Source organism: Lygodium microphyllum, chromosome 1 (assembly GCF_053477565.2).
Source record: "Lygodium microphyllum isolate KBCC chromosome 1, Lygodium_microphyllum_v1.1.10, whole genome shotgun sequence".
NCBI lineage: Eukaryota > Viridiplantae > Streptophyta > Polypodiopsida > Schizaeales > Lygodiaceae > Lygodium > Lygodium microphyllum.
The window spans coordinates 43672849-43744937 of record NC_141135.1 but is presented as its reverse complement, the minus strand read 5'-3'; the positions used below and the strand labels follow the sequence as shown (position 1 = coordinate 43744937).

The 72089-nt window shown below is 43.9% G+C and overlaps 1 protein-coding gene across 4 annotated transcripts; it reads right to left on the bottom strand.

The window, feature by feature from the left end:
• Positions 1-41195: 41195 nt before the first annotated feature.
• On the bottom strand, positions 41196-43837 carry LOC148041049 (uncharacterized). 4 transcript variants are annotated; one of them, XM_087687399.1, is made up of 5 exons: positions 43283-43837; positions 43138-43193; positions 42893-43022; positions 42321-42768; positions 41196-42225 (listed from the first exon to the last, which is right to left on the bottom strand). In XM_087687399.1, the coding sequence occupies exons 1-4, from the start codon at positions 43524-43526 to the stop codon at positions 42533-42535; spliced, it is 666 nt and encodes a 221-aa protein (XP_087543525.1). In that variant the 5' UTR covers positions 43527-43837; the 3' UTR covers positions 41196-42225; positions 42321-42532. The 4 variants fall into 4 exon arrangements, 3 of the variants coding, with proteins under 3 accessions (XP_087543525.1, XP_087543529.1, XP_087543527.1); XM_087687403.1 differs by having other exon boundaries at positions 42321-42764; XR_015692288.1 differs by lacking the exon at positions 43138-43193 and having other exon boundaries at positions 42321-43022.
• Between the last annotated feature and the right edge of the window lie 28252 nt (positions 43838-72089).

The window sequence follows — 72089 nt, the reverse complement described above, 5'->3', positions numbered from 1 at the left end:
AGGAATGATCATATTCCTTTTCCATTTTCACATTATAGTGGGTATAATCAAAATCTTATCAATCTAAAGATAAAGTTAAAACTACTTTTATGGTAGAATAGGGGGATTTGGCCTTATAAGGTGATGCCATTGGGTTGTGAAGTACAAATTATTATCAATCATAGAGATCAAGCCAACAAACTATCTTTAAAAAAAATAGGGGACTTTTGCTTATAAGGTTATGCCATTGGGTTGTACAATACACAAGCTACTTTTCAAAGGGCAATGATGGCCATGTTTCAAGATTTCTCGATTAAGTGCATAGAAGCCTTATTTGATGAGTTTTGTGTACATGATGATGATGTTAATATGGCTATCAATTTGAATGAGGTGTTCCAACATTGTTAGAGCATAGGAGTACCTCTAAACCAACATAAATGTGTTTTTGGAGCGACCAGTTGCATTAGGACATGCTATTTCTTGTGAAGAAGTTACAAAGATTCAAAAAATTTTTACTTTGTACTTCATCCCAAAATTTTAAGAAACTCTAAGGGTCTCTTAGATATCTAATTTTTTATCAATGATTTGTTGAAGCTGTTGCAGTAGTGTCTTTGCAATTGATGGCATTTGTTAAGAAGAATGAAGATTATGATTGGAATATAGAATGCCAATACACTTTTGAGAAGTTGAAAACTAAATTTGTTGAGGGTCCAATTTTGCTATCTCTTGATTGGACTAAGGAATTTCATATAGATGTTGATGCTTCTAAGGATGTTGAGTGTTGTTCTATGTCAAGTGTAGATTATAAGAATATTGACAATCCAATTTATTATGCTATCTAAATTTGAGTAATGCAAATGATAATTAAACTAAAATAAAGGAGTGTTTGTCAATGATAGTTAAATTACTAAGTTTCATAATTATCTATTGGAAAATAAGTCTATTTTTTATGTTGTTCATGAAGAATTAAAGTACATTTTGAAGAAGCTTGAAATTAGTAGTTGAGTTGCAAGATGGACATTACTCTTTCAATAGTTTGATTTTTAGGTGGTAACTCTCATGGGATGGTCAAAATGTCCTTGGAAATTAGATGTTAAGAATAATCATTAACAATAAAGAAAAAGGGATGGTTGATGTTTTGGTGATGTTACTCTTTCAATACTTTGATTATTGAGGTGGTAACTCTTGTAGGATGGTCAAAATGTCCTTGAAAATTGGATGTTAATGTTAATCACTAGCAATGAAGACAAAGGGGTAGTTGATGATCTACCAAACGTGCAATTATTTTAAATTATGAAAGTAGTACTATAGCATATTGATATTGCTAATTCTCTAAGCATGACTCAATATCCAATAGGAGAAGGGCAAGAACTTCAACCTCTACAACCACCACCACTGCTAGCTCCACCATCACCACCACCACTACCTTCATCACTACCACCATTTTCACTCTCTCTTTCTAACTCTATATGTCTCTTGTCTCTTTGTCTCCCTCCCTCCCTCCCTCTCTCTCTTTCCCCCCATAAATAGCTCATTCTCTCTTTGTGTCCATTAGGGGAAATTTGGACTCACTTTTGTTCCTTGTAAGAATTGGTCATCATCCTATTTAAAAAATGGGGCCTAGGGATAACTATATCCGTTGTATTTCAAAACTATATCATGTAACATAGCATTGGAAAGGTCTTGATGAGAGGATTCTAACATATCAATCTCTAACAAATTTTGAGTTTATATGCTCAAGTTATGGCCTCCCAACCAAGAAATAACCTCAAAATTTCCATAGTGGTAGCCTCACCCTCATTTGTCCTTATGGAATATTGCCTAGAATCCCAAGGAGCTTAAAAGGCACAAGGGTGAGTCCCAATCTCCCCTAATGTCTCTCTCTTTCTATCTTTGTCTCTATCTCAACCTACCACTCATAGACATCTCTTTTTATTGCACAATATACTCTCTCTCTCTCACTAGGCCAAACAACTGTGTGTGTGTGTGTGTGTAATAACTTCATCTCCTTCTCATCACCACTAGCACCCTTGCCCCCCTCTCTCTATTTGTAAGTAGTTCTCTCTATTGTGCAATAGACACACACACACACACACACACTCTCTCTCTCTCTCTCTCTATATATATATATATATATCTCATTCATGCAAGAGATTTAGATCTAGATTTGTATTACATTGTCTTATGGCAAATGCATTATTATTTTATAAACTAAGAGAGACAAGGATAGTAAAAGATTATCAAAAATTTGGTAAAACCTAACCAAGTGAGCCATCTTTGTATTTTTTCAATAGATAAAATGTAATTTTGCTCAAAACTAGCATAGTTTTTATTTTCTTAATCTTTGCACAATCAAATCCTACTTACCTTTAACATCCACTTGTTAATGCAAGGTTAAGTTTAATGGACAATAGAATGGTCTAGAAGCAGTGGCAAGGGGCTAGTTGGAGCCCTCTAAATCTATGTATACAAACCAAAAAGTCAATGAAAGAGATCACTTGAGTATGTACCGAACTCTAAGTGATTTCTCTTCTACCTACATTCTATTTCTTGAAAATTTTATATGTGTAATTGAGAGAGGGTGTCAAAGAGAGAGAGAGAGAGAGAGAGAGAGAGAGAGAGAGAGAGAGAGAGAGAGAGAGAGAGAGAGAGAGAGAGAGAGAGAGAGAGAGAGAGAGAGAGAGAGAGAGAGAGAGAGAGAGAGAGAGAGAGAGAGAGAGAGAGAGAGAGAGAGAGAGAGAGAGAGAGAGAGAGAGAGAGAGAGAGAGAGAGAGAGAGAGAGAGAGAGAGAGAGAGGGTTGCAACAAGGGGAGTGTGAAGGATAGGTTGTGAAGCACTCGGCTATCCTCCACCTTCTTTTACCTCAGTATGCTTTTCTCAATGGTCACAAGAGGCAAGTGGTGGACTATACATTCAATTTGAGGCCTTGTAGAAGGAGGCGATGCCATTTAGAGGCCCAATATGACGTCATGTCAGCTCTAAATAATTTTTTTTCATTAGATAAGTTGAATAGATGTGCATCTGGTAGTTAATCTACAATGCCTTGTTCAACAGCTTCTCCAGTGGGAATGCGAGACCTCGGGGGGTCACCTTATAGAAGCCCTCTACATAACATGTGTTCAAAGAATACTTTTAAAACCCCTTTTTAAAAATTTTTCACACTTTTATATACCCCTTTTGTGAATTTTGAAGGCAATAGTTATATCCCCTCTGTAAATCTAAAATTCGAATCGAATGTGCATTTTCATGGCCCCTTCTTGTACAATTCAAATTAAAACATGATCCTACCATGATGACTACTTCTCCATCTTAGCTCTTCCAACTAAGACGCTTCTACTACATCAACTCTTCATCTAGTTCTTGGCACCATAGCCAACTTCAGCTCCTCCTCCTCCTTTGACATCAACAACCATGGTTTGAGATGGGGTTGCTCTCCCAACTTGATACATTCAAGTTTTAGCCTATCTTCTTTGTCTTCAACATTAATATCCCTTCTCTATTGTATCTACTCTTGAATTGCGGTACATCAATTTTCCATTGTAAAAGGGTGTTTGGGCAAGTAAACAATTCTCCTATGAGGCATTATCCAAGTGCCACCTTGCTACAAGAGCATGCCTCCATAGGATTGTCAAGAAGTGGACTGGAGAGAGAGAAAGAGGAGAGAGAAGACTATAGAAGAGAGAGAATAAGTGTAGAAGTGAGAGAACGAGAGTGATGAGAAGAGAGAAATACTAGAAATGGAGAGAGAAAGATAGAAAAGAGCAAGAAGCCATTGAAGCTGGAGCAAGGTGAAGAGGAGAAGGACAATAATGTATTAATGTGTCAAAAGATGAGAAAAATTACATATTATCTTCTTTTATACTGATGTTAGTGTGACATGGCATCAATATTATGTACACACTAAATCCCTATTCTTCCCAACTTCTCACAATCCATCTTGTCCCAAAGGTTTTTTCCCTAAAAAACAAACTTACAGAGATTGGAAAAGGATGGATAGAACAGAGTACTACTCTGTTTTTAGCTTTACAAATGGAAAAATGAATGAAAGATGACAAACATATGGATTGCAATAGAAGAATAAAAGTAGATCTCAGCTATATACTTGACAAAGAATGCTTCAGAGGTACTTGGAGCCGTAAAGTTTTCAACTGATGAGCTCAAAATGAAGTAGACAGCTTGCTGTATAAACAGACCCTGCTGAACCAAATCTGCCATAACTTCTGGTAGAAGTGTCCAAATGAAGCGTGCCACATGTTGAAATGTAGCTCGTGAAGAGTACTTTGACCCTATGTAGGTGGCATAATTCTAAAAGTTAGGTAGAATAAAAACTGTTCTAAAATAGCGTGCTATCAGGTCCCTGTCTGCACCATAAGTGGCTTGATAGTCAGTAAGTTATCCAAAAAACACAAAAACAAGACCAACATGGCATACTCTCAAAATAACCAACCAATGCTCCGTAGTAGTAATGTAGGAGTGGTCATTTGTATGCATCCACTCAGGCGGCATGATATCACTCAAACAATTTCTCAATACTCTATCCAAGTAGGTGTGGAGGCTCAACTAAGTCACGCAATTGTGACTCACAGGTGTGGTGACTCGAAAAAATCACTCAAGGGGGAATAGGCTTTGCCAATCAATGGTTCTTCAACACTTGGATGGAGATGATGCATCCACACCCAGACTCAAATGTGCAAAGCTTGCATGTTTTTCTCAAACTCAGACTCTAGGATATGCAAGACTCAGATGTGTAGGGCTCAGATGTTACATACTCACCACATCTCCTTATGCCTCTAATCTAGTCAAGACAATGAATAATCTACTTCTCAAAGGCTTATGTGGCCTGAACCTTATTCAAGTCCGATGTCCCGCACTCGAGTGCTCTTTTCCATTTGTGCTTGGATTGCTTTTATTCACACTCAAATTGCTCTCCCTTGCACATGGATAGCTCACCAATACTTGAATCACTCAAGTGAAATTATTCAACCATACTTAGATCATTCCACTGGACTCTTCTTCAATGCTCTCATTGTTTTCTATTTGTAGGGCAGCCACTTTAGAGTTCAAAGTGATCACAGGGTCCTTAAGTATTTCCTCACTCAATCCAATCTAACTCCTAAGTAGCGTAGGTGGGTAGCTATAGTGCAAAATTATGATTTTGACATTACTCATACGAGGGGCAAAGACAATGTAGTGGCTGATTCTCTTTCTCGTATGTGGGTTTGCAAAGTTTCTGAGCTACATAGTGACTAGATTGAAGAACTACATGAGGCTTATCTTTTGGATTAAGACCTTAGCCATATTTTTCAGAAATTATAGCAAGGTCTCATGGGAGATAACTCACATTATCAGCTTCAAAATGGCCTCATTTGGTTAAATGGCAAGATTGCCAAATGGGGCAAAAGATAGCCAACATCTCTTGGTCATAAAAATTCATGGCCATTTCTTTATATGTAAGCTTACAGCTTTCAAAGGCAATCACTCCATGCTCTTGTAACAAAATAGCCCCAATGCCTCGGCCATTGGCATCACATCGTATGGTAAACTCTAGCAAAAAATTCGAGCGTAGTAAAATAGGAGCAGAAGTAAGGAGTTCCTTTAACTGGTTGAAGCTACTATTTGCAAGAGCATCCCAAAAGAAAGCTTCCTTCTTCAACTTGTCAGTCAAAGGAGTTGCAATAGCCCCATAATGCTTGATGAATCAGTGATAGAATGAATATAGACCAAGAAATCCTCTAAGTGAAGTAGTGGTAGTAGGTGTTGGCCAATCTTTAATACACTGCACCTTCTTCGGGTTAGCATGTATCCCTTTTTCACTGACAATATGTCCCAAGTATTCCACTTCAGTCTGTGTGAAGGAGCATTTCTTCTCATTAGCAAAGAGTCTGTGATGTCTCAATACATCAAAAACCTTCCTCATGTGTGATAGATGGTCTTGAAGGGTCTTACTGTGAATCAAGATATCATCAAAGAAGACCAAGACAAATTGAAAGAGAAAAGGCTACAAAATCTTATTTTCATCAGACTCTAGAAGGTAGCTGGAGCATTTGTAAGACCAAATGGCATCACTAAGAAATGACAGAGCTCTCGATCAATCCTAAAAGTAGTCTTGATTTCATCACCCTCTTGCATGCGGATTTGATAATACCTTGACCTCAAATCAATCTTCGTAAAGAATCTATCCCCCTTAAGCTCATCAAGAAAATCATCAATCCTGATTTGGATACATGTTCTTCACTATGATCTTGTTAAGATCCATGTAGTCAATACACATCCTGAAAGATCCATCTTTCTTTTTGACTAACAAGACCAGAGATGCATAGGGTGAAGAACTAGGTTCAATGAATCCCATCTCAAGAAGCTCCTTGATTTGCTTGGCTACCTCTTCCCGCTCACACTTGGACAATCTATAGGGTGGCTTATTGATTGGCTTTGAGTTGGGCTCCAAATCAATGGGGTGATATACTGCTCTCTTGAAAGGCAATGAAGTAGGCACCTCAAATAAATCCCTATACTCCTCAAGAAGAGCTTTCAAGGCTTGGTGACTTGCTGAATTTATGGACTGATTTTCAATCTATTTATTCAAGTGCAAAACAAATATCTGTGAGCATCTCTTGTACTCCTTTTTGAGTTGTTGAATGGTGATAAGCTAAAAATCTGACCTACTAGGAATTCCCTGTAAATGGATGAGTTGTCCATCACAGATAAACTCCATATACAACTATGATAAATCCATAGTGATTTTGCCTAATGTCATTAACCAATCACAACTGAGTACAATATCTATGGGCCCCATTTCCAAGGTAATCATGTTTACTTTTGCTTCAAAGTTTTCAACCAGTTGTAAAGAAACATGTGGGCATATTTGTGTGCTGATTTCTTCTTCACCATTGGCCACTTGTACTCTTATAGGCTGCTATAAGTCTGTGTGAAGACAATTCAGCTTGTCCATAATGGACTTATTTACAAAATTGTGTGTACTGCCACTATCTATTAAAATGAACATAGCCTTTCCATGAATGTTACCCTTCATACGGAGTGTATTAGGGCTCTTAGAACCTATCCAAGCATCCATGGAAATGGAACAACTAGTGGCAGCAAGTGGCTCATCATAAGTCCCATCTTGATTTCATTGGGGTGACCTCTTGGGCAACTCAAAGAAAATATCCATCACCTTCGTGATCCTCCTAGGTCCTTGAGTAGTCCGGAGTGACACCTTTGGCACAATGCCTTAATCTCGTTGGGGTGGGACTCTTTGGGTCAAGACTAGAGCCTTCCTTTCACTCTCTTCGATCACCCTTTTTGAGAATGAGAGGATCCATTCTCAAAGGATGACACCCTGATAGAGGACACCCTCCAGCACTCTCCTTCAGCTCGCTCCCAAGAGAGAATGGTAGTTCTACCGCCTCCAGTCCTCCTTGAGCTTGCTCAGCTGTATCTCTTTCCTTCATTCATTTATTACAACATTTATTCATTCTTCATTCTCTTCTTCTTCATTTGCATTCTTGTCTAAGTTCACTGTGTGTTAGTCGTGTTCACACAGTCCCTATGTATTCTTTGCAAGCATGTGTTTCCTCACACAAAACCCAACAAAGATTGACTAAAGGCTAAGAAAGATGTTCTTGGGAGCCCTTCATGACTAGGAAGAGAAGGAAAAAAATGCTCAACTGCACTTTGGTGTTGAGCCTTGCATCAAAGGTAGTAACATTTGGGGCACATTTCTTCACCAAAAACTGAGAGTTTGAAGCCATTCCATCCTTCACCATGCAAGCATCCCATAGTATATGCAATAGCATCAAGTTTTTTTCTAGCCTACATGTAGCAGTTTTTGCAATAATTGCTTGTTTATGATCAAAGGTGTTCTGCTTCTCATCGTCCAACATGCTTACCACTAGGTTTGCAATTGAAAATAGCAAGTCCTCCAAAGTGAGAAAATTCTTGCGAACAACAACTACCAACATTGTGTGTCTTAACCATTGGAATTTAAAAAAAGTCTTAATGAGATCATTCCATCTATATACTGTGCAACAGCCTGGACCCCACACCAAACTCTTGATCCTCACATAAAGTCTACATTAAATGGAATTAAAAAACAGGAATATGATCTTTTTAAAGTCAAATTTACAAAGGAGTTAATTTTCAAGGCAAAAAGTTGACAAACTGACCTTTTGCAAATTCCAAAATTTAGTTTTATTGGCTTGCACTAAGTTCCAATAATTCAAAATAATGTGATCTTTAATAAACAGGAACCCCTCTGCTTTTGGATAATGCTCAAAGATCTGAGAAAGTCGTCTGCAAAAGAAAAATTGATGGTTAACAAACAAAACTCCAATGTGCATAAAAAAGTAGAATCATCCATCCATCTAGCTACTTGATATTGGTTTTGTGACAACAACATCTAGAGGGAATGTTTGGGATATATAGATCATGTATTTTGATTGATATTAATCCCTTGGTGACCAAAGATTTGAATGCTAATAATTGGTTCTACAAAATTTGGCAATCACAACAGAGGTAAAAGTTTAAAGAAGGACCTATTCAGTAGTGCTTGAAGTACGTTTGTCTCCAGGTCTCATCGTTTCCACAAGACTTGAAGATGTATTGGCACACTGTAATAATGGCAAGAGTATGGCTAGTGGGTTTTTTTCCTCATCTATAACATCATCCAAGCATGCTTGCATGGCTCATGGGTCAACAACTCTCTGGTAATAAAGTCATTCTCCTCTAATTGTCCTATATTCAACATCATCAAAGCAAGTTTCTATCACTCCACTCTTTTGGCAATTCGTATAATGAAGCTAGTGTAAAAAATCTGGCCCACTTTAGACATCCATTCCTATTTTGAGTTTCAGTTGCTTTCAATTTTTGCTGACACATAGCATGTCTTTGAAGGCATCCTAGTATGTTTCTCAAGAACCCCAAAGAGAAGGCGTCCCCCCTGGGACAATAGCTTCATTTCTCAATAATTATGTCATTCATAAACCTGTGAACTAAAAATCCTCCCAAGACATCAAGGAAAGATTTTTTTAATGGATTAGACCTTCATAAACAAATGATATGAATTGCAAACACAAGCTATTTGAATGTCCTGATAAATTTCAGCATGTATATCAACATTGAGGTAAAATGTATTTCTTTCACTCACTTGTATGCTTTCCATTCTTCAATTGCTTCAACTCCAAAAGCTGGATCACTTTGTTCGAAAATTATAACCACAGTTTTGAAAATTTTTCCATAAAGCATTCTCCATCCAAGTGCTGTTTTATTAACTGGCCAATCACATAACATGATTAAGACAACATCCCCGTAAAAATTTCTCCATCTGAGCAAATTTCCAACTTCAAAGCCTATTGTTGAAGCTTCAACCACACCAAGGTGTGTGGAGGGGAGTGCCAAAGAGGCACGAACTCCCAATGTACTGACTGATTTGTCAGAGCTTTCCCCTTGTCAATTTCAAGAGTGAACATTCTTCGTTGGGTATACCCCACTGAAACAAGATCCTGAAGCAAAGACATACTATAATCCACATCTTGAGCTATCCAAAAACTTGCTTAAGCCATAGAATAGCTTAGATCAACAACTCGTTTAAAGAAGCTTGCCTTTTTTGATCTCCAAGAGACAAAAAAGGTCAGCCAACGTGTCAACACTATCATGTAATTCCTTCTCATCTTCAAAGAAATGTGGCTACAAGGTATCTTGCCAGTTAATCGATGGTGGATATAGTGTCTGACAAGTGTAGTGAGCTTACCTTGATACTTGATCGAGTACCCTCCTCTCTCTTGCACTCCGGTAGCTCCACGATTCTTGATGCTAGATCAAGCACCCTCAAGCCTCCTCCATCTCCGAGCTCCATCCTCCATAGCTGTGCGCACAAGAGAAGAGAAGAGAAGAAGAGAAGAGGAGATGGTGAAGAGCCTCACCCTCTTGATCCCTCACTCCCACATACACTCACTCCCTCACACTCTCACACTCCCTCTCTCAAGAGCACACACAAGCAAGAAGGAGAGAAGAAGAGAGGAAGAAGAAGACTCTTTTTGCCACACACCAAAGAATGAGCTTCTCATTCACTTTTTAACTTTATATACAAAGCCCTAAACTGTTTTTGGGCGGTCATCCCCTTTTCCCTTTTTTTACATGGCCGGACGTAGCCTAGGCTCTTTTTTCCATTTGCCACCATTCTAATTTATCCTATTTCTAACTAATGCGTACACTTTGCACAGGAGCGAGTCTGGCACTCTTTTACAAAGATTCGGGGGCGCTCCCACATTTTAATGGTGCGCCCTTTTACTCTTTTGTTGTCTCGCCCGAACATTTAAATTTTTCAGGGTTTGGTTACCGATCAAGGCGCCTTTTTCTGCTTTTATCCTGTGCCTTTTTTGCTATTTCCTTTTTCTTCCATTTTTCGCTCCTCTGTGTTGCGGGAAACACGGTAACATTACCCTCCTAGCCAAGTGCCAGTCCCATGGCACTGCGGTGGGACGTAGTGGCTAGTTAGGTCGGTTGCTAGGCGGAACGGGTGGGTGGATGACACTGCCTCCAAGGTGGTTGGGTGAATGACAAGTGATGGAGTTTAAGGACGATGACGAGGAGAGATTCCGGCGTGCTTTAGGCTCCAAGAAGATACTCGGCATCTTTCACACAGTTGTGGCATCCGTTATGTAGCCGGTGGTCCCTCGAGTTGACAAAGATATGGTTTGTCGTTGCATGGAAAATCTGTGTCGTTGATTTGGAGATCTTTGTCTTTGAATTGAAGGTCTTCAGTACTGCATTGAAAATATTCAACTCTGCATTGAAATTCTTCATGCTTGTGGAATCAATAAGCGATCCGTAGATCTTGAGGTGTTGGGCATGCATCTTTGGAAGATGAGGTTCTGAGATCTATGCTAATGGTAGACCTATTGTGACTTGGTTCAATCATGGTAGCCATCAGCAGAGGCAGATGGCTGGACACCGGTACAGGAAAAAGTTTTGGTCATTAAAGGATGCTGTGGTTGATCCTCTTCAGCGGAGTAGCCGGTTCTTGAGACTTGAACATAACCTGCAAGAAAAGTTGTGCACTCCCTAGGGGGTGTGTCTGCTTCACCGTGCAGTGCGTGGTGCCCGTGGCAGTGGATTTGGGAGATGGGTCTAACCTTGGGTAAGCCCTTGGTAATGTCCCACACTTGAGGACCCAGTTCGTGTGTCATTGGAAGTGCGGTGCAAGTCTTAGGGTGACAGGTCTGAAAGTCCTGCCTTTGATGTGCCCTAAGTGTGAAGTGGGGAAGGGGCTAGGGAGAACCCTAGGTGCAATGACGACGGTGCACGTCGAGGTGAAGGGGAATTGCAAGCGGATCTTGCAAAGGTCTCACCGCTTATCTTTGCTTAATGGTAGATGCATTTCTTGGCTTTGATATGCTTCGCTGCCGTCTCTACTTTCCAGTTCACCCCCCTTTTTTTTTGTTGTCTTGTGGCTTGCTTCTTCTTCTTCTTCTTTTGCTTCTTCTTCTTTTTTCTTTTTTCTTTTTTTAAAAAAATTAATAAATATAAAGAGGCTTATACATGGATAAATGTGATACAAGGGCATGACAGGTGTTTACTCCTCGTCATCCGCATGGCGGGTAGGGGATGGCAGAGGGCGGGGGGCCTTGTTAAGGAATCTACGACTCAACAAGTAGCCCTTGAGGTTGAGGTAGGTTTTGAGAGTGGTGGTGGAAAGGAAGGGGTGGTTGCACTGGGTGAATTTGCTATCGCTCATATCTTCGAGCAGTGCCTCATAGAAGGATGGCAAAAGAGAAGCGCACATCATGAGGCGAGTCATGGTGCTACTATCTATGGCATTGGGGTCGAAGTAGAGGGGTGGGAGGTGGTGCTCTTGAGGTGCGGGCTCTTGGTGGACTAGAACCCTAATTAGTCTAAGATAATTACAAGTGGTTATGAAGGCGGGGTCAAGACAAGAGGTGAACTCGCCAAGAAATCTATTTATAGAGCTGTACAAATGAGGGAGGGTGAAGAGAAGGGCGTCCCTATGGGAGGTGCTATTGGCATTATAGATAATGGGAAAGTCGAACCTGCCATGGATGGACGGATTAAAGTCAACCCCTACCCTTCGAGGATACGGCATGAAAGTGGGGTCGTTTCTCTCAGAAGGGAGGGTGTTACAAAATGCCATCCATGCGTCGAGGTTGACGTCAAAAATGCGTCTTCTCTAGGTGGGTTGGCAATTATAGCCTTCCACCGATCTAGGCACATGGAGGACTTTATCCTGTCAAAATTCATGGTCCTCGGCTCCCCAAGCAGTTGGGTTGGCCTCTTGCTCCGCTAGCCACTTGGCCTTGAGCTTTGCACCCATAGCGATGACGTCATTTACAAGTTGAATGGGCATTACTTTGTTTAATGTAGCCGGAAACTCAAAGCTCAAGTCGAAGGGGTCGTGATTACATTCCTGCTGTTTCCAGATAATCAACTCGACATGGAATTCAGCAGGGGGATCTTGAGGGCTTGATAGGAGAGGGGCAGGCTGTCTTGGAACAGGTCTAACATTCAGCTTTTTCCTTGCCTTCTCTACCATTTCTTTCCTGCGGTTAGCCTGGGCTACTTTCCTCTCAGTAGATGTGTCAGGGGGCTGCACTTCCTCTTGTTGTGGCTGAGGGGGTGGTGGGACGTATTCCTCCTCTTGAGATCCCAGATCAAACTCTGGTTTACCCCCTTTTGCTTGCATGTCTTCTTGTGCCTTCGCCTCTGTGAAGCCGAGTTCGTCTATTTCCTGTGCCGTCACTCCTACTTGTGCAAGATATATTCTTTGCTCCTCCAGGCTCTACGGCGGGCCTCCTAGCTGCAGTGGCACGTGCAGGCCTATTGTTAGAGCTCTGCGTGCAATGGTTAGCTTCTTCTGCAGCATCTAATCATTGGTTTCATTTTCTTCCGGTTTGGTGGAGTGGAGCAGTGTATTGAGGAAGGTGTGCTGCTGGGCTATCATGGAGAGTTGGGCCGCCTCTGCCTGATTCTCAGCCAGCACCCTATCTCCTTCGTCTTTGGCTAGCTGGCGTGCCAAGTCCCGTATTCTCCCCTCATTGTGATCAGCCCATTCTTTTGCTCTTTTCTCCATATCTTCCAGGCTTTCCCCTTGATGGAGGGTCATAGCCATGAGTTGTTGTTGCTGGGCCTCGAGCTTGCGGTGCAAGAGGGACTGCTCCTAGCATTCATCGGTGATCTGTGCATTGAGCTGGTCCAGCTTCACCTGCATCCTTCACACTTGCTCTTCTCTTAACTGGTCCAGCTTTGCAGCCTCCTGTCTAATCTTGTCAAGCTGGCTTTGTGCTTCCAGGTTGACTGCAGAGAGCTGATCGTTCTTGCGCCATAGGTGAGCATTGGTCTCCCTTTCCCCGTTGAGACGCTCCATCAAGATTTTTCTCCTTCCTTCCCAAGAAGTGTCACGTTCCTTCAGGGCCTTTGATTCCTCTGCATCCTTATTGCTGGCTTCCTCCTTGAGCGCATCGATCTCCCTTTGGTATTCTGTTATCTTCTTTGTTTTCTCCAGCTGGAGAGCAGCTCGTGATTCTCGTTTTGTTGCCAACTCCTCCACGGCTATTCTCCTTTCTTCCTTGGCCCTTTCTAGCTACGAGAGCAGCTCCTTAACATATTCGTCATATTGGCTTGCTGGAGGTGGGGGGTGGGACATGATGGTGGTGGGGACAGCGGCTTCTATTTTCTGCCTCTTTAGCTCCGGCCTTGGCTCCAGATCGCCCTTTTGACTCCTGATGCTGGGGTGGCCACGCCCGCTTTTCTTGCTAGCTCCCGCTCCACCAAGAATTGTAGCCAAGTGACCACGTTGCTCTCATCGACTTTTGGGGTGGAGCCTTGGGTGGCGGTGGCAGTGGGTGTTGTCATGATAGGAGTGGCTAGCATGGAAGGTATGAAGAGGGGTGGAATTGGCATCATCGGTTCTTTTCCTTTTCCTTTTGTTGGAGGTGGGGGTGTGATTTTCGGCACACTGGTACTCGAACTAGGTGTCTTTGTTTGGTGCGGGCTCTCTGCGCCTTCCTCGTCTCTTTTGTGCTACTCCTCTCAATGGAGCGACGGGTGGCCAATGCTATTTCTTCCTCTTCCTTCCTTCTCAGCTCCTCTTTAGTCTTCTTTTTTCTCTCCTCCTCATCCCTAACTGACTCCCTTCGAGCCCTCTCTAGATCTTCCTTTTCTTTCTTCTTGCTCTCCTCTTCCCTCTTTCCATGTAGGGCTTTGGTTCGTTGTTCTGCGTGCCTCTGTGGGCTGCCCTGGGACTCTCCCTCTTCGTCTTCGTCAATCTCTGTTTCATTTGACGACCTTCGTTGCTCTTTTGTGTGAGGTGGGGATTGTGACAGTGACTCGTCACTTCCTTCGTCACCTCCCTTCTTGTCTTCTTCTTCTCGTCCTTGCCCTAGTGCTTCCTGGATGATGGCCGTAAGGATACCTCCAAACCCTATGGTTGTGGCTTTGGAGGATGATGCCTTGCGGGTTGATCGCGATGATGGGGACTCCCCTCCAGCGGCTCTTCCTCCTATTGCCAGGGTCTTAGCCGAAGCCTCTATGGTTCTCCTCACGAACCCATTAAGGTTCACCTCGTCCAGTGATTGTGCTGCAATGCTGTCGAGTAGAGGTACGTTGATTCGGCTCATTATGCTGTTGTACCTTTGGCTTGAGAACAAGGCGTGCACCATTTTTGCCTGCAGCTAGATTTCTGGGTTTGGGATGTCTGCCAGGCTAATTCCATCATTGGTATGGACCTTCACCTTGTCCATTCCCAACATGGCGTAGATGTCCCTCTTCGACTTTCTTTCCACCTTATTCGGCAGCCCTAGTGCCCTCTCCACCAGCTCCGGGGTCAGCTCGATCTGCACTTGCCTAGTGGCTTCATTCTCGTGCATCGTGATGGTGCCTCTGTTCCTATTAAAGGTGCGCAAGAAGTCAGTGCACTGGGTGTAGTCCACCCTCCAGCCCATTACATCTAGGTACTTCTGTAGGTGGCACTGATCTATGATTCGGTGTACTGCCGGCTCTTCGATGGCCACGTCTTCAAGGTTGAAGATGTGACAGAACTTCAACTGGTTGAAGGCTCTCGTCTCCACCGTGAGGCCGTACTTTTCTTGCTTCTCCTCCGAGAAGGGGAGCTTGCCCGCTTTGTCCTGGCTTGCCATGATCGCTACTTGCAAATTCAGCCGTTTCCACTATTAGTGTTTTTGAAAAATAACTTGCTGAAAGAAGAAAAGCGTAGCAGATTTTATTGAGTATAGCCTTAACTTTTCTTTTCAGACTTTTACCATTACATCTTACCCTTGCATTTCAAATTTAACTGACGTTTCATACTTGGTTTACTTTTTAGATTCCATCCACCTTATTACCCCTTCCCCCTTTGGAATGAGAAGAATCTGTCCCAGGATTGGAGGTTGAGAGGCCAAGGGCATTCAGCATAAAGGGCGTCAGTCTATTTGTGCAAGAGCCAAGCATAGAAGTTGGGGTTATACTCTAGCTGAGCTTCCCTGTCTAATTTGAATGGCCGGATACCGACATGCGTGATGTATGTCAGAACATCGGTTAGGAGGTCGCCAGAATCGACCCGACTTGCAATGTGGAGCTCTTCCTCTATTAAGAGGCGGTCAAGATAGGGATGCCCCTTGATGTGCTCTTCCATGGGTTGGCCCACGGAGAGTGGTTAATACTCGATATGAGGTTGGCGCGACATAGGTGGGGTCGTACTCTGCTGTTTTGATTGCGCGGCATTGCTCAGCGTTGGTCATTATGCGGCACCCCTCAACTTCCCATTGCAGCCTAAGAGTGTACCAGCGCTTCAAAAACGTGGAGTCCGTATTAGCGAGCTTGGATAACTCGATGATTTCCTAATCAATGATAGCTGAAGTGGTTCGCTGATCGTAGGATGTGATGAGACGTTGTTTAATGGCTTGCTCTTTGGAGATCTTGCTGCTGAGCAACTCAGTAGCAGAGCGAGAAGCTTTTGCAAATGCGAATTCAAAAGTCTCCCAGGAGCAAGGCATATTGCACACTTCCGTTGCAAAGGGTTTTTCTAATAGACCCAAGTCCAAGCGGTCATAGCTAAGGGCTAGCAACACGAAGGTGGCATCGAGCCGTTTAATGCAGTCCACCACATCATCTTTGGTGTCCTCAGCAAGGTCAGTGGCTAGCGCTAGAAATGACTTCTGTTCATAGGAGGGCATAAGGCCGGCGGGCGATCGAGGTTTGCTAGAACTAGAGGCCTTGACAATACATCGTTTCGGTTGGGAGTTTCCGTGAGCCTACAGTTGGGCTATTTGGAAGATGGGCGGATTAGGGTCAGATGATGCCGCCTGTGACGGTGGCTGTCACTTGGGCCAATAGGTTTGTGCGACTCTCTTGGGCTGAAGCGTAGATGAGTCGGACGGCTGGGGCTCTGGAGAGCACTGCAGCCTATGGTTTTGAGGTGTTGGGGGACGTGGGTGTTAGAAATCAAGCTCACCGTCAGTGTGTCTTCATCTATGACCAACATCTATGACAGCTAGTGTGTACAGCTGTCTACATGTGACTACATTAAATAAGTCAGGTTAGTAGTCAGTCAGTGACCTGACTAGAGTTAGTCAGTCTAGTCTACATTTACACTAGGTCACTTTATCTTGTAGTGGGTGTGTGGTTTTCAGTAGAGTGTGTGGAAATGAAGGAATGAGTTTGAGAGCCTGAAGGCTCATGGATATGGAGTCTTTCCCTTTCTCTCTCTCTACTCTTTGAACATGGTATCAGAGCTTCATCCATGAGGCTGTGGGAGAATGGGCATGACAACTTGCAGTGCAAAGGAGATGGAAGTAAGGAATGAGGAAGAAGCTGGACACTTGCAAATGAAGCCATAGTCAAAGGAAGGAATCAGCGTGGACTGCCTTCTGAAAATCGTGGACTGCCTCCTGAAAATCAGCAACCTGTGTCTGAAAATTGTGGACTGCCTCCTGAAAATCAGCAACCTGTATATCTGAAAATCTGCGCCTGCTGATCTGAAAGGACAGCAACCTGTATCTAAAAATCTGCGCTTGCTGATCTGAATGGACAGCAACCTGTATCTGAAAATCTGCGCCTGCTGATCTGAGTGGACAACAACCTGTCAATCTTCAGTGGGGCACCTGGACGAGGTTCATAGAGCATGTATGCTCACTATTGAAGGTATTTGAAGTGTGCAAGGAGTAAATGCTTGTGTGGGAGCTCTGTTATGAGCTGGAGTGATAGACACAGACCTGTAATCATTTCTGAACTGCTGTAAACATGAATGGATAGCATGCATTCAGTCATTACTGACACACAGGAGCCTTGTACTACACTTAGAAGGCATCTTTGGAGCACAAGAATGTGTCAAAGCATGTATACATTGGATCAAATCTCTTGGAGCTGAGATCTCTTGCTCAGAATACTCAGATTTGAAAATCAATGACATGCTGAAAACTGTCATACACAGTCAATGACAGAATACTCAGATCTGAAAATCAATGACAGGCTGAAAATTGTCATACACAGTCAATGACAGAATACTCAGATCTGAAAATCAATGACAGGCTGAAAACTGTCATACACAGTCAATGACAAGTACTGTGCATTACTGAAGCAATACAGGTCATCTTGGGGGTTGCATCATCTGTATGAACTGGCCTATACATGCTGAATGCATGGAGAATTGAAGTAAGCAATGAGCATCATTGAAAACTGAATTTTGAAGCTGAAATAAATGCAGTTACACTGTCCTGGTTAATTACAAACAGCTTATGAGGTTTATGCCATTGGTCAATGAAGACAGGTTGTCTATGCCTACTCAGATGCTCATGTATTGAACTTGCCACTACAAAGTAAATGTATGACATGGTCAAAAGACATTTTGGAGCTGCTTGGAGCTTGGTATGCTGAATTCTAGTTGACTGCAACCTGAAACTGAATTTGTTGACACACTCAGTTTTGGACTTGAAATTGCCGCTGGTTACTCACAGTTTACAATTTTCAAACTGCATGTATGTACCCTGGTAGTGAGGTTACATAAGCTTAAGCTGAAGCAAACACATAGCTTATGTATTGACAGTTACATCTACAGTTGAGACCACTTGTTTGAAGGTTGTTTTGGGGTGTCAGTGGGCTGAAATACCCTGGTTTTTTTCTGCAATTTAGTGCAGAAAACTGTCATAAACTGTTACCGACTGAACTTAGTCAGTCATGCTTATTGGACTGCAGGGAGTTAGGCACTTGATAGACAGTCTATTGCATCATAGCTAATGCACATGGGACTGACAATATCACTCAGATAGTTGGAGAGAAGTTGGATAATAAGAACTTTACATTATGGAAATTCAGAATGAAAAATTTTCTGGTTGGCAGAGGTTATTGGGATTTATGTACAGGAGATGAAGTTGCTCCTGAGTTGCCTGCACACAATCCAACAAATGAACAGAAAAGAGCCTACAGGCTATGGAATGAAAGAGCATGCAAGGTGCTGCATTGGTTTTCCTTATGTATATCTGATGCTATGGTAATTCAAATCACTAGATGTGAGACTTCGAAGGATGCTTGGGACATACTGATGAAAAATTATGGAACCATGACACATGCAAGAAAGATCCAGTTGAAATAGCAGTTCAACAACATGTCTAGGAATGGCAAGAGCATCCAGACGTATACCATGGAGATTAAGACCATAGCTGATCAACTTGCTACTATTGGCTCAAGTGTATCAGAAGATGATATGATTGCTGTTGCTTTGAATGGCTTAGGCAAAGAGTACAAAGCTTTTGACACTTCCATTTCTATTAGAGAAGAGCCCCCTAGCTGGGAAGAGCTAGTTGCTTTGTTGCTGCATGAGGAAGTCAAACTTGGTTTGAATACAGGTTCTAGTGCATCTCAGAGTAGAGGCACTGTGTTGTACTCTAGCCAGCGTGGTAGAGGATCTAGAGGTCGTGGTTCGTTTCGAGGTCGTGGTGACACTCGTAATACTTATGGATAGCAGCAGCAGCAGAGTAATTGGCATGGTGCAAATACACAAGGCCAGCGTGGATCTGGTGGGTTTAGAGGCAGGGGGAGATCACCCCGAGGTAGAGGTGGTGGTTCTAGTTCATGGCAGTCGTCTGATCAGTCCAACAGGGACAAGGACTGCCATTATTGTGGCCGGTATGGGCATATTGCAAAGGATTGTTACAAGAAGCAAGGAGATATGAAGGCAAAGGGCAGACAACATGGGCACTATGCATCTTCCAGTGATGCTCATGATGAGTCAGTTGATAGACTCTTTGCCATGCAGCATGTATCTAAAAATGCATCGAGACATGATAGAAAAGACAGATGGTACATTGACTCTGGAGCGTCAAACCACATGACCCCGCATGGAGAGTGGTTTGATGAGATGGTTGCAGGTACACATGGTCATGTATGTACTGGGGATGATACCCAACATGACATAAAGCATAAAGGGATTGTTCCATTGATGATGCCTGATGGCAAGAAGAAAGGCCTGCATGATGTCTTACATGTACCGACCATAACAAAGAATTTGTTGTCTGTGGGTCAAATGGCAGAACAGAATCTGCAAGTGAGGTTTAACAAGGATGGATGTTTCATTGAGGAGTATGGAAATGGCTGCAAGCTAATTGCCAAGGGCAGAAGGGATGGCAGGATGTTTACTTTGGAAGCGACCATTCCTGAACTTAAAGTAGCTATGTTTGCTCATGATGAGAGTGCCATCAGAGATGTAGAGATTTGGCACAAGAGAATCGGACATGTCAATGTACAAAAGCTGAAATCTATGCAGCAGAAAGAAGTAGTACTTGGATTACCTAAATTCAAGTATAATGATTTTGGTCATGTATGCCCTACATGTCAGTTTGGGAAGCAGGCACGGTTTCCTTTCATAAGACATGTAAAAAACAACACTAGGCCGTTACAGTTGGTACACTCTGATGTCTGGGGTCCTTCACATAATGCTTCTTTTGGCGGTGCATGGTATTATGCCTCATTTATTGATGATTTCAGCAGGTACAATTGGCTTTATATCTTGAAACATAAGGATGATGTGTTCGATGCATTCAAAGACTTCAAGAAACATACTGAAAATGAATTGGGCTATTACGTATCATGTTTGAGATCAGATGGAGGAGGTGAATATGTCTCAAACTACTTTGACAGGTATCTTGCTAAACATGGGATCAGAAGACAGCTCACATGAAGTTATACACCACAGCAAAACGGTGTTGCAGAGAGGAAAAATAGGGTTTTGATGGAGTCAACTAGAGCTATGCTGAATGAAAAATGTCTGCCAAATGGTTATTGGGCTGAAGCAGTGGTGACTGCTATATATGTGCTGAATCGAACCCCTACAGCAGGGATTCATGATGTCACTCCGTATGAACTGCTGTATGGTCATAAACTTGATATTTCACACTTGAAGGTATTTGGCAGCATTGCATATGTGCATATACCGGATGAGAAGAGGAAGAAATTGGATCCTAAGGCAGTGAAAAGTGTGTTTATTGGATATGCACAGGAACGGAAAGCTTATAAGTGTTATGTACCTTCTACGCATGAGACACTCATAAGCAGAGATGTGGTATTTGATGAGTTAGCATCTTGGTATGGGAATCATGTTACAGTGCCTACTGATGGCTCACCCAGTATGAGTCATGTTGAAAACACTCCTGCAGAGAGTACTTCCATGAGTGGTCAGACAGGTGATGTATCATCTACAGTGAGTCCTTGGACAGGACGATTACGGAGTCGCACTACTGCATCCACTGACACGTATGTCAGTGAGGGGGAGAATAGATAAGGGAAAATAAAAGGTTTTTGAAGATGTAACAGGTCCACTCACTGCAGGTTATGATTCATCTAGAAGTGACAGCTTAGATAGTGAATTGGGGATTCCGTCTGTTATGACGCCAGGTGCTAGACAGAGCCGTTATGTGCCGCCTCATGAGAGGCAAGCTCACAGTGAGCCATAGCTCAGGAGATCAGAGAGGGTCAGACGACCTGTTGACAGGTATACTTACACTGGATATTCAGCCCGTCATTATGCTTATATGACGAAAGTAACAGGTTTTAGAGAACCAAGTAAGTTTGATGAGGTAGTTTCAGATGAGAATTGGCGTGCTGCTATGGATGAGGAATATTCAGCTTTGGCTGAAAATTGTACATGGGATTTGGTACAGTTGCCTGAGGGCAAAACACCTATTGGATGCAAGTGGGTGTATAAGGTAAAATGTAAATCAGATGGATCATTGGAAAGATATAAGGCCAGGCTGGTTGCAAAAGGGTATACATAGCAGTATGGTCTTGATTATGAGGAGACTTTCAGCCCTGTAGCAAAGATGGCTACAGTTAGAACTATGATTGCTTTGGCAGTAGCTAGAGGCTGGAAACTATGGCAGATGGATGTAAAGAATGCATTTCTCAATGGAGAATTACAGGAAGAGGTTTACATGGAACAACCTGAAGGCTATGTATATCCAGAATTTCCAACACATGTATGTTGGCTGAAAAAGGCATTATATGGGTTGAAACAGGCACCCAGAGCATGGAATGCTCGCATCAACAGTTATTTACAGCAACATGGTTTCCAATTGGGAGATGCTGATAATAGTCTGTTTGCGAAGAAGACAGATAGTGGCTATGTTTTTCTAGTTGTCTATGTTGATGACTTAATCATTACAGGAGATGATGAAAATGGGATTACATAAATAAAGACATGTTTACAGGCTGAGTTTAAGGTCAAGGATATTGGAGAGCTGAAATATTTTTTGGGGATTGAGGTTGTCTCTACACCTCGAGGCATATGACTGCTACAGAAGCAGTATGCTCATGACATGTTACAGAAATATGGTATGGCTGATTGCAAGCCTATGGATATGCCTTTGGAGCAGAATGTCAAGCTGCAGATTGATGTTGGGACAGAGATTGAGAATGTTACTATGTACAGACAGATGGTAGGTAGCTTGATCTATCTCACGATCACTAGACCTGACTTGAGTTATGCTGTGGGGATGATTAGTCAGTTCATGCAGAAGCCTCACAAACCACACTTGGATGCAGTCAGAAGAATTTTGAGATATGTAAAGGGTACCACAGTGTTGAGATGGCAAGCTCAACACATGTGGACATGGATGATGGACCGCCTGGTTAGATGGGTCCACACGTCTACACTTAGCACATCGATGGTCATTATGACTCTCACATGGCCACTGACTCATTACTCATTATATTCAGGTTGTTACACCTATTTACAGCTGGCATAGTTATAGCGCCAGTCGACTAGTGTAGTCGCTTATGCATTGTTTGACTTAGTAGGCCACTTTCCTTTTATGTTGTATCTTATCTATACTTTGAGTATATTGTAAAGTGTGTGGAAGAAGAAGATGAAACCAGCAAGAAAACGTTTTGGCCTCCATCTCTCTTCTTGTCTCTTGAGTGAGCTTCTCTTTGTGCATTCTGTGTGTGTTCGGCGCAGCATCTTGAGCAACCCCCTCCACCACGCAATTCTTGACATGGTATCAGAGCCGCGCCATTGAGAGAGGCTAATTTCGAAGGTTGAAGCAAAGGAGAAGAAGCAAGGTTCGAGCAAGTAAGCTACGGGTAAGAATCTCTCCCATTCTTCCACTCCTTCTGTTGAATGGTGCCTGTGGAGGCACCGGAAGCAGGGCAGAGCAAAAATCTCAGATTGTAGTGAGATTTGGTGTGCGCGAAGAGCACTGTATATTCTGTAGATCAGCCCTTTAGGGCTATCCCGCAGTTGTTTTGGGCATTTGAGGCCGTTTCAGGGCCCGTTTTAGAGCCGCAAGGTTGCGGACAGCAGTTTCCGGGTACACTGTGGCTTCGACTGTATTGACAGAACGTGGGTGCGCAGGTTACAGATTTTAGATCTGTAAGTTCAAAGGTGTTTATCAGTGAGTAAACACAAGGTTTATCTGCAAACTGGTTGTAGATTGCATGTATTGTTGAGCAGACAGTGAAAAAGGCTGCCTGGTGTACTGCTGTGCACTACAGGTCAAGGGTTGCAGAAGATTTGCTTGCTGTTTGGTATTAGTTTTGTGATAATGACAGAGAACAGTGGAAGCCCCATCATTGAGAAGCTCGACAAGAACAATTACCCATCATGGAAGTTTCGTGTCACGAACTTCCTTATTGGAAAAGGCCTCTACGAGTTCGTTTCAGGTGAAGAAAAGGAGCCGGAGGTGAGTGATTCTCCAACTGCAGAAGAGACAAAGGCACGAAAGGAATGGAATGCAAAAGACAAGAAGGTCATGTATTGGTTGTCTGCAGTAATTGACAATAATATGCTGGGACACATTAGAAATACAGAGAATTCATATGCAGCTTGGACCATACTTGAAAGTATGTTTTCTGTAAATACAAAGGCACGAAAGATTCAACTCAAGCAAGAGTTGAATACATTGAAGAAAGGGAAGATGTCTATCAATGAGTATGCACTGAAAGTAAGAAGCATTGCAGATGCATTGGCAGCGATTGATGCAATGCCCGATGATGATGATTTGGTGTCGTCTACCTTGGGTGGACTTAACAATGAAAAGGCTTGGAAGTCTTTTGTAACTTCCGTATATGTCAGAAAGCCATTTCCAGATTTCGATGAATTGGTCTCCCTTATGATCACTGAAGAGATCAACATGCAGAGTGAGACATCTGAAAGAAGTGGTGAACAGGTCCAAGCTTTCTACTCCAGTTCTGGAAGGGGACGTGGCAGGTTCTCTTCAAGAGGCCGTGGTACAGGACGTGGTAGTGACAACCAGCAAAATAGATTGAATCAGTAATTTGGCGATATGCAGGTTTCAGGAGGTCGTGGTAACTTTAGAGGCAGGGGGAGCTTTAGAGGAAGAGGTGGATGGCAGAACAGAGGTTCTAACAACTCTGGTATTGTGTGCCACTACTGTGGCAAAACAGGTCATATTGCACCCCAATGTTATGCTAAGAAAGATGATATCCGCAGTGGTAAGTTGCAGCAAGGAAACTATGCATGGTCTTCACGACAGAATGAAGACAAAAATGAACGTTTGTTCGTTATGCAGCATATGCTGAATGCTGTTACAGGAAAGGGAACACATGAAGATGTTTGGTATGTTGATTCAGGTGCATCCAATCATATGACCAGCCATGCAGAATGGTTTGGAGAGATGCAGGATTTGCAGAATGCAGGTTATGTGCAGACATGTGATGATTCATGCCACCCAATTTCACACATTGGAAAAGTTCCCTTGTCCTTGCATGATGGTAAGACAAAGAGTCTTTCAGATGTATTGCATGTGCCATCTATTACAAAGAACTTGGTGTCAGTCGGTCAAATGGTAGAGCAAGGGCTGCAAGTCAGATTTAATGCAAAGGGCTGCTTTGTAGAAGACTTCAATGACAAGTGCAGGTTGGTAGCAAAGGGAAGTAGAGTTGGACGTATGTTCACTCTAGATGCTGGAATTCCTACTATGAATGCTGCTATGTATGCCAAAGGAAAAGGTGTTGTTGTAGACATTGAAATTTGGCACAAACGCATTGGACATGCAAATGTACAAAGGCTGAAATTAATGCAGTCCAAAGGGTTGGTTATAGGTTTGCCTACATTTAAAGTTGCAGAATTTCATAAGGTATGTGAAGCATGTCAGTTTGGTAAGCAGGCAAGACAACCCTTTTCACATGATAGAGATGTAAGCAGAAATATCCTTGATGTTGTGCATACAGACATTTGGGGGCCTACACAAAATGTATCTCTTGGAAGCAGTTCATACTTTGTCACATTCATTGATGATTGTTCTAGGAAGCTGTGGGTATATTTTATGAAGGAAAAGAGTGAAGCTTTTGAGCACTTTAGAACTTTCAAGGCTGCAGTTGAAAGAGAAACAAGCTTGAAAGTAAAGTGCTTGAGGTCAGATGGAGGGGGAGAGTACCTCTCTAATGAGTTCAGTGATTTTCTGAGGTCTCATGGGATAAAGACACAGTTCACATGCAGGTATATCCCACAGCAAAATGGGGTTGCAGAAAGGAAGAATATGCATATTGCAGAAGTTGCACGCGCCTTGATGGCTGAAAAGAATATGCCTAAGCATTTTTGGTCTGAGGCTGTTCATACTGCTGTTTATATTATGAACAGAACTCCCATAGCTGCAATTCATGGTATGACCCCCGAAGAATGTTTTACAAGTAAGAAGCCTGATGTTTCACACTTGAAAGTATTTGGCTGCATTGCGTATGTTCATGTGCCAGATGAGTTGCAGAAGAAACTGGATCCAAAGGCTGAAAAGTGTGTCTTTATTGGATACTCTTTAGAGCAGAAAGGGTATCGCTGTTACAACCCTGTCACATGTAAGTTCAGAGTGAGCAGGGATGTCATCTTTGATGAAATGAGCAATTGGTATGCATCTAGTGGTGATGCATTGGATGATGATGATGATCATGACACTCATGTGCAGGCTGAAAAGCACGAATCACGGACTCTTAGTGGACCAGAGACATCATCTGGTAGTCCTTGGTCTGGGAGACTAAGGAGTACCTCTACATCTTCGGGTGCATCTAGTAGCACTACAGGTAAAGGCAAAGGAAAGAATAAGGTGTCAGAAGGCATTGATGCAGTTCTTGATGGAGACTCCAGTGGCTCAGAGAGCTTGGATGATGAGCTTGGCATTCCTTCAGTGAGGACTCCAGGTGTGCAGAGAGCACGCGTTAATGCAAAGACTCCATTGAGTGATCCAGTGGTACGCAGGTCTAGCAGGGTGAGATACCCTATTAAAAGATTTGGTTTTGAAGGTTATGCAACTCACCATTATGCTCATATGGTGAAACTAGTTGAGGATGTTGAGCCCACATGTTTTGAGGAGGTTGTTGGTCATGCTCATTGGGATGCAGCAATGGATGAGGAGATGGCTGCATTAGAGGCCAATAAGACTTGGGATCTAGTATCATTGCCGAAGGGAAAGAAAGCTATTGGATGTAAGTGGGTTTATAAGATTAAGCACAATGCAGATGGTTCTATTAGCAGGTACAAAGCTAGGCTGGTTGCAAAAGGCTATGCCTAGACATATGGCATAGATTATGATGAAACCTTCAGTCCAGTTGCTAGGATGGCAACTATCAGATGTGTGATTGCTTTGGCAGCAGCCAAAGGTTGGAGGTTGCAGCAAATGGATGTAAAGAATGCCTTCTTGCATGGTGATTTGCAGGAAGAAGTGTATATGGATCAGCCAGCAGGTTATGAAGATTTAGAGCATCCCACGTATGTGTGCAGGTTGAAGAAGGCACTCTATGGGCTCAAGCAAGCACCTAGAGCATGGTCTGACAAGATCAAAGAGTATCTTGTCAATATTGGCTTTTATGTTTCTGATGCTGATCACTCACTTTATGTGAGAAAGGGAGATGCAGGTTTAGTCATCATAGTCATCTATGTGGATGACTTGATTATTACAGGTGACAATGATAGTGGGATTGCTGAAGTCAAGGACTTTTTGAAGAAGAAGTTTGAGATGAAGGATTTAGGTGAGCTAAGATGCTTCCTTGGCATTGAGATGATCAGATGTGATGATGGTATATGGCTGTCCCAAAGACAGTATGGCTTGGATATGTTGTCCAAGTATGGTATGACAGCATGCAAACCACTTTCAGTCCCGTTGGAGCAAAATGTAAAGTTGAGTGCTGATGTTGGGGATGAGATAGAAGACCCTACTATGTTCAGGAGGATAGTGGGGAGTTTGATCTACATGACCATTACAAGGCCAGACTTGAGCTATGATGTTGGTCTTGTGAGTCAGTTTATGCAAGTACCTAGAAAGCCACACTTGGATGCAGTGAGAAGCATATTGAGATATGTGAAGCCCAGATTACATTATGGGCTTTTCTATGAGGCAGGTACAGACATACAGGTGTTTGGATACACAGATGCAGATTGGGCTGGTAGTATGTCTGATAGACGATCTACTAGCGGATACATGTTCTCTCTTGGTAGTGCAGCAGTTGCTTGGAGCAGCAAAAAGCAATCTACAGTTGCTTTGTCGAGTACAGAGGCTGAGTATAGAGGTGCTGCTGTTGCAGCATGTGAGGTAGTATGGCTGCAAAAGTTACTGGCTGATTTGGATGTGCAGGTGGAAGGTCCAGTTGTCATTTATTGTGACAACATGAGCAGTATACAGTTGGCTAGGAACCCTGTGTTCCATGCCAGGACAAAACATATTGAGGTACACTACCACTTTGTGAGAGAGAAGGTACTAGCAGGTGAGATTGACTTGGTGTATGTCAGCACACAGGATCAGATAGCTGATATCTTTACGAAGGCATTGGGTACAGAGAAGCTTCAAAAGTTTCGAAGCTTACTTGGAGTTGCAGAGATGCAGTTGAGCTTGAGGGGGAGTGTTGAGATGGCAAGCTCAACACATGTGGACATGGATGATGGACCGCCTGGTTAGATGGGTCCACACGTCTACACTTAGCACATCGATGGTCATTATGACTCTCACATGGCCACTGACTCATTACTCATTATATTCAGGTTGTTACACCTATTTACAGCTGGCATAGTTATAGTGCCAGTCGACTATTGTAGTCGCTTATGCATTGTTTGACTTAGTAGGCCACTTTCCTTTTATGTTGTATCTTATCTATACTTTGAGTATATTGTAAAGTGTGTGGAAGAAGAAGATGAAACCAGCAAGAAAACGTTTTGGCCTCCATCTCTCTTCTTGTCTCTTGAGTGAGCTTCTCTTTGTGCATTCTGTGTGTGTTCGGCGCAGCATCTTGAGCAACCCCCTCCACCACGCGATTCTTGACACATAGATCATGGGCTGTTTTATGCATATGGGAAAACCCTTGACTTGATGGGGTACACTGATGCTAACTGGGTTGGTTGCACATATGACAGGAGGTCAACCAGTGGCTATGCATTTGGATTGGGTAGTAGCATGATTAGTTGGCAGAGTAAGAAACAGCCTACAGTTGCATTGTCCAGTACGGAAGCAGAGTATTGTGGTGCGGCCTTAGCGGCCTGTGAAGCTAAGTGGTTACAGAAGTTACTGAATGACTTGGGAGTACACTTGGACAGCAAAGTCAAGCTGTACTGTGACAATTTGAGCAGTGTTATGTTAGCAAGCAATCCTGTTTATCATGCAAGATCAAAACACATTGAGGTTCACTACCATTTCATCAGGGAAATGGTTTTAGCAGATCAGATTGACTTGGAGCATGTGAAGACTAAAGACCAGGTAGCAGACATCTTTACCAAATCACTTGGTAAAGATAAGTTCATTCACTTTAGACAGCTACTTGGAGTGATGCAGATGATTTGAGTTTTGTTTTTGAGCTTGAGGGGGAGTGTTAGAAATCAAGCTCACCATCAGTGTGTCTTCATCTATGACCGACATCTATGATAGCTAGTGTGTACAGCTGTCTACATGTGACTACATTAAATAAGTAGGGTTAGTAGTCAGTCAGTGACCTGACTAGAGTTAGTCAGTCTAGTCTACATTTACACTAGGTCACTTTATCTTGTAGTGGGTGTGTGGTTTTCAGTAGAGTGTGTGGAAATGAAGGAATGAGTTTGAGAGCCTGAAGGCTCATGGATATGGAGTCTTTCCCTTTCTCTCTCTCTACTCTTTGAACAGTGGGCTGATCAAGCTTGAGGGTGGCATATGACTAGTGCCTTTGGCCATGGGGGCCTTAGGGATCCACAGTGAGGCATTTCCCTCATAGTAGCCTTGCGCATGCAAGAGGGCTTTAGGGACCCATCTTTGGTTAACCACGCGGCTCCTCCTGTGATTGCATCTTGGCCTCCTAGGTTTAGAGTTCTGGGTCTTATGCGGATAGGCGTGTCGACTCCTAGCGGTTGTTGCGGCTGTTTAGGCACCCATTGAAAGCAAGGCTGTTGGACCCTTACTTTGGTTCTGCGGGCTGCGGTTTATGGAAGTCAGGGTGTGGTAGCCGCGCACTATCCCCCTCCTTAGTCTTGCCTACGGATGTTTCTATCGGTGGCTTTGCGGGCGGTGATGGTGTCGTGCAGCCCTTGCTGAAAGCTGTGACAATGCGCACGTTGCCTATTGCTAGGTGGATGCGCTGCGACTCATAATCAACATTGCAGTGAGTCTGATTTTTGAAGGTTCGCCCCAGCAATGACTCCGTGCCTGCGTCTGTAGCACTTGGCAACACGTAAAAAACCATTGGAACAATCACAGACTCGATAGAGACAGCGACTCTACACTTGCCGAGAAGTGCATATGATTGAGCCCCATATGGGTTTAGCTTGGCAGTTGTGGGTTGAAGTAGTGGTTTGCCAAGTTGGATCCAATGATTGTGGGTTAAGACATTGAAGTCTGCTCCCTCGTCGATCAAGGTGTTGAAAGCGCATGTTTGCTTGGCAAACCGTAACACGGAGGTAAGAGGGTTCTATGGCTTCCTCATCATCTTTGTTGATTTCAGTGATTGTAGCTACTCGTATTTTGATTGGCAGTTCTAACATTGGTGGCTCATGCAAAGGATGAGTAGGAGGGAAGTACTTCTTGACACGACTGCTATTGAAGAAGCCTATTCCTTCACTGTCTAGGGTCTCAAGCTCGACATTGCCGGTTCGGCTGATTGCCCGAGCCTTGAAGGGTCCGAGACCTCTGAATTTTATTTTTTGCTTATGCCCTTTAACTGAGTAAAGGAGCACTAAGTCACCCTGTTCGAATTCGCACTGCTTGACATACTTGTCGAACCAGCTCTTGTGTCGGGCTTTCTCACAGATAAGCGCATGGGTGGCTAGAAGACGAGTTTCTGATAGGCGTTCCAGCTCAACCGGGCATTGCATCCATGCCTCCTTCCCTTCCCATCATTCTTGGAGTGCTATTCTCAGGCTAGGAACGAAGAATTCTAACGGTAGAATTGCCTCAGTTCCATGGGTTAGCCTAAAGGGGGTTTGGCCGACAGCCGTTTTATAAGCTGTGCGGTAGGCCCACAAGGCTACCATCAACTTGTTGAGGCTGAGACTACTTTAGTCAGGACGTTGATAAGAATTTTGTTAGTTGATTCTGCCTGGCCATTAGCCTGAGGGTAGTATGGTGAGGATTTGCAATGGATAATGAGAAAGGTGGATAGGAGATGTGCTATCACTTCGTTGATGAAGTGAGTGCCTTGGTCGCTAACCAGTTCGATGGGGCAACCGAAGTGCAAGATCACTTGCTCCCATAAGAACTTGGCGATCATCCTAGCATCGTTTTTTCGTGTGACTCTTGCCTCTGCCCATTTCGTGAGGTAATCTATGGCCACTACGATGTACTTGGCTTGTGAGTACTATACCACATGACTGATGGGTCCTATGAAGTCAATTCCCCATTTTTCGAAGGGTTGGTGAGCAATAATTGGGGTCAACTCCATTTGATCTTTACAAATCGGGACTTTTGTCCGTTGGCACTCGTCGCAATGCTTGACAAATCGCTTGGCGTCGCGAAAAAGTGTGGGCCACCATAGTTGAGACTGCAGCACCTTCCGTGCTATCGTGTCTTCGCTAAAGTGTCCTCCCGCAATGCCGTTGTGCACCTCCGAGAGCACATCATGCATCTCATGCTCACACACACACCTACGCAGCAATCCATCTTGCCCCAGCCTATAGAGTTGGCCTGCAAGCAGCTGGTAGGGCTGGATCTTCAGGATCAAGAGCCTAAGTCGAGCCTTTTCTATTGGTCGCTCAAGTAGTCCGTGCTCGAGCACTTGGACTATATCGTCCGCCCAATACGGCGTTAGATCAGCCTTAAATAAGTCTCTCTCGTTGGATAGGTGGAATAAGTGGGCGTCAGGTAACTCGTCAACGATGCCTTGTCCAGCGGCTTCTCCTGTGGGGATGCGTGACATGTGATCAGCCATGTAATGCTGTTTTCCCTTTCGTACTACCACAGAGAAATCAAACTCCAGGAGCAGAAGGAGCCATCGAGCTATGCGCCCTGTAGCACAAGGTTTGTTCACTAAATAGAGCTGGGCTTGATGGTCCACGAAAAAGATGAAGGATGTGGCCAATAGATAATGCCGGAATTTCTTCACAGCGAACACCATGGCTAATCCCTCCCTTTCTGTTGTCGAGTAATTCATCTCCGTCTCAGTGAGTTTTCTGCTAGCAAAGCTCACTGGGTAATCTAAGTTATGCTCACCAGGTTGGCACAACACTGCCCCCATCGCAAACTTAGAAGCATCGATGTGCACGTGGAAGGTAATGGTCCAATCTGGGGCTCATAGAATTGGTGCTGCTGTTAGAGCCTTTTTCAATTCTTCGTATGCCCGTTGGCATGCCTCGGTCCACTCGAAGACAATCAGCAGCTTGTACAATGGTGTGACGATCAGCGCGTAGTTTAGTACAAACCCCGATAGTATCCCCTATGGCCTAAGAAGCATTGAACTCCCTTGTAATTAATTGGGGGTGGGAGGTCAACAATAACCCTGACCTTCAAGAAGTCAGCGGCAATGCCGTTCTTCGGCACCACGTGTCCTAAGATGCATCCGTGATTTACCCAAAACTGACACTTCAAGGGGTTCAAGGAGAGACGATATAAGCGGCACCCTTCAAAGACTGCGCGGAGTTTGTCTAAGTGTTCGATCCAGGTCGAATGGACACACAGGTCGTCGACAAAGACCTCTAACTCCTTGCTAAGCATGTCCTTAAAGATGGTGCACATGAGGCGTTGGAAATTGGCGAAGGCATTGGTCAACCCGAAGGGCATGACTATGTATGCAAAGACGCCCCACTCCGTGGCAAAGGCGGTCTTATGCCTGTCTGCAGGATGCACTTACATGTGCTCGGTGTACGGCAATGGATAGTTGTCTCTCTCGGTAGCAGCGTTCACTTTCTTGTAATTGACGCACAATCGGATTTTTCCATTCTTCTTCATCACAATGACTATGGGTGATACTCAGTCTGTGTGCTCAATTTCGTAAATGAATCCAGCTCTCATCAGCTTGTCAATCTCCTCTTTGACAGCATGAGCGTGTTTTGGATTCATAGGGTACGGTCGCTGCTTGACCGGCGTTGCTTCCGATGTCATGGGTATGTTGTGAGTCACAACACTCGGATCTACCTCCTATAGCTCCTCTAAGGACCAGGCAAACAAGTCTATATACTCTTGCAAGAGAGCGACAATACTTGTTTCTTCTTCACCAGCCAGGTCGTCGGCAATGAACACTGGTCGGGGTGTTTCCCCTTCCTGGGCTAGGTCTACCTCCTTGACCTTGGCTGGTCCTTCGATTGGTTCACTCGTCTACCCTTGACATTTGGCACCTAACAGAACAACTACCCTATCCCCTTTTTTGAATTTCATAAAGCGTTTAGGGAGGTCCTACAGCTTTCGCTGTTCTTCTGATCGTGTATCCCTGGGGTGCTTTGCTTTTTCCTGCCTTAACTGTTTGCACCTCAGGTGGACGGGTAGGTCCCCCTTGGTGCGTCTGGTCATGGGCGGCCTAGGGATTTCTGGATCACTGTCCAAAGTAACTTCCGATTTAGAGTCAAACCCTCCATATTCACTAGAAGAGGTGGTCTCCCCTGGTGGCTGCAATTCATATGGTGATTCAGTCCTAAGTATTGACGTCGTTCTTGGCTGGGCTAGGCCTGCTTGCTCAAGGTCTATGGCTCCTATGCATTCCAACCAAGTGCGATCACATTCCATGCGCATGACTCCTCGCTCTATTCTAGGGGTCTGCCTTCCCTGCGGCTTGGCGTCTGCTCGTATCTGCTCAATTTCTCATCCTTCAGTGTCGTATTCTATGGTATCTATTTCACCCTCGCTCTCTTCACTAAAGGATTGGCAGTCTTCATATTCGTCGCTGGAATCCTTGTCATCCGGCTGCTCATCATCTCCTAGGGCTTGATATGCCTCGTGTTGTTGGTCAGGAACTAGGGCCCAGTGATACATGAGGTTCAAATCGTGCACCCTAGTCCATTGCCACTTGGATTCCTCTAAGAGATCCTAGAGTGGTTTGAAATTTGCAGCTGGGTTGCCAGCTAGCTGGTTCATTAGGTATTCCAGTATCCCCTAGAGTTCCCTTTTGCTAGAAGGTACATGGAAGGTGACAGGCTTAGCCCTTCCATGGGGGCTTACTGCCATCATGCAGACTGGTGCAGAGAGTGCTTCGTTAGACTTGCCGATCGTTTTGATGGCCTGCTCATATGTCTCATGATCTAAGAATGGTAGGTCGATTGTAGCGAGAATGTGCATCCAATCCTGCTCATCCTCTGGGCATGGGATATACTTGGTCAAGGGCCCATAGGGCTTCTTGACCTGAGTGTTCCCTTTGAGCATAGCAGAGATGGCGTCTAGGTTGACTAGTGAGGTCTTCCAAGTGTCCATCTCTATTCTTACTATGTCCGTTCTATTGCCAAGGAAGATCAAGCTATTACCCCAATCTTCGATGACTCTAGCGTTGCGCATCCAGGGTCGGCCTAATAGGATATTGTAGTCCACTCCCTTCATGACTATAAAGTCGACAGAGAACTAGACACCTGCGATCTTCACTGGCCAATTCTTCAGTACCTCGAATGGCTTCATTCTCATGCCATTTGCTAGCGTGACATTAAACCTAGTAGCTTCGACAGACGGATTTCCCCAAGCCTGAAGCACTGTGTGGCTAAGCACACTAACCCCAGCTCCCATGTCTACGATTCCCTTTCTTGTTGTGTCACCCAGGGCTAGGATCGGCAGGACTGCGTGCATCTCAGAGCCTTCCCAAAAGGCATTGACGTGCAAGGATTTAGGCACGGGGTGCAGCGTCAAACTTGGCAATTGCGTTTCTGCATCCTGATCTTGAGGGTCTGCCGTGACCTGCTCTTGTGATCCTTCGACCCATTGCTTAAGGTCTTGCCATAGGGTAGGGTGCTACTTAAGCAGATCTCCCAGGCTAAGTGTTACAGGGGTGGTCACTAGCATGGTCAGGAGATCGTTAGATACTCGTCCTTTCCTTAGCCTAGATTGTTCGTGCCAACGGCCGCAGCTGATCTGCGGCTCTGTCGTGTCAAGGATTTGTCTTAGCGGCACTACTTGTGGCGCAGTTACTTCTCCGACGTAGGTTGAGGCGGTGATATTGGCGTGCTTACACTGGAGAGATCATCGATCTCATCCTCTATGATGGGCTCAGCATCTTTGAGGTGCTGTTGGGCCTCCTTCACCCATTCCTTCACCTTTTCTATGGCCTCTAACTGTCGCTTCGGATGCGGGTACTCCCCTACCTTAGCGCTTCCCTTTTCAGCCATCTTAGGGGCTGAAGTCTCTGTCTCTGCGTCTGAAACCTTATTTCCCACAGGTAGAGTCATAGCACTCTTGGTCTTTAGTGCGACCTTAACTTCTGGTCTCTTCTTTTTCCGCCTGCGGATTTTCTTTCCTATCGAGGTTGCGTCAAGATTGATAGGTCCTGGCAGAGAGATGCCGGCCTGCTTCGTTTGGGCTCAGGTCATAACCCACAATGGAATAGGTGTGGCCTCCCCATCGGGATTCTCGACACCAAACAGCCCCAATGGGACGGATGGCAAGTTGGCTGAGCTAGAGGACGGCTTTCGCTTTGGGCAATCTATGAAAAGATGGGTGATTCCGCACTCTGCGTACTTTTGGTCAACCTTGTCCCTGTTTTGCTGCTCTCTTTTAAGGCAGTGCGATGAGACATGATCAGGGTGTCCGCAAGTCCAACAAGTGACTGGATCCTGCGGCTGCCCTCCTAGGCCTCTACCTCGTCCTCATCCTAATGCCATTACCGGCACAGGTCGATAATCCATGAGGACCGCACTGCCCTCATCATCGTGCAAGACGTAAGGGTGTATGTAGGTCTCTTCATCATTCGGCTCCTCCACGTAGTGTACTGGAGCGTCGCTCGGTGGGTGGGTCACGTAAGGACCAGGCGGTCTAGGAATGCCTGTAGGATTTATGTACATTCTAGGGGAGGCTGGTTTCATATCGTTAGGCACAGGAAGAGCCAATGGGGCTCCCCTTCCGAAGAATGGCTACGGCCTGTTTGTAGGTAAGGTTGGCCGTGGTTGCGAGTATGGAAGTCTTCTTGGTAATCTACAATGCGCGACATCATGGCCGAACCTACCGCAGTTAGCACAAGGTCTTGACCTAGGGTCTTGACACTCGATCGGCAAGTGGTTTCTGCCACAGTACACGCATTGGACATGCGGGCGCGTTGGTCGTCTCAACATGTCTTGTAACTTGGCTAATTCCATCTTGACCTCAACCAATGTCTCGGTGGCCTTCCCCTTATCTTGGGATGATGGGATTGACCGCTCATTAGAGGCTGACGTTCTCTCTGAGCTTCGTGAGTTGGGTTCTCCTAGATTTGAGCTCCTAGAGCTCCGCTCTTTTAGCTAGTCATCGACTCTGATGGCTTCCTCAAACACTCTAGCCACCACGTCCCGCTGCAAGCTTGAGTTGCCTGCCAATGCCTTATATAACTCCTCGTCTCGAATTTCGCTGATGAATACAGTCGAAACTGCTCTGTCAGTCAGTCGCTCGCCTAGAGGGATTCTCTTAAAGAGACTCCTCACATGGGTCACGTAGTCGCGGATGTCCTCTTTCTCTTTCTGCTTGACATTCATTAAGCGCACTAGCAGGTTATTGGAGTATCCGGGCTCAGCAAATCTCTTGACGAAGAGATCCTTGAGATTATTGAAGTTGGCACGTTCTACGGCATCCAGGCTTGTATACCACGTCCTACCCTTGTCGCCTAGGCAAAGCCCGAATGCTTGAGAACATTGAGTCTGGTCGTTGAGGCCGTTGGCTTCTCAGACTTGCTCAAACTGCTCAACAAAGCTATATGAATCGTCATGAGGTTGGTACTTATCGAGTTGCTTGGCAACAATGGGTATTTTGGCCTGGCTCTTTGAGCCTTGGTTTGCCCCTAATCCTGCAAGCAGAGACGTGGCTAGTGCGGTGGCACTCTGTTCTACTGCGGTGTTATTGAGCAGCCGTTTTATGAGGAGCTCGCTCAATGTCAAGTCTCCCTCTAGTGCTCTCTCATGGTCCGGCCAACCAAGTTCAACACTCGCTGCACCTCATGTAGCTACATGCTTTGCCTTTGGCTCCTAGCCTACTGATCCCTATTATAATCAGCTATTCCCTGCAATGCCTTGCGGGCTAGCCTTCTCTCCTCCTCTAGGTCTGCAATGATTGCATCTGCTATCCTACCGCGGTGCTCGTACCGGGCGTGCGCGTCGTAACTGCTCACTAGCTGCTGAATAACATCTAGGAATATGTTCAAATCAAGCTCCTCACTAGACCGATGGTCAGAGCTCTCTTCAGTCATGGTTGAGTTCTTGCGCTCCACTACGCTGTCGACCAGGGTGAATAGACTTGACAGATCCTCGTCGTTGGTGCTCCTTGCTTGGTCCTACCCTATGCTTTAATTGTTTGTCTATGTCTTGGGTCCTCTCCTATTAGTGGGTTCCTTGAGTGGTTTATTTGAGTGAGTTCCTTTGGTTATTGAATACAAACCTCAATTTATGGTCACTCAGTGAGTGTGTCGTTTCTCGTGCACTTGTGCCCAATCAGGCTTTCAGCTTTCTTAAGTGTACTTCAAGTACAGAAATTCAATGTGAGTGCCGCAAGCAATTCCTCGGCGTCTTACACACTCTTGCTTGTTTCGGGCCTGATAAGCTTCGTTGCTCAAGTCCTGGCCGTTCTAGTGGGTTCTAGGGTCTGCGTTGCTTCTTGCCGTTCACTAGGGGGGTCGATCATAGGTCCTCCGATTGGATTTCTGTTCTCAACGCGTTAGGTCGCTGGGGAGTGCTCCAGCACTGTCCCCCTGTCCCCCTGTCCCTTGGTCTTGACTCCTACGTCAGGAACTACCTACAAGACATTCGCCATGTTGTCCTGGAGCGGGTTGCGCTTCCAGTCGCTCGTGGGGGTCAATTTTTGATGTTTTTCCCCTCTGTTTTTTTTTTTTGCCTAAGGTGTGTCTGACTCTGGGAATCAGACGTTCGATTTACTAGTGGTCCGATTCTAGTGGTCCGATCCTAGGAATCGGACCCCCGAGTTTGAGCCGTTCGAGTCTTAGAATCGGATGGGGGTTAAGTGTCCAATTTTCGAAAATCGGACAAGTGGTACGATCGGACCAGGTGTGTGGTTCGATTGTTGACGTGTCCTAATTCGGGAGTCCAATTTCCTCGATTGGACAATCGGACAAGTAGTCCGATCGGACGGGGTTGGTCCGAGTGTTCGAGTGTCCAAGTCCGAGTGTCCAAATCCAAGTGTCCGAGTCCCAGTGTCCGAGTGCCCAAGTCGGATGGGTTGATCCGATCGGACGATTGTCCGAGCGTCCGATTCTCAAAATTGGACGTCTGATTCTGAGAATCGGACACTGAATCGGGTGTCCAATTCCATCGGCCCGAATGCACTTTCGAGCACAAATTCGTCCAAAATCTCAAGACATCGATAATTATAGACTACAAGATTCACCAGGAATGATGTTGGAGTGATGAGGGAGAGATCTATATACCTGGGGATTGCCGATAACAACGTCACTCCTTGCCCTAATCGATCGAATGGGTTGCCCAAGCTCTCTCTCTCACTCTCTCTCTCTCTCTCTGGAGGCAGATCAGAGAACCACACTCACCCACACCGATACATGACCCTGCAGTATGGCATGGATATGCACAGAGTTTATATCATGTACCCACACAGCCGCTGATACCCACACCATGTACACTGAGATCGGGTATTTCATCCTTTTTCACCACTAGTATGGTGAAACATGCTATCTCACAATTATAGCATGGCCACGCTCGAGACCAGTTTGATCTTCAGGCAGAGCATATTATATATGGCAGAGACACATTGGCTCCACTCATTGCTCACCTCTTCAACCGTGCATTGTCTGAGGGGTTCCCTGACTCGTGGACAGAGCACACCATTGTACCTATCCACAAGTCAGGGGATCCTATGGATCCTGACACATATAGGACCATCATGATTGGGCCAGTTTTGGCCAAAATTTATGGCACGGTGATGGGGGAGGAGCTCAGCACGTTGGCAGAGAGAGAGTGCATGCGCACACCCGGACAGGAAAGGTTCAGACGGGCATTTTCTACCATAGACCACATCTTCACTCTCCGTTGTCTGATCGACCAGACACGAGTGAAGAAATAGAGATTGTATTGTTGCTTTGTGGATTTCCGCAAAGCCTTTGACATGGTTCCGAGAGAGAGGCTTTTCAGACGCCTACTTGATCTGGGGGTGGATGATGACATGATGTGGGGTATTTATGCACTATATGAGCGGGTTACTGGCAGAGTCAGATGTCCGAGAGGTATACCAGATCCCCTTGTGAGCACCATTGGTGTGAAACAAGGATGCCTACTCTCACCGACTCTATTTGGGCTATACATTGATGAGATAGCAGAGTTTATTCAACAGCGAGCCGGTGGAGGTATAGATCTCAGTGGAGCCACAGTTCATATCTTACTATATGCAGCTGACATTGTGTTGGTCTCAGATTCAGCTCAGGGATTACAGCAGAATTTTTTAGCATTGGATGATTTTTGCATACAGAGAGGCATGACAGTGAACCTTGGTAAAACCAAGGTTCTTATATTCCATACATCAGCTCAGATATGCAGACATAGTATTTTCATGGCAGCAGGAGGGAGTATTGAGGTCACTGGATCATATGGATATTTGGGAGTCACCTTTACAGCAGCTTCAGGGATTTTCTCGATGACACAGGCAGCTCGTGACCGCCTCACTAGAGGATACTTAGCATTGGCTCTTATGGAGCGACAGTGTCATCAGGCACATTTCCAGGAGCCCCGCACCAAGGGGTGGCTGTTTGATACTCTAGTCACTCCAGCACTGATGTATGGAGCAGCTATATGGGGGCCAGGCCTTGCCGATTATGTATGGACATTGATGGAGAGACCTCAGGTGATCATGATATCTAGATTGATTCGCAGCAAGGCCTCAGTCCCACATGACATTGTGCGAGCAGAGCTTGCCACACCACCCATGCTAGTCGAGGCATTATTTCAGATAGTCTGCTTCCTACACAGATTTCAGGATATGGACAGAGATCGCATTGCATACAGAGCATATATGGCATCTTAGGAGATGGCTCGAGCGGGGGATACCACATCATGGTATGCACAGACTAGAGCTTGGTTTGACAGACATGGGCTGGACATTGATAGACTCCCAACTCTTCTATATGATACTCAGGCTCCCACTTACACCCTCTCTCTCTCTGAGAGGAACAGAGTCATCAGACAGGAGATATGGCATATTTATATACAGAGGACATGGGTCAGCCCTGCACAGCCACTACCATCGAAGATGGCACATTATTATACACAGTTCTTGAGCATATCAGAGCAGGTATTCATAGAGATTTCGAGATATATGCAGATCTATATGCCACATCGATTGAGAGTTCTTATTGGACAGCTCAGGGTATCATCACATCAGCTTATGATTGAGAGTGGCAGAGCCAGTGGCATCCCACGGGAGGAGAGGATATGCCCCCTTTGCAGATCAGAGGTGGAGAGTGAGGAGCATTTTGTTCTCAGATGCTCGGCATACTCAGAGTTGAGATCTAGATACACATTGAGCAGCTCACTTCAGGGATGTATGACTGATATGGATCAGAGATCATTTGGCCGTTTTCTGGGAGAGGCATGGCACATCAGAGAGCAGAGCACATAGCGGGTCCCAGTCAAAGAGGGGCCCACCCAGACGACTATTACACAGTTCTTTCAGACAGACAGAGTGAGAGCTACTGTACCAGCCTCCAGCCAGACCTCCGGGCTCACACTACAGCAGGCTGAGGACCAGCGTACCCGACGCCACACGAGGATCCGTGGGTTTCGGACCCCACAGCCACACCGACAGGAGATCTGGAGGATTCTTGATCTACATTGACAGGAGACTGAGATCCGACAACACTCGACACATTGGATCTCAGATCTCCAGTTTGCTCTTTCTCCACCGCCGATGTACCACATCCTGCATCCAGGAGGGATCACCTGCTATTAGCGACTTCGACGATTGCTACTACATCCCAGGATAGTATATCTCCCTGCATCTGTTACATATACACATCGCACCACTTTATCACAGCCAATAGTTGTTCCCCTATCACAGCCGACATTTGTTCCCCTTTTGTAGCCATTATCTGGAGTACCAGAGCTACATACGCACATACACATACACGACACTTATCACACTCACAGCACCGTATTTTCAGTTTCCAGTTTTTAGCTTTTCATTCAGCACTTTTATTTTGGATAGCTGGACCTCATCAGTTGTATCACAGTTTGTCTCATAGGCCAGTTTTGGTCTTTAGAAGACGTTAATATAACTAACTTTCTTTCTCTCTCTCTCTCTCTCTCTCTCTCTCTCTCTCTCTCTCTCTCTCTCTCTCTCTCTCTCTTTTCAAGAACTTATAACCCCTGCTGGACATTCCCCGGATGTTACCGATCACTCTCCCTGCGATTCCTATACATTCAAATGCGCATTTCCTCCATTTTTCCCCTGTTTTCCCCGATTTTCTCCTTGCTTTACAATAGCAAACCCTATGTCTCTCGGGTGTGATTTCCTACGGTTAACCTACTCTAAACACAACAAAAATCAGAAGCAAAAAACTGAACTAATTTCTCCATGTTTTCCAATCATCAAACAACCAGAATATCCCAAAATACTTACCTGTTTTGAAGATCAAGAACACCCAACTTCCTACCTATCTCAACCTCCGTTTCGGGGATGAATATCCTACTTCGATGCTCGATATGAGGCGCGCAAGGGCTCAAGCTTGAATTCGTTAGTCCCGGCAAATGGAACCAAAATGTGGGAGCTCTCGCTCAACCACCAAGACCCACGAATTGCTTATTGTTTCAAGTGTTCCAAGCGAGCTCTAATGGCTATCTCTCACCTAGCTGATGCGCCGTCGATCCTACGAGTGTAGTGAGTTTACCTTGATAATTGATTGAGTACGCTCCTCTCTCTTGCACTCTGGTAGCTCCACGATTCTTGATGCTAGCTCAAGCATCCTCAAGCCTCCTCCATCTCCGAGCTCCATCCTCCATAGCCGCATGCGTAAGAGAAGAGAAGAAAAGAGAAGAGAAGAGAAGAAGAGAAGAGGAGATGGTGAAGAGCTTCACCCTCTTGATCCCTCACTCCCACACACACTCACTCCCTCACACTCTCACACTCCCTCTCTCAAGAGCACACACAAGTAAGAAGGAGAGAAGAAGAGAGGAAGAAGAAGACTCTTTTTTCCACACACCAAAGAATGACCTTCTCATTCACTTTTCAACTTTATATACAAAGCCCTAAATTCTTTTTGGGCGGTCATCCCCTTTTCCCTTTTTTTACATGGCCGGCCGTAGCCTAGGCTCTTTTTCCCATTTCCCACCATTCTAACACTTCGAATAGGAGCGAGCCTGACGCTCTTTTACAAAGATTTGGGGGCGCTCCCACATTTTAATGGTGTGCCCGTTTACTCTTTTGTTGTCTCGGGGCGACATCGAGGCTTTCTGAGGGTCGTGCCCGAACATTTAAAATTTTCAGGGTCTGGTTACTGGTCAAGGCGCCTTTTTCTGCTTTTATCCTGTGCCTTTTTTGCTATTTCCTTTTTCTTCCATTTTCCACTCCTTTGTGCTGCGAGAAACACGATAACAGTGTCACATAACCCCCAATCTCCCATAAGAGTCTTCGCACCCAATATCCCCTCATTATGTCTAAAACTCAAGGGTTTACTGATACAGGAAACATGAGTGCCCAGAAAGCCTGAGAATGGAGCAATGTATTGAGATGATTATTGGGAGCCATCGTACCCTATGGAAGTGCAATAGGAAGGGCATGTGTATCAAACTTGATATCAAACAACTCAGATTCTGATTTTTGAGTATTATAAAAAACAATTAGGGAACCCATTGGCTAATCCTTGATGATTGAATAAACTGTTTTCCACTTGGCACATGTCCATAATGAACCTCTGCATTTATGTTGCTTACAGATTCTAGAGGGAAGCCCCTAGGCCACACAGATCTGTGGCCAAAGTGAATGTAAGGGCTGATAATTGTTCTGTTTATGAAACAACAAATACTACAATAAATTATTGCTCATGTTATTAGATAGCCAACTTATCAAAGTGCAAAGGCAACTCATCCAGGTTTACAAATATTCATTACCTCTTCATAAGATGTTTTTCGTGACTACTGTAAATGATGAGATCTCCTCTTTCCTTGAGTAAAAGATGTTCTAGGGGGCTGCCCACCAGCCCTGATGGGTTGTGGAGATGGAGAATATTTGTCCCATGGAGACGGTGATGCTGCAAACACAAAAGTTACCAAAGTAAACAAAAGTGTTCCAATGGACACTAAAAACCAATCAAATGCTGCACGGGGAAAATAAAAACTAAAATACCTCTATTATACGGGGTGTCTCTTCCTTCCCAAGCAGAGACCATGATGCGAGACTTAGCTGGCGATGGTGGGATGTAGACTTGAGATGGTGACCTAAGTCTATCAAATCTGTCATCAAACCCCCGGTAAGGTGTCTCACCCCTGCCATGTGTAGTTCCTTCATCGATCCTAGCATCTCTAGGAGTTCTTCCTCGAGAGTAAGTTGCATCCTAGTCATGTCTCTGGTGGCCCTTCCTCGTGAATATCTGTCCTCATTGTCACGTATGGGAGACCTTCGATGTGAAGACCTATCGGCCTTGTAATGCATGGGAGTTCTTTGAGGGGAGTGTATACCATTGGTATCATGTGAAGGAGTTCTTCTGGAATCTGGAGTCTCATCCTGCCCATGCATAGGAGTAGTTTCATGGTATGGTGAATCATCCCACTCCCACCTCCCATTGTCCCACTTGCTTGGAAAAAATAACATATGACTTGTGTTACTTCAAGAAAGTTATTTGCTAATAGCCATCATTTCAAAATTACCTTAACAATGCTAGGCATCAGAACTTTGCATGCAATGATAACAACAACCACCTGATGTCGTATGTGTATGCTTAGTCCTATGACTCTTTCTTGACTCCTCTCTGCTTTGCCTGTGGACCTCTCTGTAATGCTTTTCTGGCCTAGGAGGTAGGCCTCTCCTTCTTGAGCTACTTAAACATGTCTACCCAACCATCAACATCAAAATCTTACATCATTGCCTGCAGACTATTGATGCACAAAATGCCAAAACTTTCAAAGGGCATCAAAGAGACAGTCCACTTGTCATAGAATAATACCATATCTTTAGAGTTCTCTCTAGTAATAGGAAACTCTGAACCCTCACCTGTGGCACTTGTGTATTCAGCCCACATTTAATTTCCTACGAGTCATGTTGTATCATAGGCTTCCAATCTTATACCAATGGAAGAAAAGACAACTAACCTGAGACATAAGGCATACTCTCTACCCCATGCAATTTGTAGTTGCGAGTACATCCATTCGTCTTCTCTGCAGTGAACAAGTGGTCATCTACTTCACTAGATTTGATTCCCTTAGATGGGCCAATCTCTCCATCCATTGACGATGTTGTGACTGAAAACTTCCTGGATACAATACCAGCTGCCTCCCTCTTTGCTTGAGCCAAACCATCAAGCCCTAGAAATTTACACAAACAAAACTTGAGCATGACTGACAAGAATTAAACGGTGCAAAAGCTGTGCAATTGGGAGTGACCTGTGCTCCAGATGACAATGAAGAACTGTGCAATGGAAAGATGCAAAAAACGAATTTACCTAAGGCGGATTTGTGAGAAGATGCAACAGCGCCAGCACCTACTACAGTGAAGCTTCACGTCTGAAGCCCTCCATATCCTAAAAACAAATGAAAAAGACAATCTTCCAAGCAGAGAAGGGGCCCTTCGCAAGTGCCATTGTGTATGTGCTCGTCTGCTTGATACCAGATTTCGTCGAGAGAATTGTGGTGCACAAATTTACTGACAGAAACTCAATGAGAAAAAACTCCAAGCAAGAGTTTTTTCTGTTTTATATTTAAAAATATGGCTTTTTTAATTAAAAAATTTGGTTGGGTTTATTCATTTTAGGGTCAGTCCACACACGCACATCTCATGCACATGCTGAAGACATGTTTTGCTCACCCATATGTTGAACATAGATATATACTTTGTGATTAAGCAAACAAAACAAAAAGAAAGTTGGAAGCTTTGTGTTGGGATAGCTCATCTTTCATGCAAAGGGCAGACATAGACATTACCTACAGATCACAGATACTCGCAAAGATTGCATAGAGGCTTCAAAGTGAGAGCTTGTGATAGTTTACTGCTGTGTAAATTGGGTATACAGTAGGGTATATCTACTGTCCATAGGGTTTTCTAGATTGATTTATGGTCTTCAAGACTCATTGAATGCTATTGATGCTCTATGGTTGATAGATGATTGCCAAAACCAAAGTACATGCTTTGGAGTGATTTTTGGGCAGAATATGTATGTTTTAATGCTGTTGTAATAAATCTATCTAAAAGGGATGAAATGGATTTTGAAGGCCCATAATGGGTTGACAGAGATATTGATGCTTTTTAATGGATGACAGCACTTCCAGGTAATGATACCCATCATTTACTATAGGGATTTTGTTATATGCATGGTAGTACTCCTAGAGATTTCATAGAGGCTTCAAAATCAGAGCTTATGACAGTTTACTGCTGTCTAAACTGTGTATACAACGGGGTATCCACTATCCATAGGGTTTTCCAAATTGATTGATGGTGTTCAAAGACTCCCGTTGAATGCTATTAATGCTCTATGGTTGATAGATGATTGCCAGAACCAATGTACATGCTTTGGAGTGATTTTTGGGCAGCATATATATGTTTTAATGCTGCTGTAATATATCTGTATGAAAGGAATGAAATGGATTTTGAAGGCCCATAATGGGTTAACAAAGGTATTGATGCTTTCTGATGGATGATAGCACTTCCGGGTGATGATACCCAACATTTACTATAGGGATTTCGTTATATGCATGGATATATGAGGCATATGCCATTGATTTTGGAGCAAAGATATTGATGTATGTCAGAGTATATCTGAGTCATAGTCTCAATGTGTGTTATGGGCTAGCATCCCAAGTGTCTTCATGCCTAGATTTGGGCATATCATATGGATGTATTGAGATTGCTTTGTTGAGCTACATGTGATACAAGATCTTTGGATTGCGCCTTGATTATTGTCTTTGGATTCATTAGATCTTTATATTCTCTTTCTTTCATTCGGTTCTAGGACTCAAAATATATGCACCCTTCTATCTTTTACCCTTGCGATAGACCTTTAACCTTACACACTCTGACAACGCTGTCTAGAGCAACCTCAAACCATGCTGGACAGACCTATGTTTGTGCAAGACAACCATCTTCTTATGCCATGTTTTCAGACTAGGGGTCTCCTCCTACAACTTGGCAATACAACAACCTTCTAGGCAACGGGTTCAACACTCCAGCCCCAGTACGTTTTGTGTTGTGTTTTTGCACCTGGCTAGTAGGCTTCTCACTAGGCGGCATCTTGGCAGTTTGGGCAACACACTAGGCGGCACCTTGGCAGTAGGCTTCTCACTAGGCGGCACCTTGGCAGTTTGGGCAACACACTTTGCGAGTGGGCAACCTATTATTTTAGACAGACTGATTATCTTTATTGCTGCATTTCACATTGGACTAGTCTTTCCAAACCTGGGCAACACCTTACTAGTTTAGGTGGCCTCTCTATCATGTCAGCAATAGGATGGATCTGCATTTATTGCAGGGACTCCATTTTTGGGCACCCCTAGTTCTACATGCCCAAACATCATGGACACCAATGAATTTTACACATATATCTTCCATGCTGCTTGAACATAAGGTATCTTTGAGGTTACAATAGATGCTTTGTTTCAATCATGGTCATACATTTTATGTTTTCTTTTGCAAACCCTAGCGTATCTTCACACCAATGTGCCAAGGAAGGCCTTCTATATGGAAAAGCCTCATATACTGCTAGCATGGAATGGGCTATTGAAAGTGAACTAGGTAAACATCACAAAGGCCAAAGAAAAACACAAACAAGAATGAAGTAATAAATCATGCTCAATCAAGTATGTTGAATGCTAATACAATGGATTGAGAGTCTCACGGCTCCATGTCTCTAGGATCAATATTGAGGTGAACAAAATCGAGTTGACGATGTTGATCAAAGCTTGAAGATGACTGCACTATCTTAACTAATCTGACAACAAGACCTATGAAGGAATGCTTTGTAGAGGGAGAAATTGCAGTCCTTTAAGCAAGGGGATGTTGCAGAAGACATTGAGTGATGAAGGACAATAGTAGAGGGGCTCGGAGCAAATGAGGGCGTCGAGGCATCATTGCTCAAAGTTGTAGAGTAGTAGGCGGCCATGTTGATGATTTTAGGGCCAGGAGAAGAAGCTGCTCTGTGAGAGCAAAGAGTAGAATCTGATGGTGATGGTGATGAGGATGATCCAAGGTGCAAGGGAGAAAGACGACAGAGCATGACATTTAGCATGCATATTTTCCTTTGTTTGTTGTTGGTGAAGTCTCAATTCTAGTTGAAGAAAATAAGGCACACACACAAGGGGAGAGAGAGAGAGAGACACACACACACACACAAATCACAATGTGGATGGGAGGCAGCAAGGGCTAAAGAAGCTATGTTTGTTGTGTGTGCTTGCAACTTTGTTGTCACTCTCGTTTGAACTCTTGCTCCCTTTGACACTTTTTACATCCCCCTCCCCCCAAACACAAAAACCCTTGCTATTTTCACTATAGCTATCAATGTATCCAAGAATGCTTAAAAGGTATCTGATCCACACGCAAAACCTAAGATTCTCTTTCTTGTTTTCATCACCAGAATAGGATCCTTCACTGAGAGCTCTCCTCAAGATATTTAACTCCTAATAGTAAGCCCTAATCTGTGATCTGTGTGAGAAAGGCAAGAGCCCCAACATCACCTCCTACCATGCCCATGGTGGAGAGTACCAAACCTCTTCCTCCCAATGCCTATGGTGTGACACTAGGAACACTTGAGAACTTCTTCCAATGTCTATATCTAAAAATAGCATTCAAAATGAATAACAGTGTTACTCAACATTCAGAGAGATCAACCATGTATAAGTATCACCACCAAATTCATGATCTTACAAGAATTTGCAAGTACTAGCATAAGGTGAGTATCATTTACAGTCTAACATGTTCATAGCATACCAAGCACATCACTAGCTTAATAAATTTATTGCAAGAATAAACTGCCAAATTACCCGTGCAATTTGATGGAAAACAATAATACCTTATTTTTCATGTCATATACATATGCTTCAATAGCATTCTTATTATCTTTGGTCTCGTAATCCAATTCTACAATGCCATTTTATATTCCTTTGCTGTAACTTTCTACAAATCAACTTGAGAAATACCTCCAACAATAGCCTCATTTACAACAATCTCTTTCCTCTTACTGTTCTTTTTCACTACATCTTTTTGCATGTATTGCAAACACACCAAATTGTCACAACCATGAACAAGTGCAATAGATACTTATCCAGTCACAACCATCTCTACATGTTAGAGACAAGTAAGCCTCCCACTCAACACTACAACCTAAAAGGGAAAATCAAAAGACTTCATTAATAGTTTGAAGTCACCTACATTAGGTACTTGAAGATAATATAATGGTCATATATGAATATAAGCCACCAAGAAATGAAGCTAATGAATTAAAACAAAAAAGGAATCAAAAGTCCGACTAGTACATCGATTGGCTGGTCTTACACTGTGACTCTGCTTAAAGCACCACAAAAAAGATGAGCAATAGTTTCTAATTCAAGTCTTATGAACAAAGCCATAAAATCTTCATCTTAACTTAGCCACATAAACAAAAGGTATGTACAGAACCATGATATTCACCTTTGGGGTTTCCACTTCCATATTCATAGGCTTTGCTTCTCCACCTGCTCCACCATTTTCTATTCTAGGCTCTGTCCAATTATTATCATAAGTATCCATCTTCACTGCACTCCTAAAATCCTATTAACATTCCAAGTTAGGGATGTTTCTAAGTCCTTTAGTAGCACCATAACCAGCTCATTTTCACTTTCAACTTTGGTTGTGAAATGTAGAGTTCCATTGCATGTGACCAAATATTACAGTGATAGTTCCATTAAATCAGAGATTTCTATTGTAAAAGCACTTGCATCCTGCAAAAACCTGGCTGAAAAGGATGTCACCACTTGCCTACTCTAGCTTACTAAATCAAAAACATCCCTCCATGTCTTGTTCTTTTTCATTTGTTCTAAATTATCTTCTCTGATTTATCTTCATACATTGCAAATCATAATAGTTTGCTTTGATGTGTGTAGTAATGAAAACTTTTGTAAAGCACATGAGATTAATTTGGACTTGAAACTTAAAGTCATTTGTGTAATTATCATTCAGTTAGGACTTGAAAGTTAAAGCTATCAGGATAACTATCATGTAGATTGGCGTAAATCACATGAGATTCATTTGGACTTGAAACTTAAAGCCACTAGGATAACAGTCACACAAATTGGCATAAAGCACATGAGACAGGAGATTGATTTGGACCTGAGATTGAAAGTCATCTGTTTAATTATCATGCAACAACTAGATCATACCTAAAACTGGGCCTTATTTTTTTGAGTCGGTTGATAGATAAGGTTGCTTGTGGACAAGTGACACTGAAGGGACTTACTCATGATGCTGTCAATACAAAATTATCATCTAATGTCTTCGATACTTTGCTACCAACCCTTCTATTGAACTAACTGGCTACTCTAGAGCTAGCCTTTATGTTTTGTATTTTTGGCTTGCGGATGTCTGCAGCGACTCCCTCATTCTTTCAACCCTGATGGATGCGCACACACTTGCACCTCTCTGTCTCTCTCTCTCACCCTGGCTCGCGGGATTTTGAGCATTTTAAAATCTTAACGTAACGTTCCGTTCATCACTTCGTTCTCGTTCTTCAAAGTAAATGACCTTCCGTCTTATGCTCTCCCAAAATGAGGCTAGTTACACACCGTCATTGTGTGCCCAATTTGCGCCTAGTTGGTGGGCATAGGAAAAGTCGACCTGGTCGATCACTTGTCCCTACCACCTGCTTAGACACTGGGCAATGGATATTGTTCTTGGCTGATAAGTGTCTGTCCATCTTCCATCTGCAAATCCTGCAAAACCTTAGCTCAGCATGTGAACACAACCAGACATAGGAAAAGAGGGCATGCATGAAGCATGGAAAATTCTAAAATAGTGAGATTCATGACGCTTCATACCTACACCATATCAATACCTCCCTGCAAATCCTAAGCAGATACACCTCAAGCATAGTATTGCTTCAGTGCAGAGAACATTAAACTACTTACTCCTCTTGAAAGGACTTGTATGAGATGCATATGCATACATGGATATAAAACATGGCCTACTATTTAGAAGATAGATTTGAACATGCAGGCATACTTACGTGATTTTGCCTGCTGAAAACTATGCAATGATTATTTTGCTCATGCATTGATGAGAAAGACATTTACATGTAGTACAATGATTTTGTAGTGAAGATGGTTGTTCATAAAGCCAATGCAAACAACAGCAACATGTTCGCTTTCATGGATACAGATAGAGAGAAACACGTAGAGTGAAGAAACATGCTTCCTCTCTCATTCTACTCATTTACTGAAAGAACATAAGTAAAGTATTTACAAGTCATGAAGGACCATTCACACCAACCATAAAGACTAGAGTATCGACTTATTTAATATACCTGACTAATATAGCTAGACTAGCTATGTCCAGCTCATGTCGGTCAAACACACATGAAAGAGCTTGATTTTCTAACACTCCCCCTCAAGCTCAAGACATCATCTGTACACCAAGCATTTTCCTAAAACCACAAAATTTATCTTTACCCAAGGACTAGGTAAAGATATCCACAACCTGTTCATCTGTCTTTACATGCATAAGATCAACTCGTCCTGCAAGAACCATCTCTCTGATGAAATGGTAGTGTACCTCTATGTGTTTCATCCTGGCATGATAGACTGGATTCATAGCCAGAAGTACACTACTTAGATTATCACATAGTAACTTCACTGGAGCATCTACCTGTATGTCCAAATCAGCCACCATAAGCTTGAGCAGCCATGAAATCTCGCATGCTGCCAATGCAGCACCCCTGTACTCTGCCTTAGTACTCGACAAAGCAACCGTAGGCCGCTTCTTACTGCTCCAGCTAATCATACCTCTACCAAATCCAAATGCATATCCACTCGTAGATCTACGATCATATGAGCAACCTGCCCAATCTGCATCCGTGTATCCAGTCAATGTCAAGGGCTTATCTCTGACATAGAACAGCCCATACTCTACGGTGGACTTAACATATCTAATAATGCATCTAACTGCATCCAAGTGCGGCTTTCTAGGCTTCTGCATAAACTGGCTTATGAGCCCTACAACATAGCTCAAGTCAGGCCTAGTGATGGTCAAGTAAATCAAGTTGCCAACCATCTGCTTGTACATAGTCACATCCTCTACTTCAGCCCCAGTATTCATGTCTAACTTGACATTCTGATCAAGAGGTGTATCCAACGGTTTGCATTCAGTCATGCCATACTTCTTCAGCATCTCCATGGCATAGTGCTTCTACATCAGCCATAAACCATTTTCAGCTAGAACTACCTCAATGCCCAAGAAATACTTCAGTTCTCCTAGGTCTTTCACCAGCACTACCAAGCCACTGTCAGTCTTCTTTGTAAATAGGCTGTGATCAGCCCTGCCAACAGCAAAACCCAATCTCTGCAAGTAGTTACTGATCCTAGCATGCCAAGCTCTCGGAGCCTGCTTCAACCCGTACAATGTCTTTTTCAGCCTGCATACATAATGCTGAAAATCAGGGTGAACATACCCTTCCGGCTGAACCATATAGACATCCTCTGCTAGGTCATCATTAAGAAATGCATTCTTAACGTCCATCTGCTACAATTTCCAGCCTTTAGCAGTAGCCAAGGCAATCACAGTGCATATGGTTGCCATCTTGGCAACATGGCTAAATGTTTCCTCATAATCAAGTCCATATTTTTTGGCATACCCCTTTGCAACCAGCCTGCCTTTGTATCTCTCCACGCTGCCATCTGACTTGCATTTGATTTTGTAGACCCATTTGTAGCCAATGATCTTTTTCCCTTCAGGCAGTGGCACTAAATCCCATGTCTTATTTTCAGCCAAGGCATTCATTTCTTTGTCCATGGCTACACACCAGTTCTCATCTTTCACTGCTTCAGCATATGTACCTGGTTCTTTGACCTCCATCACTTTTGTCATGTAAGCATAATGCTTTGCGGAGTAGCCACTGTATGTCAACCTGTCAATAGGTATTTGACCCTCTGCGCGAGCGTCTAAGCTGTGGTGCACTACTCGATTCCCCTCTCTCATGAGGTGGAATATACCTGCTCTGCCTTGTGCCAGGTGTATAGATAGTCGGAATACCAAGTTCGCTTTCTAAAGTATCAGCAGACTCATAGCCAGAAGTCATTCTGCCAGGTGTCATCATACCAGATGCATCCTCAGTAGCTTTCTCTTTTCCTTTGCTGTCCAAGACATCATATCTTCCCCTCATTGACATAATGGTGTTAGTGGACGGTGAGCCCCTCAATCTTCCTGTCCATGGGGATACTGTTTGACTACTAGGTCCTGTCATAGCAGTGCTCTACTGTAAATCAACTGTAGAGACATGAGTGGAAGGCATATCCGATGGCAGTGCAACTGATGATACATACCAAGAGCCCATCTCATCAAAGATAACATCCCTACTCACCAAAGTCTCCCTGGTAGAGGGATCATAGCATTTGTATGCCTTCTTCTCCTGCAAATATCCAATGAAAACACACTTATGCGCTTTGGGATCTAGCTTCTTCCTTTTCTCATCTGGAATATGCACATAAGCAAGACAGCCAAAGACTTTCATGTGACTTACATCCGGCTTATAGCCATACAGCTTCTCAAACGGTGTCATCTCATGAATACCTGCAGTGGGAGTCCTATTCAGAATGTATACAGCTGTCATAACAGCCTCTGCCCAATAGTAAAGCGGCATATGCTTTTCATTCATCATGGCCCTAGCAGCTTCCATCAGAACCCTGTTTATTCTTTCAGCTACTCCATTCTGCTGCGGAGTGTAGCTGCAGGTTAGCTGCCTATGAATGCCATTTTCAGCCAAGAAATCATCAAATTCATTTTATACATACTCCCCACCACTGTCAGATCTCAAGCAAGAGATGTAGCATTGAAACTCCTTCTCAACCTACACTTTAAATTGCTGAAAAATAGCAAAGACCTCATCTTTTATTTTCAATATGTAAAGCCAAGTATAGCGACTGTAGTCATCAATGAAAGATACATAATATCTGGAACCTCCCATAGATGCATTATGAGTTGGCCCCCAAACATCAGAGTGCACTAACTGCAATGGACGTGTACTTTGCCTTACATGCTTGACAAACAACAATCTAGACTGCTTACCGAACTGGCAAGCATCGCATACATGACCACTATCTGAATATTGGAACTTGGGTAAACCTATAACCAGTTGTTTTTTCTGCATAATTTGTAGCCTTTGCAAATTGACATGCCCCACTCTCTTGTGCCATATTTCCAAATCCCTAACAGTGCCAGAACCATGGGCAAACATAGCTGAATTCAGCTCCGGCAAAGAAGCATCAAGAGTAACCATTCTGCCATTTCTGTGACCACAAGCTAACAACTTGCAGCCATTGTCAAACTCTTCAATAAAGCAGCCATGCTTATTGAATCTAACCTGCAAGTTCTGCTCCATCATCTGACCGACAGACAATAAGTTCTTCGTAATTGAAGGGACATGCAAGACATCATGCAAATTTTTCTTCCTGCCATCATGAACCACAAGAGGCACTTTGCCTTTATGCTCAATGCTATGCTATGTGTCATCACCTGTGCATACATAGCGATGCTTTTCAGCCACCATATCAGTGAACCAGTCACCGTGAGGGGTCATGTGATTCCACGCCCCTGAGTCAATGTACCACACTACATCATCAGATGATTTTTCAGCAGCCTTATCTTTGACATATTGCATGGCAAACAATCTATCACCAGAGTCATCTGCTTGACTGGACAGCATAGTGTCCATGCTGTTTTCCCTTCTGGTTTCCCTGCTTCTTCTAGCAGTCCTTTGCAATATGCCCATACTTACCATAGTAATGATAATCCTTATCCTTGTTTGGATTGTCAGACGAACGCTGCTGCTGCCATGAGCCTCTGCCACTGGAGTTAGATCTCCCCCTGCCTCAAAAATTTCCACCACCTCTTGCATTTGATGACGGCTGATTGCTATTACCATAGGATGCATTCTGCTGGCCTCCTTTGCTAGATCCATAGCCCCTACCACGGCTGCCACGGCCACGCTGATTCGAGTAAAAAACTGCATCCTTATTCTTTGAACTGCTTGACCCTGTAGCTAAGCCAAGCTTCACCTGTTCATGAATCAATAATGCAACCAGCTCATTAAAGTCAGGCATTTCAGCCCGCAGAGACACTGAAGTGTCAAAAGACTTGTATTCAGGACCCAAGCCATTCAAAGTCACTGCAACCATATCTTCATCTTCAACCTATGAACCAACAGATGCCTGTTGATCTGCTATGGTCTTAACCTCTGTGACATAATCATGTATGGATCTGCTCTTTCTCTCCATGTTATTGAATTTTTGCTTCAATTGTATCTTCTTGGCACTTGTGGTTGTGCCATAATATTTGACCAATATGTTCCATGCATCTGCTGGGGACTTACAGTTCATGATCTGCATCACCATAGCATCCAAGATGCATAATGACAGCCAATGTAAAACCTTGCGAGCTCTTTCCGTCCAAGCTCGATGCGCTCGTCTTTGATCAGCTGTTGTAGGATTCCTTTCTGGAACTTTAGGTTCAGCCTCAACACCTATCACTAAGTCCCAGTATCCCTTGCCTATCAAAAAGTTCTCCATGCGGAAGTTCCATATTGCATAATTGTTGCTATCAAGCTTTTCCCCCACAATCTGGGTTAGGTTGTCAGTTCTATCTGCATTTGCCATTTTGTAGACACTGCCTGACTACTTGCAAACCAAGGTCTTCTTAATAGTTCAGTTTCAGCTCGCAACTGTTTATGACAGTTTTCTACAATTAATTGTAGTAAAAACCAAGGGTATTGCAGCCCACTGACAACCCAAAACAGCCCACAACAAAGTGGCCTAACCTGTAGGTAAAACAGTCAATACATATGCTATGTATTTGCTTCAGTTTAAACTCCTGCAACCTCACTGCCATGGTACATACATGCAATCTGAAAATTGTAATCTGTGAGTGACCAGCAGTGGTTTCAAGCCCAAACTGAGTGATATATGATCCAAAATACACCTACAACAGTTCAGATGTTAACCTCTGCATACGAGGTTCCAAACAAGTCAATCTGACACTTTATACATGTACTACAAGTACAAAAGCATAGTAATCTGGCTGCAGGTTTCAATCAACCAAAGATGTTCAATCACAGTGCGTGTATTTCAGTCCAAGAACTCCAAATACATTCCATACATTTAGTACTTGATTGTCAATTCAATATATGAGCATTCGGGTAACCACAGACAACCCGTCTTCAAGGAGTCAAACCCATCTTGAAGGAACCAAGTCAGGAGATGCATCAACTATTTGTAACCAACCTATGCATTGTTATTACATTTATTCTCTGCTCCAGATTTTAGTCTTTCAAGAGCATTCAATGCTCATCTCAGGTTGCATAGTAACTGTCAGACATATTTCAAGTCATACATCCGATTGACACCAACTAATGTAATGCAATGCGTTAGATGAAGACAATGCTTGTTGCCCACAAATTTTGACAATTTTCCAGCCTGTTTACACTTCCAGATCTGAGTATTTTCTTCAAGGAATTTCAGCTCAAAGGCATGAAGACAGATACATGTGTTTTCCATAGTGCATCTAGGCTTCAATGAAGTCCACAAAGCATGTTAGAGAGCTTCAAGCTCCAACCAAGATCAAATACAAGCTGTCCTATCACTGTTTACAACTGGACTGCTCCTGTTTCAAATTTAATGATAAGATCTATAGCTCATCACTAAGCATACATCCAAGTATTAGTATTCCAAGACCTTCGACCACCTTCCAAGGTGTATATGCAAGATGTAGATTGCTTGATAAGCTCCCAATGCCTTGTTTTGCAGTCAAATATGTCTTCAGCCACAATAGGCGCAAACACGCAGACCTGTCTAGACCATTTGCAGTAGCATTCTATGACAATGATGATCATAGAGCACACTCTAGTGCTCAATGTGGCTCAGAGAGACTGCCCAACAAGCTATAGCAAGCTCTTGCATAGATAGAATGCATAAACCCTGACACATACCTTGATAGAGTAACAATGGCAGCCTTTCTTCTTCATAGAGACACTCTGTCTTCAAGCTTCAAGTCCTCTTTTCCAGTGCATTCCACCAGTGAGCCCATTCATGGCTCTGATACCATGTTTGCTTTCATGGATGCAGATAGAGAGCAACACGCAGAGTGAAGCAACATGCTTCCTCTCTCATTCTACTCATTTACTGAAAGAACATAAGTCAAGTATTTACAAGTCACGAAGGACCATTCACACCAACCATAAAGACTAGAGTACCGACTTATTTAATATACCTGACTAATATAGCTAGACTAGCTGTGTCCAGCTCATGTCGGTCAAACACACATGAAAGAGATTGATTTTCTAACACAACAATAAGCCATCGTGTGTCTTCATGAAATGTTGATATGCAAATGTGCACACGGAAACACTAATAGAATTGGAAAGAATTGGCAAATGTGATTATTTGCAAGATACAATCATCAATCCCCATATTTGAATGCATAACTCATGGTGCATGCAAAACTGTTGCTGTTAATCAAGTGCTTCCTTGCATCTCTCTTGGCTACATTCAGTATCATGCAATTTATAGTAGTAATAAATTCTTTGACCAGTTAGAAACGTTCTAACTAATGCTGAAGGACTCGAAAAAATGCTAATCCTTCGAGGTGTGCTTTGTAGGGTATTCGCAGTGTGCCGAATGGTCAACCAACAAACCAAAGTTCACATATGACTGCTGAACAAACACTTGTGAGAAACATGACCAAAGTTTAGTACTATTGAAATGACTATTTCAATATCAAAACATGGCAGTTGAAATGATGCTTATGTTTACCTGCATGGCTTGCCCAAAGAGCACCAAACTGGAATGTCAAAACATGCTTCCTTGAAGTCACTTTCCTACCATTGCCTTTGTGAATTGCTATGGTTATCCCCTTGGGAATGGATGCAGTTATCAGAAATATGCTGCAGTTTGCTTGATGGTAATTTACATGTACTAGAAGAACTTGATTTCCATACGTGATGATGAAGAGGATGTCCATGTTGACGAAATGAAAACAGATGCCCACATGGCATAACTTTTCCATACTTTCAAACGTGTGCAATGCACCACTCTCCATGCTTGTGTCATGTTGATTTTCAAGGCAGTGTAGAAAATGTTCATGGAAAAGCATGCCAAGTTCCTGCTTTCTGATTACTACGTGAACCCTCGATCTCTAGATTGGTGGAATTTCTATGTATGTGCAACTCGAGGTGATGATGCACGGTTTAGAGAAGTATAGGGGATAAACTGATTGGAGGAGGCCTAGCCATCTGATTTGTTGAAATAGGAACTGGATGGACATACACTTGATCCAAAGCTTGTGAAGGGAAACAACTACTCTAGAATATCATGGTGAGGAGAAGGCAGTGTGCATTTGCGACCGGTATGTGACTGGCCCATCGGCCTTGTAGAAGGCTGAAATACCTACACCATTGTGATGGCAGTGCTATGCAAAGTGGGGCTAGAAATGCTTCTCCATGGCCTCATTGAAGTCATAGGAGGACGACCACCACAAAAAGGTGTTGTGGCCTCAGTGAAGTCATAGAAATGCTTCTCCATGACCTCAGTGAAGTCATAGGAGGACGACCATCACAAAAAGGTGCTGTGGAGAATCCAAGACCAGATGGTCGAATAGCAAAAAAGGCTATGTTGGCTTACGACAATCATGGAGGGTGTGCTGAAGTATGCAAGGCCATCCTAGATTTGTAAGGAGAGCTGTTTTCTCCTTCTCCAATTGAGATGATGGCACAAATGAGTCATCCAATCTTTCAAAGTCCTCACCTTGCGACAATCTTGTGAAGACATTCTAAATGCAAAAAGTTCATTGTTGTCAAAGAAAGGAAAAGTAGTTACATGCAATGCAAATCTGATCAATGATATTAATAAATATCATTTCTTGCATTGTCTTGCAAAAAGAATTGCCCAACTTTGCAAAATCGATGTATAATACGTGTGAATTCCATGATAGGGCTCTAAATGTTGTACGATAGTATTGGTACTAGGGATAAAAGATTTATTTAATCTTGCATTGTAAAAACACAAAATCACAAGAAGATGAATGTTACAAAATATCATTGGAGCTGAATGTCAAGTCAGTATCTTGGGTGCAAGCATGGCCTTTAGCATCATGCCAATCTGAAGGAAATTCCAATAAATATACCATTTGCAAGAGAAGTGGATGCAAACTTCTGTAGCACACAACGATGAATCATGCAAATATAATGACAACCCAGTAAACTGTGCGTCTGAATAGGGAGATAGATGAAGGACAAATTTAAGCCTGCTAGCGTAGGGCTTGATTAATTACACAATTCATGTTTTCGCATGCAATAAAGAAATAGAATGTATTACTTATATGCATGCTTCAAGTGTCAGTAAAGTATAGTTTCTCCCTTTTGAATTCGTGCAATGTATAATGTAGCACATGTCCAACGATCTCATAAAACAATTAAATTTCAGCATTTTTAAAAACAATTACGAAGTGCCATGACCAAAATGCAATGTCTTTGGAAGCATCCAACAAATACACAATTTTAAAATTGTCATACTCATCCATTCAAATGCACAAGTGATATTTCAACAATAATACTATGAACGAACATTGGTGATTGATCGATCCTTCTCATTATTGCACTTTTTGACAAATTATCATCATGCATGAATCGTTGATGAATTCATACATCAAAAGACAATAACAATATGCAAGATTCTCTATTCAAGATTGAAGAACAGACACATAGTTGTACCTACTAATCCTCAAGACAATTTGTCTCGATGATGTCAGCCTAATTGTCTCATCATCTACCACTATTGACTTGGATATCCCAATGATATTCTCTGCAACATGCTACGATGTTAGAGTAATATCATAGAATCGAACAACACACATCAAAGTGCGTTATTGAATTAGAGCAATGTAAAACAATCATCAATCCCCACAAGTTGTCTGCAACATGATAGGCTCTCTCTCCCTCTCTTTCTCTCTCTTTATCCCTCCCCCCCACCCCACCTCTTATGTTGTTGACTGTTGAGATCTTTCTGGGGGAAGGCACTACAGAATTGCACGGACAATCCAGCATAGTTACAAGTGTTTGCATGTCCAGTAGCCACAGACCCATTTTTGCTACATGCAAAAGCTTTGACAAAGATGTTGATGTAGAAGATTTGGCCAGCAACGCATATTTCCCCACTTTCCAAAGGAGTTGATAGTCATGTATTAGAGCACAAATATGTATGCATGGATATTACTAATTCGTTCCAGGCCTGCACAGGGGTTGCATCTTCCATATTGTTTCAAGCCTACAGGGGGGAGAGAGAGAGAGAGAGATTGCTTGTAGTAAAAAACTATAGAAATTCACGATGGACTACATTGTGTAAAAAATTGCCTCCCCCCTCTCTCTCTTTGGGAAAAGCATGCAGAAATTCGTGAATAAATTCATGGACATAAGAAAATTGGTATCGAACTTGCATGCAAAAGCACTCACCAATGAGATTTTGTTGGCACGGGGGAGAGGAGGCAGACAACAACCATTCAACATATCACACTTCCAAACAGGAGTGATTGTCCTACCAGCATTCCACCTCTAGACTCCTAAAATAGCCACTCGAAGATTGCGTATGTGAGGTGGGGTCAACAAGCCAAAGATGCAGGAATGATTCTCCCCATTTTTGGCCTTTGATGATTTGGCACCACTATTTTATTAGTGGGTTTTCAATAAGGTCACCCCTTTAGGGGGGTTTCAATTTGAAACCGTTTGGTTTTGGGTGGGTGAAAGCCCAAAACTCCTCCACGTGGCCTTGGAAATTTTTGATTTTTCATTGAAACCCCCCACAAAAAACCCTTATGGGAACAAATCCAGAGATTCAATGAGAGAGAGAGAGAGAGAAAGAGAGAGAGAGAACTGATGACTAGGATATGTTAATGTTTTCCACAAGCACCTCTCGGTGCTAGCCAAAGTTGAAAGCCCAAGAGTGTTATTGACCAAATCAATAAAGGTGCATCTATGTCTAGGACCAATCAACAACACTCTTGGACTTTCAACTTTGGCTAGCACCAAGAGATGCTTGTGGAAAACATTAGCATATCCTAGTCATCAGTAAAGATGCTAGCTGAAGTTTTCCACAAGCATCTCTCAATGCTAGCCGAAGTTGAAAGCCCAAGAGTGATGTTGATTGGTCCTAGAGTGTTGCTAAAATCTTGGATGTGGAAATGGAGAGAGTCCTTGGCACCTTGCTGAAATTATCTTGCTCTTGGATAAACCATTCATTGAAGGGGAGGTATTATTTATGCTCAAGTCTATGAAGAGGGGAAGTCATGCATTTATGGGTTTTAGGCAGATCTCTATCTTGCTTTGCAACTTTCAAGATGCATGCTTCAAAGATCTGACTAGCTCAAGTTATTGGACCATGAGTACCTCAAACCTTTTGGTTCTAAGAATTGTGTATATGTATGTATAAATACAAGAGTAGATGTAATGTTGAGTAATGTGTGTGTGCGGAGGGGTGTGTGTGAGTCATGTGTATGAGTGTGTAAAGAAGGAGCAAGGATAAGTAGTATGTGACATGTGTCTATGTATGTACTATGTGTATGAGTACATATGTACATGTGGCGAATGTTTCTATATATATCCCATAACTTATAAATATTGTGAAGAATTTAATATATTTCTTTCAATATTTGTTTCGCATGAATGTTGGAAGAGCCTTCAAAATCTCAATATACCTTAGAAATGTTGGCGAATAAAAAAATTTGGAGTTATAACTTAACCTACTCAAGTTTCGAAAAAAAAATCTGAAAAGGTAAAAACATAGCCATTTGGCGACATATAGCCACTAAAATCATCTATGTGAGTCATATATGTAGGAATATCATATGGATGCAAATATCAATGATAATGTGAATCAATAGCTAGACACACATATCTCTTACGATGGCACCCATATGGATCTAGAAGATGATGTTTGTAGCGTCAATGTCCTTGGAGTGAAAAGCCAATTTGCATTGGTAGATCTTCTATTAGATATACTACCAACCCAATTTGCATCTATATAACCCAAACGCATGTATATTCTTACTTGCCTCATACAAAAGTCTAGCCAAAGGCCAAAGATGGTCATGATGTGCTTTCCATGGATCTAGTTCATGACAAGCATTGGATTCAAGTATGACAACTTTTTGTGGTCATGGATTGGTACACTCAACATTGACATCAGTGTTTAGGCATGCTTGTGGTGGCTTGATCACCCACTACTTGGGTATCCATGGTCCTATCTAATGGTCATTGTTGTATTTACTATGATGTGTCATTATCATTGTATATATTATTTTATTGATCACCCATGATTTAAGAGAGGGTGTTAGTATATTACATATCATGGGTGCAAGAGTTTGGGCATTACAATGCATTTCTATTTTTCTATTGGAGTATTTTTATGCTAGTCAACTTGTATTTTGGGCGCTAGTTTTCAGCTAGCCAATTGGTCATTTTTAAGACATTATTTTAGCCTATTTATAGGCTTCCCTTCTCCCACTATTAGTTATAATTAGATACACATCTAATCATCACACTACTTCTAAGTAGAGAGAGAAAGACTATACACATTGCTAATGAGTCATGCCCAAGCCTTTGTATTATTCTTGTGTCGTGGTATATGGATTCCATTTCCTAAGATGATTCTCTTTGAATTCTTGTGCTCTTGCAATGTTCTTTTCTATCTTTTGTGTTCTTGCAACCTAATACCTTAGTGTCTCTTTGCTTCCATTGCTACATACTTTTGTGACAAATTCATGCATTGTCTACATGGAAACACACACATGTGTTGCCTATAATCCTCAAACTTCGAAGTTGTCTGGATTTTAATGTGAACACAAGGTAAATTCATACTGATGAAAAGCTATGACAGAATCCACCCCCCTCCCCCATGCTAATTGTAAATATAAGTCTCATGAGAACATATACGCCTTTAAGTATTGATTCCCCTCCCCCGATCTTCCCCCCACCCATCCCCTTCCCACCACCCACACACTCGCCCCTCGCCCCCCACCCCCCGCCTCCCTAAAAAAGTGTGCTTTTGAAAAATTTTGAATGAAATGACCCCTAATGTAAATTTTACATGAGGTGCATTTATAAACCCCTTTTGTTTTTGGAAAACTGTAAGTCAACATAATAAAAATACCCTTTCTTTTGAACTCACGTGATATATTACATGTTCTATAAGGTGACCCCCCTCACCCCCCCGAGTGCGAGACACATGGTTAGCCATGTAGTGATGCTTCCCTTTTCATACCACCACAGAGAAGTAAAACTCTAAAAGTAGAAGTAGCCATCGAGTGATGTGTCCTATAGCACAAGGTTTATTAAAATAAGATATAACAAGACTTGATGGTCAACAAAGAAGGTAAAAGGCATAGCCAAAAGATAATGCCAAATTTTCTTTATAGCAAATACCATGGCCAAAACGCTGTCTCTACATTTTTGAGTAATTAATTTCATTCTTAGTGAGTTGTTTGCTAGCAAAGCTCACTGGGTAATCTAGGTTGTGTTCACCAGGCTAGCACAACACAGCTCCTATGATGAATTTCGAAGCATCAATGTGCACATGGAATGTGAGTGTCCAATCTAAGGCTCGTAGAATTGGTGCGATGGTCAGAGCCTTTTTCAATTTCTCCTATGCGCATTGGCATTCCTTGGTCCATTCGAATATGATCAATAGCTTGTATAGAGTTCTAGCAATCAATGCACAGTTCAACACAAAAAATTGCCGATAATACCCTGCATGACCTAAGAAGCACTGAATGCCCTTGTAATCATTTGGGGATGGGAGATTGACAATGACCCTGACCTGCGAGAATTACGTGGCGATGACATTCTTTGACACTACATGCCCTATGATGCATCCGTGCTTTACCCAAAACTAGCACTTCAAGGGGTTCAACGAGAGACGATATAGTCGACACCATTCAAAGACCACTCAGATTTTGTCTAAGTGTTCCCCCCAAGTAGAGTGAACACATAAGTCATCCACAAAGACCTCTAACTCCTTCCTAAGCATATCTTTGAATATAGTGCACATAAGTTGTTGAAACGTAGCTAGCACCTTAGTCAACCCGAAAGACATGACTATGTAGGCAAAGACACCCCACTCAATGGCAAACGTGATCCTATGCCTATCATTAGGATGCACTTGCCTCTGATTATATCCAGAGAAGGTCGTCCAAAAAATTATAGGCCTCTTTACTAGCCACTCTCTCGAGCATTTGCTCGATGTATGGCAAAGGATAGTTATCTCTCTTCGTAGCAGCGTTTACCTTCTTGTAATTGATGCACACTCTAATCTTTTCATTCTTCTTCAATATGATGACTATGGGTGAAACCCGATATGTGTGCTCAATTTTGTAGATGAATCCTGATCTCATTAGCTTGTCAATTTCTTCCTTGACGGTATGGGCATGCTTTGCATTTATGGGATATGATCGCTGCTTTTGACCAGTGTTATGTCAAGTGTCATGGGTATGTTACTTGAGTCTAACCCTTTAAGCTCCTCTAGGGACCAAGCAAGGATGTCTACATACTCTCGTAAGAGAGAAATGAGACTTGCTTCCTCTTCCCCGGTCAAGTCATTGGCTATAAAGTCAAGTCGAGGTGTCTTCTTCCTTGGCTAAATTAACCTCCTTGACCTTGGCAGGTCCTTCAATTGGTTCACTTTCTTGCCCTTATCATTTGGCTCCAACCAAGATCACTACCCTATCTCCTTTTTTGAACTTCGTGAATCACTGGTAGGTCTTGTGGTTTTCATTGCTTTTCTGCCTGTGTTTCCTTAGGCAGCTTCCGTCATTCCTCCCTTAGCCATCGGCGGCTTAGGTGGATGAGTAGGTCTCCCTTGGTGTGTCTAGTCTTGGAAGGTTGAGGTATATCATGATCACTATTTGAGCTAACTTCCAACTCAGAATCAAACTCTCCATCTTTGCTAGAGGAGGGAGTCTCTCCTAGTCGTTGTAGCTTCGAAGGTGAGTTCGTTCTCAACAGTGGTGCATCATTTGGTTGGGCTAGGCATGCTTGCTCGTAGCCAATTGGGCCTATGTGCTCCAAACAGGTTCGATCGCAATCCATACACATGACTACTCTCTCTATCCTAAAGGCATTCTGCTTGCGTGGTCTGGAGTCAACTTGTATTTATTCGATTATATGTCCCCCAATGTTGTATTCTATAGTGTCTATTTCCCTTTCGCACTGAAGGAACAATAGTCTTCATATTCGTCATTAGAGCTATCTTTGTCCGACTACTCATCATGTCCCAAGTCCTGATACATCTCTTCTTGTTGGTTGGGGACCAAGGCCCAATTTTACATCAAGTTTAAATCGTGCACCTTGGACCATCGCCACTTAGGGTCATCCAAGAGATCTTGGAGTGGCTTGAGATTCGTTGTTGGATTGCCAGCCAACTTGTCAATCAGATATCCAAGGATCTCAAGGAGCTCTTGTTTATTGGTTGAGACTTGGAATGTGATAGGGTTGTGGGCCTTCCACGTAGGATTCCAACCATCATGCAAATTGGTACTAAAGGTGTGTCCTTGGGCTAGCTAATTTTCTTGATGGCTTTTTCGTACTCCTCATTATTCGAGAACGGTAGGTCGATGGTAGTAAGAACATGCATCCAATCTCGCTCATCCTCAGGACACATGATATACTTGGTTAAGGGCCCATAGGATTTCCTAATCTGGCCGTCACCCTTCAGCATGGTGGAGATGGCATCTAGGTCAACTGGCATAGTCTTTTAGGTGTCTATCTCTACCCTTACAGCCTTCGTTCAATTGCCTAGTAAAATGAGGCCATTTCCCTAGTCTTCTATGACTCTCGCGTTGCACATCCAGGGTCAGCCTAGCAGGATGTCATAGTCTACTCCCATCATGACTATAAAGTGAATGGAGAATTGGACTCCTGCAATCTTCACTTACCAATTATTTAACACACCAAATGGTTGCACCTTCATTCCGTTAGCTAGTGTGATGTTGAACCTAGCGGTCTCGACCGGTGAGTTACTCCAAGTTTGGAGTACTAGATGGCTTAGCATAGCACACTAACTCCCGCTCTTGTATCTACGATTCCCTTTCTTTTGACATATCCAAGAGCTAAGACCGACAAGACTACATGCATCTCTGTGCCTTCCCAAAAATAATTGACGTGTAAGGACTTGGGCATGGAGTGCAGCGTCAGACTCGATATTTGTGTTTTTGTGTCGTGCTCGTGCAAGTGTGCCAAAAACTTGCTCATTTGATTCTTTGACCCACTGTTTCAGCTCTTCCATAGCGTTGGATGCTACCTAAGCAGGTCTCTTAAGCTTAGAGTCACATGGCTAGTCATCAATGTATTAAAGAGGTTGCTAGCTGCTTGCCTCTCTCCTTACTCTGTGTTTCTTGACCAATGGCCTTAAATAATTTTCCGCCTCGTAGCATTTAGACTTTGTCTAAGCAGCACTACTTGCGGTGCAAGCACATCCCTCAATTTTGGTCGTGGGGGTGAGACTAGTGTGCTCATGCTTGAGAGATCATTGATCTCATCTTCTAGTATGGTCTCAACATCCTTTAGGTGATCCTGGGCTTCTTTCACCAACTCCTTCACTTTCTCGATGGCTTTGAGTTGGCACTTTGGGTTGGGGCGCTCCCAACCTTAGCACTTTCCTTTTCAACCGTCTTCAGAGCTTATGTTTCTACCTCTACATTAGTGACTTTCTTTCCAATAGTAGGCAGTGTTGTGGCACTTTTGGTTTTGAGCATGACCTTTGCGTCTGGTCTCTTCTTCCTCCGTCTCCAAATCTTCTTTATTATTGAGGTTGCGTCAAGATTGCTAGGCCCTGGCAATGATATGTTGGCCTACTTTGTTTGTGCGCGGGTCATGACATGCAACGGGATAGGTGTGGCCTCCCCATCAAGTGTCTCGACACTGAACAACCCCAATGGGACTGATGACTCATTTGTCGATGGCTTTCATCTAGGGCAATGGACAAAGAGATGAGTGATCCCACACTCAACACATCTTAGGTTAGCCTTGTCTCTATTTACTTGCTCTCTCTCGGGGCAATGCAAAGAAACGTGTCCTGGGTGACCGCAAGTCCTCTTGTGTGCCCTCTATCTGCCCCCCTAGGCCTCTTCCTCTCCCTCTACTTAATACCATCATTGGTACTGGTTGGTAGTCCATAAGGACTACATTGTCTTCTTTGTCGTACAATATGTAAGGGTGTACATAAGGCTCGTCGCTATTCGGCTCCTCCACATAGTGGACTGGAGTATCACTCGGTGGATGGGTTACGTAGGGTCTAGATGGTCTAGGGATACCCATAGGGTTTATCTCCATCCTAGGGATGGTTGGGTTAGTGTCATTAAGTGCTGGGAGGGGCAATGGGGCTCCCCTTCCAAAGAAGTTCAGCAGCCTATTCGCAAGGTAGGGTTGAATGTAAGGCTGCAAGTATGGGAGTCTTTAAGGTAATCGACAATGCATGGCGACATGGAGGAATCTACTGCAATTAGCGCAAGGTCATGACCTAGGGTCTTGACACTCAATGGCAGGTGGTTTCCACCACAATGCGAATGCGGGTGGTTGGTCATCTCATCATCTCGTGCAATTTGGCTATTTCCATCTTCATCTCTACTAGCTCTTGTCTTGAATTAGTGCCCTTCCCTTTATCCTAAGCACTTGGGCTTGATCTCTCGCTCGACATTGAAGCCCTCTCGGAATTCCTAGCACTGGACTCTTCTCGATTCGAGCTCCTTGAGCTTCTTTCCTTTGAGCTATTCATCCACTCTAATAGCTTCAAAGACCCTTGCCAGCGCATCTCGCTGCAGGCTCGAGTTGCTTGCCAAGGCTTTGTAGAGCTCTTCACTTTGTATTCCGTTAATGAATACCGTGGATACCGCTCTTTCAGTTAGTCTCTCATGCATAGGGATTCTCTTGAAGAGGCTCCTCACATGGGTCACGTAATCTCAAATGTCCTCTGTCTCTCTCTTCTTGGCATTCATGAGTCGCACTAGCAGGTTGTCGGAGTAACGTGGTTTGGAGAATCTCTTAATGAAGAGATTTTTTAGGCCATTGAAATTGGCTCGCTCAACAATATCTAGACTCATGTACCAAGTCCTACCCTTATCGCCTAAGCACAGACCAAAAGCTTGCAAGCATTGAGTGAGATCAGTGAGGCTATTGGTCTCGCAGACCTATTCGAACTACTCTACGAAGTTGTATGGGTCATCTGGTATTTTTCCAGCTGCTTCGCTACTACGGGAATTTTTTATTGGCTCTTAGAGTCTTAGTTGACTCCTAACCCTAGAAGTAGCGATGTTGCTAATGCTGCAACTCTCTACTCCACTACCGTGTTATCTAGCAGTCGCTTTGTCAGAAACTCACTCAGCGTGAGGTCTCCTTCTAGCGCTCTCTCACTCTCTGTCTGATTTCTACCGTGTTATCTAGCAGTCGCTTTGTCAGAAGCTCGCTCAGTGTGAGGTCTCCTTCTAGCACTCTCTCGCTCTCTGTCTAATTTCTGCCTGCTAGGGCTAGCACTCTCTGGATCTCTCACATTTCCATGTTTTGGCATAAGCTCTTAGTTTGCTGATCCTAGTTGTACACGACTATGCCTTGTAGAGCTTTGTGTGCTAGTTTCTTCTCCTCCTCAAGGTTTGCCATGATGTCCTCTGCAGGTCTGACGCAGTGTTCTAACCGGGTTTGAGGGTCATATTTGCTCACTAATTGCTGGATTGCCTCAAGAAAATCTCCTAGGTCAAGTTGTGGGAGCTCTTCAAGCTCTACCCTGAGACCTACGGACCACTTATTACTCAAGTGTTTCGAACTGAGCAGCCATGGCTACCTCTCACATAGCCATCGTGCAACGCCTACCTTGTGGGTGTAGTGAGCTTACCTTGATGCTCAATCGAGTACCTTCCTCTCTCTCGCACCCCTGCAGCTCCACGATCCTTGAGGCGAGCTCAAGAAACCTCAATCCCTCTCCCATGAGCTTCATCCTCCATAGCCACGTTCAAGACCAGAGGAGAGAAGAGAGGAGGAGAAGATGAAGAGGGAGAATGGAGAGCTTCTTCTCCGAGATCCCTTGCCCTCCCACGATCACTCCCTCACACGCTCTCACGCTCTCAGTCCCTCTCACAAGCACAAGCAAGGAGGCACGAAGGTGAGAAACAAGAGGAGAAGAAGAAGACGATGTCTGCCACACAAACACGAGGATGCTCTTCTCATTTACCTTTTAACTTTATATACATGCCCTTAATTTCCATGGGCGGTCATCCCCCTTTTTTACATGGCCGGCCATTAGCCTAGGCCCTTTTTCCCATTGTCCCTCTATCTTCCTAGATTCCTTTCCATCGCCCGTCTACATTTACAAATTGCATGGGTGAGAGCCCGACACTCTTCTACAAGATTTCAGGGTGTGCCTTTTTAGTTTAAAATGTGCCTTTCCCCTTTTGTATTTGCCTTGGACCTTTAAGGTTTCCCTTGCGCTTTTGGCCTTTTCTCCTATTCTTACTTCAGTCGGGCTACCTTTTTTTTGCCTTTGCCCTGCGTCTTTTCCGCTTTCTTTTGCTTTCTTCGTGTTGGGGTTAACATTACCCCCCTCCTAGACGAGTGCCAATCCCATGGCACTGTGGCGGGAAGTAGTGGGATAAAGGATGCTAGTGGTAGGTGTGACTGGCGGTTGGAGGACACTGAGGCTTGTGAATGAGAGGTGATGGGGTTTGATGACGATGCCCAAGAGAGATTCCAGCGTGCTTTAGGCTTGCTGACGATTGCGGCATCTTTCTCACTGTTCTAGCGCCCCTCTGGAACTGGTCGTCGTTTGAGTATCTGAAACGCTTGAAACAAGAAGAAGTCCCTTAGGAAGATGGTATTGAAGGGATTTATTCTGGAGAAACCCCCCGAACGCTGTTTGTCGTGAAAAGCCGTGGCATGGGCTGAAAAACCCTTGTCTGGGAGGAGAGAATCTTCGGTTTTGAGGTGAAAGTCTTCAGGCTTGTGGTGCTAATAAGCGATCCGTAGATCTTGAGGTAGTGGGCATGGATCATCGGACAGTGAGGTTCCAAGATCTATGCCAATGGCAGCCCATTAGTGGGGCGGATGGTTGTCAACATGAAATCTGTGGAGCTACTGAAACCTTTGCAGCGAAGCTCCTGAAGTTGCAGTAATGGGGTCATGTCCGACTTCTGGAAAAATTCCTTGTCATTGGAGGATGTAGTAGACGATCGCCTTCAGCCAAGCAGCCCATTCTAGAAACATGAACATAACCTGCAAGAAAAGTGGTGCACTTCCTAGGGGGTGTGTCTGTCTCACTGTGTAGTGCATGGTGCCCGTGCTAGTGGAACTGGGAGATGGGTCGAACCTTGGGCAAGCCCTTGGTAATGTCCCACACTTGAGGACCCAGTTTGTGCGGCTTCTGAGGTGCGATGCGAAACTCACGGTGACAGGTCCGAAAGTCCTGCCCTTGATGTGCCCTGAGTGTGAAGTGGGAGAGGGGCTAGAGAGGACTCTAGATGCAGTGAGTATGGTTCACCACAATAGTGAACGAAGACAGCAAGCACTTTTCTTCTTCTTCTTCTTCTTTTTCTTCTTCTTTTTTTTTTTTTGTGGTGAATGAGAGAGAGGACATTGGGCGATGCATGGGGCACCTATTTGGTCACGGGGTGGTCGCAAGCATTGTGATAAAAATGCGCGACTTTGTAGGTATTCCTTAATACCGGCTCTAGCTCTTAGAGGAGTGGTGGACAAAAAGGGGTGATTACACCTTGCAAAACGGGTGTCACTCATATTTTCTAATAGTTCTAAGCAGAAGGCCGGGAGGAGAGTAGCGCACATCATCAACCTCGTCATGGCTCTACTATATATTCCTAGGTTAAGATAAAAAAAGAGTGGAGGGAGATGGGCTTCCTCTGCGGCAGGTTTCTGGAGTAGCAGGAATTTGAGAAGTCGGAGGTAATTACAAGTGGTTAAGAATGTTGGATCGGGGCAGGAAGAGAAATCTACAAGGAAACGATTTATGGAGGGAAGTATATCTTCTGCCCTAAATACTAAGCACTCCTCCGGGCTTCCAGCATTTACATTATAGATTCTCGGGAAGTCAAAATCCCCATGCAAATCTCTGTTGTAATCCACTCCATGCCTACGGGGGTAGGGCATGTAGATGGGGTCATTGCGCTCTTTGGGGAGGGAGCTACAAAATGTGGTCCAGGCATCAAAATTGGTGTCCCAAATCCTTCTCCGCCATTTTGGCTGTGCCTAGTAGCCTTGGACGGATTTGGGAACCAGACCGACCTTGTCTTCCTAGTATTCTCATGGCTCTTGCCTCCATCTGGTTACTGTCATGCTTCTCTCTTCCATCCATTTGTTTGCGAGTTCGTTAGCCAGATCTTTGATCTTGGCTATGACTCCTAGAGGTAAGGCCCGGTCCAGGGATCGTGGAAAAGTGAATGAGAGCTCGAATGGCCTCTTATGTAGCTCTTTCTGGTGCCATATGACCAACTCCTGGGGCCAATCTACAGGATGTGTATCATTTCGCAGTGGCATGGGCTCCTCAGGAAGTTGTCGTGGAAATATGTGCGCTCGGCGTTGGGCCTCTTCTACTAACTCCTGCCTCCTTCTCCTTGCTGCAATTATGCGTTCAGGTAGCTCGGAGTCGGTAGATTCCTCTTGTAGGATCTTTGGTTGAGGCGGACTCGGCATCCTTTGCGGCTCGTCTTCCTCATCTTGCTCGAAGTCCGGCCCCTCTTCGACATTTCACGCTACCACTAGAGGAACGACTGGTGGTGGTGGCAGTGGCTGCTCCTGCTCCTGAAAACCCAACTCCTTGAGCTCCGCAGTGGAAAGGCCTGTACAGCGCAGGTAGTAGAACTGTTGCTCTTTAGTTATTCATGTACTTGTTGGAAGCTCCCGCTCTTGAAGGCCGTATCGTAGTGCCCGGGTACTTAGTTCCAACTTTCTTTTTACATGTTCCACTGTATCATCGCCCTCGGCTTGCGTCACGTGGAGCACCATGTTGAGAAAGGCCTGCTGCTAGGTCTTAGTCGTTATCTCTGCAGCCTCAACCCTAGCCTCGGCCAGCATTCTTTCACACTCTGCCACTGCAAGTCGTTCTGTTAAATCCCTCACCTTGTCAAAGTTCTTTCTTTCCCACTCCACGGCTCTCTCCTCCATCTTTTGCCTTTGTTCCTCTAGCTGGCCCGCCAGGGTGGTTATTACATGTTGTTGCTGCTCATTTGAATAGAACCATAACTGGTTTCTTTCGTTTAGTTTCTAAGCGAGCTGCTCTTCAGCGATCCCTCTTGCTTGATCAACAATGCTGAGCCTGTGGTGCGCTTCGGTCAGGATTTCTGATTTCTCTTGGACCAACTGTTCTAGGCTCTGGATTTCAGCGTGGAGCAGCCTCTTCTGATTAAAGATCATGGCCATGAGGGCTTCCACGTCCTCTGGGAGGTCTCCAGCGCGTCTTACAGTCTCTACACTTCATCCTATAGTCGTTTGGCTTCAGCTGCTGAGACCCCTGGCCCTTCATTTTTTAGGAATTCGATTTCCCTGATTAGCCTGTCCTGTTCCTCTTGCTCATGCCATGACTGGGGCTCCACTGCATATTCTTGTGGAACAGTGGCTTCGCCTTCCTGAACCTCCCGGTAGAGCTTTTCCACTTGGGCCACCCTTTGCTGGAGATCACTGTATTGCTGCATCAGAAGTTTTATGTTCCTTTGTTCTGCTACCAAGCTCTGCTCCTCATCCTCCAGCCTTTGCCTAAGGCGGCTTTCATTGGTTTGGGCTTGCTTCGTTGTTCTAGCTGGTCTCGCAGGGCCTTCATCTCTCTCTATCTGTCAGCTTCCTGCCTTGAGACCTCTAGCCTGAGGGCTACTGACGTCTCCTTTTCTTTCTCTAGTTCCAGAAGCGCCACCTTCTTTTCTTCTTTTGCCTTATCCAATTGCGTTAGTAACTCGGCCACATATGCGTCATAGTCTGCAGCAGGTATGGGAGTATTGGGCGTGATGGTTGATGCCTCTAGCCTCTGTCGTTTGGGATCTTGTCGAGACTCTGCATCTGCGGCAGCGGGCCTTTTCAATCGAGTTTCAGGGGCAATTTTGGCCACCCTGCTTACGAGCATCTGCATCATGGTCATGAGCTGTGCCGCATCGAGAGGAGGCGTGGGGTGTGCAGCGGCGATGGTCGTGATTTCGGTTGTTGTTGGCACAAAGAAGGGAGAGAGTGGATGTAGGAGGGACTTGCCCTTGCCTACGACCACTGGTGTTGCCTCCACACTTGCAATGGCTTCGGCTTTATGGCCGGGGCTTGCGGATTTGAGTTCTCCATCCCCATGGGTCTCTTCCACCGACCTTCGGGTGGCTTCTACCAGTTCGGCCAGTTCCTGGAGTCGCTGCTTCTCAGCCTCTTCCTCTGCCCTCCTTTTCCTGTCCTCTTTCGCCTTCTTCGACTCCTCTCCTATTCTGGCGAACTCCTCCTCCTCTTTCCTCCTCCTTTCTTCCTCAGCCCTTCGAGACTCTTTCTTAGCCTTTTTCATGTCAGCCCGTTCTTCCTTACTTAATTTCTCTTTTTTCTCCTTCTGTTTCCTATCACTTTTGCTTTGTTCTGCGGGTTTGGTTGCTCGTGGAGGTGGCACTTCCTGCTCTCCCTCGTTGCTCACTGTTCTCTCACTTGGACGTTTAGGGTCACACCTGGGTGGTTTACCATGATGT

Bases quoted from the DNA above. Each gene is read 5' to 3' on its own strand.
- LOC148041049 (XM_087687399.1), bottom strand. From the start codon at position 43,526: ATGCTCAAGTTTTGTTTGTGTAAATTTCTAGGGCTTGATGGTTTGGCT. The intron at 43,023-43,137 runs GTATTATTCTAT...ATGGTTGGGTAG, and splicing joins GAGAGAACTCTAAAGATATG to ACATGTTTAAGTAGCTCAAG. The intron at 42,769-42,892 runs GTGGTTGTTGTT...ATTTTTTCCAAG, and splicing joins GCATACACATACGACATCAG to CAAGTGGGACAATGGGAGGT.